Raw genomic sequence first — 72,089 nt, 5'->3', positions numbered from 1 at the left:
GATACAAGCAACAAAGTTACAGTCATGCAGTCATAAGTGGGAGGAGATGGGTGATAGGAACGATGAGAAGACTAATAGTAATAGTAATGCAGTGAATAGTTTGAAGGTGTTGAGGGAATTATTTGTTTAGCAGAGTGATGTCATTCAGGAAAAAACTGTCCTTGTGTCTAGTTGTTCTGGTGTGCAGTGCTCTATAGCGTCGTTTTGAGGGTAGGAGTTGAAACAGTTTATGTCCAGGATGCGAGGGGTCTGTAAATATTTTCACAACCCTCTTTTTTGACAGGGTTGTGAAAATATTTACATCCTGGACATAAATAAATAATTCCCTCAACACCTTCAAACTATTCACGGCACTTGCGCAGAAGAGCAGGTGCGCTCACGAGCAGAGTGTGCGCCTGCATGATGCAAATCGATAGTAAAGGTAAGTACAACTACCCCTGGCCTGACTGCTATTGTTATTGCCATTTAAGATTTTTTAAAAAAATTTGCATTTATATCCCGCCCTTCTCCGAAGACTCAGGGCGGCTTACACTATGTTAGCAATAGTCTTCATCCTTTTTGTATATTTATATACAAAGTCAACTTATTGCCCCCAACAATCTGGGTCCTCATTTTACCTACCTTATAAAGGATGGAAGGCTGAGTCAACCTTGGGCCTGGTGGGACTTGAACTTGCAGTAATTGCAGGCAGCTGTGTTAATAACAGACTGTCTTACCAGTCTGAGCCACAGAGGCCTCTTAATTAAGAGATTAATTCTTGAGGGCCATTGAGAAGTTAGAGTCTATTGTCAACCCCTGGAACTGAGTCCAGGAGCAATTTTACAGGGTTCGCTTCAGTGGTGGGTTGCCCCTAGTTCAGACCCCTTTGCAAGAACCAGTAGTAAAACTGGTGGGAGGCTCTGCCCACTGACTCGGACATCGTCAGGAAGCTTCTGCGCATGCTGTCTCATTGCAAACTGGTGGTAAAGGTAAGTAGAACCCACCCCTGCCCTACTTCACAATCAGACAGTTCCAATTTTGACCTCCAGACCCCCAGGAAAAGGTCATGCACAATGTAGAGCAGTTTTTAAAAAAGCAGGGGATAAAATGTACAACAACGAACTCAAAATTAATCTTAGAATAGAATAGTAGAGTTGGAAGGGACCTTGGAGATCTTCTAGTCCAACCCCCTGCTTAGGCAGGAAACCCTACACCACTTCAGACAAATGATTATCCAACATCTTCTTAAAAACTTCTAGTGTTGGAGCATTCACAACTTTTGCAGGCAAGTTGTCCCACTGATCAATTGTTCTAACTATCAGGAAATTTCTCTTCAGTTCTAGGTTGCTTCTCTCCTTGATTAGTTTCCACCCGTTGCTTCTTGTTCTACCCTCAGGTGCTTTGGAGAATAGCTTGACTACCTCTTCTTTGTGGCAACCCCTGAGATATTGGAACACTCTCCCCTAGTCCTTCTTTTCATTAAACTAGACATACCCAGTTCCTGTAACCGTTCTTCATATGTTTTAGCCTCCATTCCTCTAATCAGCTTTGTTGCTCTTCTCTGCACTCTTTCTAGAGTCTCCACATCTTTTTTCCATCATGGCGACTAAAACTGGATGCAGTATTCCAAGTGTGGCCTTACCAAGGCATTATAAAGTGGTATTCACACTTTCTGTGATCTTGATTCTATCCCTCTGTTGATGCAGCCTAGAACTGTGTTGGCTTTTTTGGCAGCTGCTGCACACAGCTGGCTCATATTTAAATGGTTGTCCACTAGGACTCCAAGATCCCTCTCACAGTTGAGCGAGGTACCACCTATACTGTACCTGTGCATTTTGTTTTTCTTGCCTAAATGTGGAGCCTTACTTTTTTCACCGTTGAATCTCATTTTGTTAGATAGGGCCCAATGTTCAAGTCAGTCAAGATCCTTCTGTAGATTGTTTTATACTTGCAAGATATTTGCCATAAGGTATCTGTGAAATTGTGATCGCAAATAAATTTAGCTCCTAGATATAAATGTATATGTTATATACTATAAGATGCAAACTATAAAACAGCAGTTGGGCTAAAATCTATAAAGCTAAGAGCTATAAATGAATGACTCTACATTTCTAAAATCGATGAGACACTGCAAAATTTATTGACCTAACATCATTTTAAGGAATAACACGAAGCAATCTAGCCTTAGCACTAACCCAAACAATAAGGATGTTTTTGAATAGGAGTGACATGATAGCAGTCTTCCTGTCGTGTCCCACTCCTCCGCTGACGGCTGGGTCCGGGAAATCCGAATCAGGCTTGCCTCTGCAGCTCTGCCCAAAGTCCTAGCAAAGTCCTCAGAGCAGGCAGGAGACCAGTAAGTGACTTCAGCAAGATAAGTTCGACTTTTGCCTGACTCAGAGACTGCCAGAAAGTAGCTCTTTTATATAGGCCATGGGGTGTGGCTCCATGACTCAGCACTCATTAAGGCCTGCCCCTCCCTTCCCTCTGTTGCCTCCGCCTCTCCAATCTTCTGATGCGAGGATTACTCCAATCAGCTGTTCTTGGGAGTAAACCCTCCTCAGGCTCACCTGCTGTGGAGGAGGGGGAGAGGTCTAGCTGCTCCGTTTGCCTGGGCATGGAGTCAGGGCTGGGGCAGGGAGATGCTCCTTCTTCTGCAGTTTGTGGGGGCATGGAGCCAGGACTTGGGCCGGAAGGCATACATTCCTCAGTGTTGGGGAGCAGGTAAGAAGGCCCTGGCTGCTCTGAGGGCGGGCAAGACACAACACTTCCGATATCTGAGGGGCTGCCCCAGAGAAGAAGAAAATAGGTCAACCTATTTTCCAAAGCATCTGAAGGCAGGACGTAAAGTGATGGGAAGAAACCGGGGGTGAAATGCAGCAGGTTCTGACAGGTTCTGGAGAACCGGTAGTGGAAATTTTGAGTAGTTCAGAGAACCGGCAAATACCACCTCTGGCTGACCCCAGAGAGGGGTAGGAATGGAGAATTTGCAATATCCTTCCCCCAGGAGTGGGGAGGGAATGAGGATTTTGCAATATCCTTTCCCCCAGGAGTAGGGAGGAAATGGAGATTTTGCAGTATCCTTCCCCCAAGAGTGAGGAGGGAATGGAGATTTTGCAGTATCCTTCCCCCAGGAGTGGGGAGGGAATGGAGATTTTGCAGTATTCTTCCCCCTGGAGTGGGGAGGGAATGAGGATTTTGCAGTATTCTTCCCCCTGGAGTGAGGAGGGAATGGAGATTTTGCAGTATTCTTCCCCCTGGAGTGGGAAGGGAATGGAGATTTTGCAGTATCCTTCCCCCAGGAGTGGGGAGGGAATGGAGATTTTGCAGTATTCTTCCCCCTGGAGGGGGGAAGGAATGGGGATTTTGCAGTATCCTTCCCCCTGGAGTGAGGAGGGAATGGAGATTTTGCAGTATTCTTCCCCCTGGAGTGGGGAGGGAATGGAGATTTTGCAGTATCCTGGAGTGGGGAGGGAATGGAGATTTTGCAGTATCCTTCCCCCAGGAGTAGGGAAGAAATGGAGATTTTGCAGTATTCTTCCCCTGGAATAGGGAGGGAATGGGGATTTTGCAGTATCCTTCAACCAGGAGTGAGGAGGGAATGGAGATTTTGCAGTAACCTTCCCCTGCCACACCCACCAAGCCATGCCCACAGAACCGGTAGTAAAAAAAAATTGAATTCCATCACTGGAGGAAGCTCACTAAAGAGAAAGCCAAGTTAGAATTAAGGAGAAATTTCCTGCCAGTGAGTATAATTAATCCATGGAATGGCTTGACATCCAGAGATGGTGGATGTTCTATCACGAGAGCTTTTTAAGAGGTTGGACAGCCATTTTGTCTGGAATGGTACAGGTTTTTCTGCTTAAGCAAAAGATCGAACTAGAACAGGGGTCTCCAACCTTGGCAACTTTTAGACTTGTGGACTTCCAGAATTCCTCAGCCAGAGTTGAAGTCCACAAGTCTTAAATTTGCCAAGGTGGAGACCCCTGGACTAGAAGACCTTCAAGGTCTCTTCCACCTCCGCTATTCTGTCTTTTTATAAAACTTTCAGAAACCAAATAAACTAACATGGATCTGGTATATATAAATTGTCTGCTATTAGGCTACCAAACTGGAAATCAAGAGACTGAAAATGAGAGCAATAATCCTTTAACCCGACTAGGTGGCTCTGGCTAAGACACTGAGCTAGTCGATCAGAAAGGTTGGCATTTCAGCGGTTCGAATCCCTAGTACAGGTCTCCTGCATGAGCAGGGGGTTGGACTAGATGACCTCCAAGGTCCCTTCCAACTCTGTTACTATTACTTATTCCAGTGGAAGTAATGTGCCCTTCAATTGGCTCCTCAAATCTCAGGCTGTAAGTCATTCCACCATATTGAAGAAACAACAATAGAGCATTTTTCTTTCAGCACTAATAACAGACTTCCAACCGATCACAATGCTGAAACCAGTTTACACCTGGGGAATCTATGTTTTACAAGCTGATGTTGTTTCAAATTAAGAGTGGACGTTGTGCTAAATCTATGTCTTGTGCTGAAACTGAGTGTACAAAAGACATGCTATTCATGTCCTTCTTGTTCTCTTTCTTAGTCCTCAAACAAGGCATCCATATGATTTGGGCAAGATTTGAACAAACAAAGGATGACCCATGTTTGACAATGTCAATGCACAAACATCACAATTAGTATACTTGTGACAGACAACAGGATGCAAACCCCTAATGGCGGCATTTTGAGGAATGATGTCCATACAGTGTGCTGTGAGCAGACTTGAGCAGCTGGTCAACATGATCTGGGGTTTTGAAGCTAATTTGGATGAGGTCATGACTAGTCTAGTGAAGAGAAGGACCAGGGGAGACATGACATCAGTCTTCCAATATTTGAGGGGCTGCCACAGAGAGGAAGGGGTCAAGCTACACTCCAAAGCACCTGAAGGCCAGACAAGGAATAATGGATGGAAACTGATCAAGGAGAGATTCAACCTAAATTTTCTGACAGTGAGACAATGGAACAGAAGTTGCCTTCAGAAGTTGTGGGAGCTTCATCACTTGAGACTTTCAAGAAGAGACTGGACTGCCATTTGTCAGAAATGGCGTAGGGTCTCCTGCTTGGGGGTGTGGTTGGATTAGATGACCTCTAAGGTTCCTTACAACTCTGTTAATCTGTAAAGGTCCAGTTAAAACATGGATGATTGGCCACTATCTGACTGGATAGAAAACAAAAAAAAAGTAGAGACAACAGCACACCACGACCAAGGAAACTGTATAGATGTATTCACGAATTTTCCAAAAGTAGAGCTGAACTTAAAAGTGACTACTTAACTTAGAGGCCACCTCCAAAATAGCAATTACTTTTGTAGTGTATTTTTAAATAATGGCTTTTATGCAGAGAACGACAGCTATGTGAATCACAGTTGATATAATTGTATTCCTCCCACTACTGTGAATTGTTTCAAGCCCAGAAACTATACATCCAGTAAAAGTGAAAAGGCAAACAGGCAAATTCCTGATTCTTTTCATCACTTTTAATTGGGTGCCATAAACTGGAAATGCTACAGGCGCAAGAGGGGGGAGGGGGAATTAATAAAGGCAGCCAGCTTTGACAGCTTACATGCTTCCTTCTTAACGAAAGCAGGAAAGTGCTAAATAATCATCTTACAGGTTGCTACATGTTACTGCTTTTTCTTGACTATCCAGTTTGAACTGTGTAATGGGAAGGGACTAACCAGAAAAATATCCTTTAATTTCCTTTTCCTTTTTTAAACTGAGCTTCCTGGATTGGGTGGCAATGAAATCTTATATTGTCCTTCCCAAATATCATCTTAAACTTAGTGTGTGTGTGTGTGTGTGTGTGTGTGTGTGTGTGTGTGTGTGTATGTAGGTCTTTGGTTATTCGGGTTTTCTCCCGCGTAAAATTGGAAGTGTCTTGGCAATGTTTCGACGAAGTCTCATTCGTCATCTTCAGGTTTCAGCTTTGTGCTTCTGGGCTCAGACTAATCTGAGCACAACCAAATGGCAACATTAGCCATTTCAAACTCCTCCAATCCATACATGCAGCAGACTGACACCCATTATGAAGATGTAGCACGACCACGACCACGAAGCCAAACAACAGCAACTAGCTCAAATCCCCCTGCAACTCAGACTAATCTGAGCACAGCCAAGCCCCCACCCAAACAGGACACACCCCCATCCAATCAGAGCACAGGAAAAACCCCATCCAATCAGAGCACAGCCAGGCTCCCATCCAATCAATTCAAACCCCCACTAGCAGTTAAAAAGGAAGAAACAGCTGCAATTACACATTGCTCCCAGAAGCACAAAGCTGAAGCCTGAAGATGACGAATGAGTCTTCGTCGAAACATCGCCAAGACACCTCCAATTTTACGCGGGAGAAAACCCGAATAACCATAGACCTACATACAAACACCCGTGAAAACCTCAGAAAACAAATATATATATATATATATATATATATATATATATATATATATATATATATATATATATATATTTACATACATACATACATACATACATACATACATACATACATACATACATACATACAGTGGTGGGATTCAAGTAATTTAACAACCGGTTCTCTGCCCTAATGATTTCTTCCAACAACCAGTTTGCCAAACTGCTCAGTTTGCCAAAACTGCTCACCCCATTTCTAAGAGGTCTGTAAGGGGCGTGCATAAGAGCACAAGCGTGCCTACCGTTCCTGTCCTATTGTTTCCTTTCGTTATATCCGATTAATAATATAGTTATTACATACTCATATATATGCTTATATATTGCATAGTTATTTCATGCTTATGCTTATATATACTGGGTGACAAAATAAATAAATAAAATAAATAAATATTACAAATGTTGCAGGACCTGGGAGATGGGGTGGGGGGTGGGAGGAGCAATAATGTATCTTTTCTTTTATGTACACTGAGAGCATATGCACCAAGACAAATTCCTTGTGTGTCCAATCACACTTGGCCAATAAAAATTCTATTCTATTCTATTCTATTCTATTCTATTCTATTCTATTCTATTCTATTCTATTCTATTCTATTCTATTCTATTCTAATAAACAGCGCTGCAAATGAGGACACACATTATAGGAGTATATTTAAATCAACAGGTACATATTTATAAATGATCGATGTCTTTACCGTGTGTGTTCAGAGCAGCTTACAATTAGGAATGGAAACGATTGCCAGCGACAAATTAAAGCGGCATCTGTGGAAACAGGGTGTGTGCAAGAGCATCCGTTCCAATAGTAGTTTGCTTTTTTTCCCTTTTGAAGTTAGATGTAGAATTCTGGTGCCAGGAGAAATCTAACCTTAGGAATCCCAATTTATCCACTCCCTGACAGATTCTGGGACCGATAAAGAATGTTTCCTGAAATTTTAGGAAGGGAGGGGGAAGTGGTGGCACGGTGTTTAGAATGCAGTATTGCAGGCTTTGCTAGCTGGGGAATTCTGGGAGTTGAAGTCCTCCAGGCTTAAAGCTGCCAAGGTTGGAGAGCCCTGCTCTAAGCTAAAGTCGTTGCTTTAAAGAAGTACTTCTCAGTGCTTCATTTAAATAAACTTCCTTGGATGCCTTGAAAGTTTAGCATTCAAAGAAACACCCCCCTACCCCTTCGTCTATTCATTTTCTTTAAATATTTTATGATTGATGAACATCTGTAGACATCACAATTTGATTCCCCGTCCCCTCACACACACACACACACACACACACACCCTCTTCAAGTTAAAGGCTTCTGTTTTCTAATCCTTTCTTTGTTAAGCCCTGGATTGTTATGAGTATCCTATACGGAGCAAGAACAAATAATGTAAAACGGCACATGGAGGACAGAAGAACAGGCTGTGTTCCTAGCCAGGCCTGCACAGAAGAGATCATTGAGGTCCAGTCATAATGGGACAGCCAGCTTCAGTGCAGAAAGGAGATATATTAAAAAAAAAATTGAGCAGATTGGGACCAGCCTGAGATAGCTGCCTCCAGTCACCTGGTTTCCTTTGAAAGTTTAGTGTTAAAAGAGAGCATTAACACCACTGCTAATAATAATGTTCCTTTGAATGACAAGTTTGCTGATTTACATGGGGTGGGGGTGGGGGCTTAGACAATTGTTGTCTTCCGTTTTTTACGGCCTTCCTTCTTGGGAAGTTTGTATCAATGGAGCTCTAAATCTTAGAGGTAAATCCAGTATACGCTCCCCTAGTCTTCAGTTATAAAACAATGGAAAGGGATGGGAAGGGAAGGGAAGGGAAGAGAGGGGAGGAGAAGAGGGGAGGTGAAGGGAAAGGAAGGGAGAGGAGAGATGAAGGGAAAGGAAGGGAGAGGAGGGAGGGGAGGAGGAGGGAGGGGAGGGAAGGGAGAGGAGGAGAGGAGAGAGAGAGAGGAGAGAGGAGAAGAGGGGAGGTGAAGGAAAGAAGGGAGAGGAGAGGAGAGAGAGAGGGAAGGGGAAGGAGAAGGGAAGGGAGAGGAGAGGTAAAGGGAGAGGAGGACGAGAGGAGAGAGAGGAGAGGAGGAAGGGAGGTGAAGGGAAAGAAGGAGAGCAGAGGAGGAGAGAAGGGGAGGTGAAGGGAGAGGAGAGGAGAGAGAGGGGAGGTGAAGGGATAGGAAGGGAGAGGAGAGGAGAGGAGAGGAGGAGAGGAGAGGAGAGGAGAGGAAGGGAGAGAGGAAGAGAGGAGAGGGAAGGTGAAGGGAAGGGAAGAAGAGGAGAGGTGAAGGGAAAGGAAGGGAGAGGAGAGGAGAGGAGAGGGGGAGGTGAAGGGAAGGGAGAAGAAAGATGAAGGAAAAGGAAGAGACAGGAGGAGAGAAAGGGAGGGGAAGGGAAGGGAAGGGAGAGGAGAGAGATGTGAGTGGAAGGGAAGGTAGAGGAGGGGAAAGGTGAAGGGAGAGGAGAGGATGAGAGGAAGAGAGGAGAGGTGAAGGGAAAGGAAGGGAGAGGAGAGAGAGGGGAGGTAAAGGGAAGGGAAGGAGAGGAGAGGGAAGGGGAAGGAAGAGAAGGGAGAGGAGAGGAGAGAGGAAGAGAGGAAGAGAGGAAGAGAGAAGAGAGGGGAGGTGAAGGGAAGGGAAGGGAGAGAAGAGGAGAGGTAAAGGGAAAGGAGGGGAGAGGAGAGGAGAGGAGAGAGGGGGAGGTGAAGGGAAGAGAGGAGAGAGATGAGGGAAAGGGAAGGGAGAGGAGAGGTGAAGGGAAAGGAAGAGAAAGGAGGAGAGGAAAGGAGGAGCAAAGCAGAGAGAAGAAGCTTGGATGGGGTGTGGATAAACCAATGAAATCTGAAACTAAGGACACAACTGGACCCTACCGATTTGGCCTAGTTTTAGACTGCCTGTTTAAGCATTGGATACAGTCTGCAGATTGGAATCCGCACAAGATGGGGATGGATATGTTGAATGGCTGTTCATTGACGGATGACTGCATAGAGTACTTGACAAGACCAGGTTTGTTGGCAACCCAGAAAACAAGGTGATAAAAAGAGGCTCCCTTTCCAAAAATGGATCTAACCCAACCCATCTAATGTTCAAGTCTGGGCTAATTTTGTGGAACACAAGAACTATTCAGAGGTCCTCTTAAGGTAATGACCTGTTGTCAGCCTTTGTTTCAGCTCTGAGTCAGATTTCAAAGCTCCTTGCAAGAAAATTACCAACCGCTTAATGCCATTATGTGTCATGCACAGGACACTGCGAAGCATGTAGGTGTTGTGGCCCGCCAGCTGCCAGTGCAGCTGGAAGCAGACTCAGACAATGAGGAAGTTCAGGAGGAACTTGAGCCAGTTCTGGGGTCTTGGGAAGGCTCTGGTGGATACTCTGCCGTGGACACAGAAATAGAGCCAAGGCTGTCCGACATTTCCCAGCCACCGGAGAGGCAGCTGCCTTCGGAAGCTGAGATAAGTGAGGAGGAAGAACAGCTGGGGCCTGTTCCAGATGCGCGAATGCACAGAGCTGTTAGGAGAGGAGAACAACGGAGGACAAAGAGTTGACTTGGGAAGCAAGGCACACGTGGACGCTGAATGGCCCCTCCCAGTGGGGGTTGTAGGAGACAACTGTTCGGATTTCAGAAGATTTAGCTCCTTGTGTTTTGTGTCCCAGAGACTGCTTGCCAGAACTTAATTTACAGCTTTGAGGCTGGAAGCTCCCAGCCGCAAGGAACTGATAAGGTCTGTTACTGCAGTTAACCCTTTGAAGGATTATTGCCTGGGCTTTTTGGTGTGTGACCGTGGTGGGTTGCTCCCGGTTCGCCCCAGTTTGGGTGAACCAGTAGTGGTGGTGGCAGGAGCAGGGGTGAAATCCAGTGGGTTTTGACAGGTTCTGGAGAACCGGTAGTGGAAGTTTTGAGTAGTTCGGAGAACCAGCAAATACCACCTCTGTCTGGTCCCACAGTGGGGTGGGAATGGGGATTTTGCAGGAACTTTCCCCCAAGAGTGGGGTGGAAATGGAGATTTTGCAGTATCCTTCCCCTGCCACACCCACCAACCCACACCCACCAACCCACACCACGCCCACCAAGCCACGCCCACAGAATCGGTAGTAAAAAAAAATTGAATTTCACCACTGGGCGGGAGGCTCCGCCCACCCTCCCAGATGTCATCAAAAATGCTCTGCGCCTGCACAGAAGCGCTGCCATGCACCCAATAGTGAACAGGAGCGCCGGGATTGGAATGCCACTACTCGTGTGTGAATGCCATTAATTCACAGGAGATAAATAAAGAGGGGTTTTTGGGCACCAGGAGTCTCTTTCTTGTTTCTGCTAAGGCTGGGTCAGAACCGTAGGGCTGTCGCAGGTATGTGCATGTAAGCAAGTAACACAGAGACATAACAATGGAAATTAACCAACTAGGGTTCCAGCTGTGGAATGGGTGGATTTATCTGGCAGCTCGGGAGGGGAAAAAAAACTGGTCAAATTGCAGCTTTGAGAGGCTCAGATTAACAACATCAGATCTGAATCATCGTGGCCTTCAGCATTGGGAAAGTGAGCAATGGATGAGGTCAGCTTGTATTTTATTGTGCAGCCTGGATGGACACAACGATCACAAGGCAAAAAGACATGGAGAAAACAAAATTTAACAACAGGGGTGACTGAACGCAGAGCTCCCTCAAGTTAGTCATCAGGAATTGTCAGTAACTGCGTTTCAATATGCTTGGGATAAAACAAAGACATTCAAACTAAAAACTAAAAATAATAAATTAAAACGATTAATTAAAAAGAAAGCAAAAACCAAATAAACTCAAAGGGGAGACTCGACGGACGTCCAGGCCTTTTCCGGTTATTAGTTTACTATGTTTCTAATGTTTCTATTCAAACCAATTCCTCTGTATGAAAGTAGGTCGAAATACAATCTAGAGATAACTTACTCCCCATTTCCCATTCATCATCTCTCCAGGATGAAGAAAATGTTCTTCCATAGCCAGAACAAAAGGAAGTAGCAATAGCAATAGTCTTATATACCGCTCCATAGTGCTTTATAGCATTCTCTGGGTGGCTTACAATGTCAGCCTGTCGCCCCCCCCCAAAAACAATCTGGGTCCTTATTTTATCGATCTTGGAAGGATGGAAGGCTGAGTCAATCTCGAGCTGTTCAGGATGTGAGCAGAATTAGCCTGCAATACTGCATTCTAATCACTGTGCCACCACAGATTTGGCTCTGGTTTCTTATTCTATTCTATTCTATTCTGTTCTGTTCTGTTCTGTTCTGTTCTGCTCTGCTCTGCTCTGCTCTGCTCTGCTCTGCTCTGCTCTGCTCTGCTCTGCTCTACTCTCTATTCCATTCTATTCCATTCCATTCCATTCCATTCCATTACAGTCTATTCTATTCTATTCTACTCTACGCTACGCTACGCTACTCTACTCTACTCTCTATTCTATGCTATTCCATTCCATTCCATTCCATTCCATTCCATTCCATTCCATTCCATTCTACTCCACTCTACTCTACGCTACTCTACTCTACTCTCTATTCTATGCTATTCCATTCCATTCCATTCCATTCTACTCCACTCTACTCTACGCTACTCTACTCTACTCTCTATTCCATTCTAGTCCAGTCCAGTCCAGTCCAGTCCAGTCCACTCCACTCCACCCCACTCTACTCTACTCTACTCTCTATTCCATTCCATTCCATTCCATTCCATTCCACTCCACTCCACTCCAGTCCATTCCATTCTATAGATTTAAAACCGGAAATATTTCTGTTGGCCACCATACCAGACAAATACAGTAAAAGAAATGCATACTTAATAATACACGTGTTAACAGCAGCCAGAATTGTGTTCACACAACATTGGAAGGGCGAGGAGATCCCCCCCCAGAAAAAAAAATAATAACAAAAATTTTAGAATGTGCAGAAATGAATAAACTAACATTTGAAATGAAGGAAAAGGAAGGCACTGAATATTTTGAGGTACAGGATCTATTCTATCAACGGTTAGATAGGAAAAACAGGAGTTAAAACTTCAAAAACCATAAGAGAAATATTAATTTTATTATCAGGATTGTATACAGTAACTTATTAACTTTGATTGATTTTGATTAGTATTAACAATTCATGTGTGTTGATGTTATGAGGGAAAAACACTGTTATTATGAGATTACTATTAGAGAACGCTATTATCATTACTGTGATGCTTATTACTCAAAAGAACTGTAACCAGACAACACACTGTCTATATGGATTTTGAATACGTTGCACACTCACCCAGGTTTTGTGGCTCCCGGTGTTTTCTTTTCTGTGGGAAATGGGTCCAAATGGCTCTTTGAGTGTTTAAGGTTGCAGACCCCTGGATTAGACTTACCTAATTCCCTTAACCATTCACCATATGGTTTAGCCTCTGAGCCCCTTATCATCTTTGTTGCTCTTTTCTGTTCTCTTTGGAGGGCCTCAACATCTTTTTAGACTACACACGTCTACACACACAAACACACACATGCAAATGGAAGCAGAGACCCATTTGGAAACAGAAAGCATGTCGTATAGGGTAGTCGTTTTAGCAAACCGCTAGGTTTGCAATTGTGGCTTGTTGGTTGATCTGTAGTAACAAACAAGACTATTTCGCTCAGCGTCACCTTATAAGGAAGATGGGAGGCACAACATTTTAATAATAAATAAAAAATAAATAAAAATATTCCATAGATACCTTCCTCTGTTGTACACCCTGCAAACGCCCAGGTGCTTGGGCTTCCTTCCATAAGTAAAAAAAAAAAAAAAAATCCAGGTGGAAATTCTCTTTTGTCAGCTTCTAGGAATTAGATAAATGCATCTATGAGGCTTTCTTGGCAATAGAAAGGAATGTTTTTGGCTCCTTCATCCAGTCTACCATCAATCATGGGGTTTTAGGGTGGTTTCCCATCAAATTACCAGTCGGACTTACTCCTAACTAGGAGTCTTTCTTTCTTTCTTTCTTTCTTTTTTTCTTTCTTTCTTTCTTTCTTTCTTTCTTTCTCTCTCTCTCTCTCTCTCTCTCTCTCTCTCTCTCTCCCTTCCTTCCTTTCTTCCTTCCTTCTTTCCTTCCTTCCAACTCTGTTAATCTGTTCCTTCTTTCTCCTATCTGTCTCCCTCTCCTTTCTCTCTCTCTCTCTCTTCTTCCTTCCTTCTTTCCCTCCCTCCCTCCCTCCCTCTCTCTCTCTCTTTTTCTTTTCTTTCTTTCTTGTCAGCTAGATGCTGCCCTCTGCTGTCTGACATAAAATATTCATATTTAAAACGAAAAAACAAAACAAAACAAAAATACACAATGAAGCAGTACAAAATATACAACCCTCAAGCCACTTGTCCCAAAGAACAGATAAACAAAGTCAAATCTTTTGGCCTAAACACAAGGGGAAGGATTGCTCTTTGTTTGATGCCAAAATGGACATCAGGCTAGAGAGAGACCAAGCAAGATGCTAAAAGGTTAGAAGTTTTAAGTTAGATTACACTAGTAAAGCATTTTTTAAAAAAAAAAAAATGTACTGTAGATTCAGGTGTCCTTCAATGGGATTGGACCAGAAGACCTCCAAGGTCCCTTCCAACTCTGTTATTAAAGTTTGGAGTGGTTCAAACTTTAATAACCAAACATAAGAGCTTTTTCAAACTAAGAGAAAAGACACTATAGGCCAGGGATCTCCAACCTTGGTCCCTTTAAGACTTGTGGACTTCAACTCCCAGAGCTGGCTGAGGAACTCTGGGAGTTGAAGTCCACAAGTCTTAAAGGGACCAAGGTTGGAGACCCCTGCTATAGGCAATCTGCAGTTTTCCAGATATTCCCAGTTTGCGATTCCTATTACATCTCATCATTGGCTTTGCTAACGGCGGTTCATCTACACTGCCATTCAAAAGCTTCTGAAAAGTTCCATGCCCATCGCTGGTTTAGAACAGGGGTGTCAAATTCAATTTCATTGGGGGCCACATCAGGGTTGTGTTTGACCTCGGAGGCCAGGGGGCGGGGTGGCATAGCCAGGGTGGACATGGCCAGCTCGACATCACTCATCGAGGCTCCATTTTCAGCCGTGACAGCCTCCTGTAGCCCTCTACCAATGAAAATAGAGCTTGGGGGCACCCTCTGGGCCTCCATTTGTGACCCTCCCCCCGAACTCTGTTTTTGCTGGCAGAGGGCTGCAGGAGGCCATCATGGCTGAAAACGGGTCCCGGAGAGGCTGCGCACAGCCCAGCCCAGCCCACCCCCTGGGTCCATTTTTGCTGGCAGAGGCACCACGGGCCGGTCCTTTACTGTTTCCAGGGTGGCCCTGCAGGGCAGATCTAAACACTCCGTGGACCGGATGCAGCCCACGGGCTTTGAATTTGACACCCCTGGTTTAGACGATCCAGAAGTTGTAAATGCTCCAACACTGGAAATTTTTAAGAAAATGTTGGATAGCCATTTGTCTGAAATGGTGTAGGGTTTCCTGCCTGGGCAGGGGGTTGGACTAGAAGACCTCCAAGGTCCCTTCCAACTCTGATATTATTATTATAGATCTATGCCACCATCTACCCAAATGATGGCGGCACCTGCAACAAGAGAGCAAGGCTGAACTTGACATAAATAGAAGATGCCACCTTTTTGCTATGAGATTGAATTCTGAATAGAGGTTAAGATAATTTAAAAACAAGGATGTAAGTTTAAGATAGAGAGATTTAGAAGCAGAATCTGTACATAGAGGTTAAATAGGATAGAGATACCGATGTAGAAAAAGCTGTTATGAGTATAGTAATTTCGATGTGTTTGTCTTTGTTTGTTTTATATTGTTTGCTTTTATGTATTGTGGTTTTTTTTTTGTATTGTGTATTTTAATTTTTGGAAATTTAATAAATATTATTTTTTTTAAAAAAAAGAAGATGCCACCTTCTCTATCTCCCTTTCCTACAGTGATCCTTGACTCTGTCTTAAAATCTGACAAGAAGATTGTGCCTCTGATTACAACAACAACAACAACAACAACAACAACAATAATAACAACAACAACAACAACAGAGTTGGAAGGGACCTTGGAAGTCTTCTAGTCCAACCCCTTGCCCAGGCAGGAAACCCTATACCACTTCAGACAAATGGTTATCCAACATTTTCTTAAAAATTTCCAGTGTTAGAGAATTCACAACTTCTGCAGGCAAGTTGTTCCACTTATTAATTGTTCTAACTGTCAGGAAATTTCTCCTTAGTTGCTTCTCTCCTTGATTAGTTTCCACCCATTGCTTCTTGTTCTAACCTCAGGTGCTCTGGAGAATACCGTATATACTCGAATATAAGCCGATCCGAGTATAAGCCGAGGTCCCCAATTTTACCTCAAAAAACTGGGGTAAACTGGGGACTCGAGTATAAGCCGAGGGGACGTTTTTCAGCACAAAAAACATGCTGAAAAACTCGGCTTATACTCGAGTATATACGGTAGTTTGACTCCCTTTTTTGGGGGGGGCAACCCCTGAGATATTTTTGGGGTGGGGCAACCCCTGTTATCATGCTTCCCTAGTCCTTCTCTTCATGAAACTAGACATACCCAGTTCCTGCAACCGTTCTTCATATGTTTTAGCCTCCAGTCCCCTAATCATCTTTGTTGCTCTTCTCTGCACTCTTTCTAGAGTCTCAACATCTTTTTTACATCGTGGTGACCAAAACTGAATGCAATATTCCAAGTGTGACCTTATCACCACACAGGCATTATAAATTAAATAAATTTACTTCAGTGAAGGAAAGGACGTACAGTAAACCGGTGGTGGGATTTAAATAATTTAATAACCAGTTCTCTGCCCTAATTATTTCTTCCAACAACCAATTCACCAAACTGTTCAGAAAATTAACTACCGGTTCTCCTGAAGTAGCACGAACTGGCTGAATACCACCACTGAGTACAACCCTGTCTTCTGCCCTTCAGATTTCCTGCCCCAGAGGGGGCCTAAAATGGCTCCTTTGTTCTACATAATGCTCAGACTGCTGAGCCCAAGACTCACTGTTCTTCGGGTCTAAGGACTGAAAACATTTAACAGCTTTGAGGTCAAGAAGATGGTTTTCTATGAATCTCATCATTTCAGTCACTCAGCAGGTTCAATAAGACATGTGACCAGATTTGATTGTCTGAGTCACCTACTATTTTGCATTTGCTCCATGGATCTCCTTCTCGCGATGCCTTTATTTTCCTGGTTTGTGACACATTGTGATTATTAAACATTGAGTGGGTGATGTTCCTGTTTCCTAGCTGACTGAGTTCCTAGTCTCGGTTTGCATTGTACATCTTGGCTGGGAAACAAAAAGTTAATAGTCTCACAGTATGTTCCCCAAACCTTAAGCTTTGGAACAACCCCCCAAATAAATGAAATTATTGACCTTTTATTCTCTGGGACTCTTTGTGTGCTTTTGTGACAAGACACAGCACGGTGTACTCTTCAGATTGATGACCAAACTCAAGTCACGGTCAGAAAAATAGCATTGGGGAGTTTCAAATCCAAAAGATGAAGCTGTAGTTTTTTCAGATACATAAGAGCGGCGATAGAAAAACCATGGTCTGCACTAGCGGTGGTGATGAGAAAACTATCATTATCTAGTATTTAAGCAGAAAGTAAGGTCTTTAAAATGTCTGTAGAGATTCTCAGTCATCCAGGTCATGGTTATTCCAGATGTGGTTTTTTTTCAAGAGGCAACTGGACTTTCTTTTTTCTTTCAAGACGTTTGGCTTCTCATCCAAGAAACACCTTCAGCTCTGACAGGATAGTGAGGAATGGAAGGATTTATACTCCTTGCAGAAAGCTGGTCATTTGCGTCCTTTTAGAGGGTCGTTGAAGCACTTGGAGGTTTATCTGTCTCCTCAGGATCACTTGAGTAGCGCTCCTGGTCCTGTAGTCTGCAATGTTTTCCCCCCTCTGGAAATCCATTCCTACTCCCATACCATTCAAAGCAGTGCTGAAATCCCAATTTTTTTACTACCGGTTCTGTAGGTGTGGCTTGGTGGGCGTCGCAGGGGAAGGATACTGCAAAATCTCCATTCCCACCCCACTCTGGAGCCAGCCGGAGGTGGTATTTGCTGGTTCTCCAAACTATTCAAAATTTCCGCTACCGGTTCTCCGAACTGCTCAAAATTTCCACTACCGGTTCTCCAGAACCTGTCAGAACCTGCTGGGTTTCACCCCTGATTCAAAGAGTGTTCATCCCAAATTGCATAGCTAAAAGTCTGTAGAGATTTCGCGTCATCCAGGTCATGGTTATCCCAAAGGTGCTTTTTTTTTGTTTTTTGGAGGCAACTGGACTTCCTTGTTTTTTTCTTTTAGGGTCTTCTAGGGAGGAAATAGCAAACCGAAGACAGTTCCGCTAAAAACGGAGTCGATGACTACAGCAGAATGTAGAGACAAGAAGTAGACCAGTTCTTTATTGATTTGAGATTGTGCACGAGATACCCTAGTTCAGGGCTCTCCAACCTTGGCAACTTTAAGACTTGTGGACTTCAACTCCCAGAGTTCCTCAGCCAGCTTTGCTCAATTTCATTGAGGGTCTCATCAGGGTTGTATTTCACCTCAGGGGGGCAGTGTGTGTGACCAGAGTGGGCGTGGACATCACTCGTGTCCAGGGGAGGGGTACCTGTGATGGCCCGAGTTCTCTGCCAGTGAAAACAGGCTCCCAAGCTCCATTTTCAGCTGGGACAGCTTCCTGCAACCTCCTGCTAGTGAAAACACTCGGGAGAGCCACACTCGGCCCTCATGAGCTCCATTTTCACTGGCAGAGGCATGGCAGGCATGTCCTTCGCTGTTTCCAGGGCAGCCCCGTGGGCCAGATCCAGCCTCTGGGCCTTGAGTTTAACACCCCTGCTCTAGACAGCTACTCCTCCTGAGGCAACCATAGGACAGTGGTCTCTGGTGGGTTTAGAGTTCTGGGAGATAATGGACCACCCCTCGTACTTTATCTCGTCTCTGCACACCTTCCAGTATAAAGGTTGCTTAGTTCCACGATGTCATACACATGGGTAGATGGGTTTATTTTAGAGGAGGATTGTGAAGGAAAATTGGAGAATCCACCAGACGATTATCTTTCAGATCTTCAGAAGCAAAGGTTTATTACAAGATGAAATCCGCCATGGAAACAAAGGTAAGTTATTTTAGTTGTAGGTTGTAGTGAAGGGGGGAAGGAATGGATTAGCTGAATAAAACAGTTGGCAGAATTGGAACAAGCAGAGGGATTTGTGCACAGGAAAGCAACCTAAATTCAACAAGAAATATTTGGCAGAATTATTCCAACATGTTTATAGTACAGATGGGAATGTGTGTATGATTCATGGTCTGCACACAGCACTTGCTCCTTTTTAGAACAGGAGGAGGAGGAGAAGGAGGAGGGGGGAGGAAGAGGAGGAGGGGGAGGGGGTGTCAATTTTATGGATTGGAATGGGCTTAAAATTAGACACTGAGAATGTGGCACTTGCCTATTTTACGCTTTTGAAAGCATTTCCGTGCACGTCTCTTGACGAAGGCACTCCGAATGGTTAATGATAGAAAGTATAATGGTTTATTTAGTATCCCCCACATTACAAATATCATTTTAACTCTGCCTACAACTTAAACAATGCTGGCGTTTATAGTGTGAGTGTCACATTTGTCCTAGGCAGGCTTTCGTCAAATTGTGTGCCAGCACTGAGCAGGGTCACCCACATTGGACATGCCAGCCCACTCTGACACAAATGATCTACACTCACATTTCTTCCCTCTACACAAGGGCACGTCTTCTCTAATGCTTCTCCCCAAAGGTGGTTCACTAGAAAGCCATCTTTGTCCGTCATCAACACCAACACCTTTCATTTTCCTGAGTCCACAATGGACAAACGACTATCCCTTACCTTTTTTTTTTTTATCTCACATGTTGGTCCATGTATTCCATCTTCAGACCCATAACCTGTTGTGACCCAGGCCCAAGTAGGTAGTAGTCAACGCAATCAGTTCAAAAACAAACAGGCTTTATTAGAACAGTTGAGAATTAACTCATTCTCAGCATCGTCCGAACTAAATCAAAGCAAATTCTTCATAACACAGTTCTTCAGTTTTATCACCAACCTTGGTCTAATTAGGTAAACTGCCAAAGGTCTTTCTTGGCAAAAGTTCAAAAGCAGAAGACGCTGACAAGAAATAAATGCAGCAAGACAAGGAGCAATTCTATCAACGTTGTTTTCCGACAAAGAGCCCAAACGCCGTTGCTGGTCTTTTAAGCCTTATGGGAGTGGCCAATCATCTCCTGGCTCTATTGTCGAGTCGTCCTCTTTGCTTGAGCTGTTCTTGCCTCCTGGTAGCTCTTCTCATGCGTGCATTAGGAACAGGCTCCTCCTGTTCCTCTGCCTCACTACTATCAATCTCTGGAGTCTGCACCTCACTCCCGGATGGCCCTGGCCCCATCTCTGCCTCCGATGCAGAGCCCTCATCCGGGCCCTCCCCAGCCTCCAGGACTGGCCCATGTTCTTCCTCAGCCTCATCGCTGTCCGACTCCGTTGCAAAGCTCTGCAGGCTGCTGACGGACCACAACATAACCAAAGAGTGAGGATTGCAATATCATAGGATGGTGAAGAACACCCAAGTGGCCATCGTTTGACAGATTAACAGAGTTGGAAGGGACCTTGTAGGTCATCTAGTCCAACCCCCACTCCCCAAGCAGGAGACCCTACACCATTTCCGACAAATGGCAGTCCAATCTCTTCTTGAAAGCTTCCAGTGATGAATTAACCTCCTTCATTACGGCATGTAGCTTCCAAGCTTTTATATTTCTAGTTGCACATCTGATAAGTCAGCCCATTCCATTTACAAAAACAACAGTTATTTATAAAGTGGCACTCTTGAACCTTCTGACAATCCAATCAAAATGATGAAACAGAAGACCCTGCCTGACCACCATTTTAAATTAATGAGAAGAGACAATGGACTTAATTTAATTTGTCCTGCACATTATCAACGATTTAAAAAAAATATATATCTAAGTACAACTCCTGAATTTCCTGGAATTTTCTCATCGCGAGCTGAAGACCTATTTGTTTATTCGCGCAGGACTGGCATAGGATTTTAATAGTTTTAATATTTTAATATTTGTTATAATTTTATGGGGGTTTATCATTCTAATGTTTTAATTCGGCCATTTGTTTAATAAGTTTTTTTTAATTCATTGTTTTATGTGTATATTGTTGTCATTTTTATCTTGGCTGTAAACTGCCCTGAGTCCTTCGGGAGAAGGGCGGTATAAAAATTAAATAAATAAATAAATAAATTATAGTAATTATAGGTTCTATCTTAGTTTGGTTTCCTACGTCAGCCAAGGTTAAATAAGTGTTGTGGTAGGTAAGCAAATAGTAGTGTGTAATGGAGGCTACTTGGTTACTCCTCCTGAATTCCCTTTGATTGTAGACAGAGTTTAATTCTTTACTTCACTTCTTTAAAAACCTGCTTCTCCAGATGCTAAGAAGACCATTGCTCCATCCTTAGTGTTGCAAGTAAAGTTTTGGGTGACAGCCAGTTTGGTGTCGTGGTTTAGGCACCAGCCAGCAACCGAGAGACTGGGAGTTATAGTCCCACCTCAGGTACAAAGACAGCTGAGTGAACTTGAGCCCAGCCCCCTCTCTCAGCCCTAGGAAGAAAAAGACAAGGACAATCCGCTTTTGAATAAATTGCTGAGAAAACTGTAGGATCTGGTCCAGGCCATCACCAAGAGTCACAACTCTTTCTCTCTCTCTCTCTCTCTCTCTCTCTCACACACACACACACACACACACACCAGTGGTAGGTTTCACATTTTTTTACTACCGGTTCTGTGGGTGTGGCTTGGTGGGTGTGGCATGGTTTGGTGGGCGTGGCAGGGGAAGGATACTGTAAAATTTTCATTCCCACCCCACTTCAGGGGAAGGTTTCTGTAAAATCCCCATTTCCCCCCCATCAGCTGGGACTCGAGAGGCAAAGAATAGATGGGGACGGGGCCAATCAGAATTTTTACTACCGGTTCTCTGAACTACTCAAAATTTCCACTACCAGTTCTCCAGAACTGGTCAGAACCTGCTGAAACCCACCTCTGACATACACACACACACACATACACTCTCAGAGGGAGGGAGAAGGGGAGAGGGAGGGCGAGGGAGGGGGGGAGAGAGAGGGAGGGAGGGGGAGAGGGACAGATATGAGTCCAAGGTACACCGAGATGTGACTTTATACAGGCAATAACCATCTTGATACGTGTATGGAGATTCTCAGTCCATCCGGGTCATGGTTGCCCGAAACGTGCTTTTTCAAAACTGGACTTCGTTTTTTTCCCTTGCTTCTTGGATGAGAAGTGAAACATCTTCAAGGCAAAACAAAGAAAGTCGAGTTGCCTTTTCAAAAAGCACTTTTGGGACGATCGTCTTGATATTTTAGAGTTGAGGAAGTCCATTCAATGGATGGAAAGACCAGATCCCATGGCGATTCGTTTCCTTGTGGATTCAGGTGATTTGTGAAGCCATGTTCTGAGCATGGCTGAATCCATAAACCAGGAAAGTGAAAAGCAGGCCGCGGAAAAAAATGGGAATGCCGCCTTTCAACCAGCTATTTTTTCATTTTCCGCATCTTAGTTCTTTTTCGCCACCAGATGTCACTACAATAGCATGTATTACGCAGAGAATGAGTTTACACGTTATCTTTCCTTCCAATGAAAAAAATCTCCATCTTTTAAAAGGACAGGTCATGCTGCCATTTCTACATATATATATATATATATTTCTACGAGAAATGCCCTTTCTGGGCTTTTCACACATTCTCTATTTCTAAAAGCAATTAATTCATAAAGAACCCATTTTATTTTTTTAAACTTCACACTACTAGCTGGCTCCTGGGCTTCCAAAGTTGAAGATGCTTCCTTGAGAGGAAAGTCGATCAAAGATGTGAACTCCTATCAAATCTGATAAATCTTTTTAAGACTGACAGTGGGATCTTTTTCGTAGCATACTTTTCTGTGAGGACGTTGACAGCAATACTCCGCAAATTCACAAAATACAGAAGAACAGAGTTGGAAGGGACCTTGGAGGTCTTCTGGTCCAACCCCTGCTCTGGCAGGAAACTCTATACCAGTGGTGAAATTCAATTTTTTTTACTACCAGATCTGTGGGCGTGGCTTGGTGGGCGTGGCTTGGTGGGCGCGGCAGGGGAAGGATACTGCGAAATCTCCATTCCCACCCCACTCTGTGACCAGCCACATGTGGCATTTGCCAGTTCTCCGAACTACTCAAAATTTTCACTACTGGTTCTCCAGAATCTGTCAGAACCTGCTGGATTTCACCCCTGCTCTATGTCCAATATTTTCTTGAAGCACCCTGGCTTCTGGAGGCAAGCCATTCCACTTGATTAATTGTTCTGTCGGGAAATTTATCCTTAGTTCTATCTAGCTGATAACCCAGCTTTGTCCGGGTTATTACAGACGTCAAAGCCTTTTGTCTGACAGGGAGCCATTGAGAGAGGCCTTTCTTCCCCCTACTCCCATGCCCATCATCCCTGCTCTCTCCCTTTCCCCTCCCATGCACTTCTCTTTCCCGCCCTGTCTACGATCCTGGCACTTTGCCCCAAATCCATCAGGCGCTTTCCCATTGGTCCACTGGAGGGTGAACGTCACGGCTGGCTTTCCAGAGGAAGCTGCGAAGGAACTGACATCACAAACAATTGCCGCTCTAGGATGCCATGCTCCTTAACGGACCAGGAGTTCCAGGGTTATGCTGGAACACACATAGAGAGAGAGACACACACACACACAATCCCCATTCCCTTCCCACTCCTGGGGGAAGGATGTTGCAAAATCTCCATTCCCCCCCCCCACTCCGGGGCCAGCTAAAGGTGGTATTTACCGGTTCTCCAAACTACTCAAAATTTCCGCTACCGGTTCTCCAGAACCTGTCAGAACCTGCTGGATTTCAGTCCTGACTATGCCCTAAAAAGATCCCGAGCTGAGCTGAGTGTGACTTCTACTGACTGCAGGGACACTCCCCCCAAATGTCTTCACAAATTTCTTTCCATTCTCTGCATCCTCTTCCTCCTCCAGTTGCTTTTCTCCTAAAGGTTCAAGTAGATTGGGCTGACAGGGTAATGGTTTAAGGCAGGGGTGGTAAAATCAAAGCCCAGGGGATAGATCTGGCCTGCACAGTTCTTAGATCTTTCCCACAGGGCCACCCTGGAAACAGCAAAGGACTGGCCCGCAGTGCCTCTGTCAAGAAAAACAGAGCTCAGAGGGTCCGCATTTTCTGTTTTCGCTGGCAGAGGATTGCAGGAGGCTGTCACAGCTGAAATGGAACTCGGGAGCCTGTTTTCTCTGGAAGAGCACTCCCGAACACAAGTGATGTCAAGCTGGCCATGCCCACCCTAGCCATGCCCACTCCACCACCACCACCCCGAGGTCAAACACAACCCTGATGCGGCCCTCAATGAAATCAAGTTTGACACCCCTGGTTTAAGGGCACCCATAGTTGAGGGTTCTATGGTTAAGGGTGGATTGGAACATGGGTCACCCCATTTTCATGTCATATTGGCTCCAGCCTCCAGCCCTAGCATTTGCTAGTGATCTCTTCTCCAAGAAGGCTAGTGGTCTCTTCTCCATGAACCCGGTTAGTTTGGTGTTTTGTTCACCTGGAATTGAAAGGCGAAGGTAAGTCCTGCGCTCGGCAGAAGGGTGGGCAGGGCGATGTGGGCGGGGCGATGTGGGGGGGCAGCCTTGTGATCTTGTGCAGGCTGGATTAATGGCTTCAATGGGCTGCATGCAGCCCTCGGGCCGCAGTTTGAGGACCCATACATTATACCATCCAGGCAAATGATTGTCCATTTTTTTTCCTTGAAAACCTCCGAAGATGGACCATCCACCTCTCTGGAAGGCAAGCTGTTCCATTGATTAATCATTCTCACTGTCAGGAAATTTCTCCTTATTCCATCCTGGACGTCTCTTTTAACAAGCTTCCACCCGTTGCTTTTTGTCCTGCCCTCAAGTGCTTTGGAGTTTTTCATGCACCTTTAGCAAGCTGCTAATAGCTCCATCAATATTGCAAATCTCACATAGCAAGCATGACTCCCGAGCTAGCTTTCCTGATTCACCCTGGTGTTGATACCGCTAATTAACAGAGTTTCTAGAGTTGGGGAGGGGTGCCAGCAATTGCAACTGCAGCACTATAACGCCATGTAAGATTTTCAACTCAGCCCCAACACAAGCAACCACAATCGGCAAAGATCCAGTGAGGCTAAAAGGATCGTTCTTGTTGTGTTTGATGAGCAAGCAAGAAAGCAAGCAGAGAGAGGATGAGAAAAGAGATTTTTCAAAATGATGCCAAGGGCTTCTTTTGTGTGGATTTTATTAACCTTATTGAAACAGGGAGGGTTCCTGTTTATTGAAACACTTATATCTTGTTCCTGTCTGCTCACGTGAAAGTAGCTTAGATCAAACCTGCCTTAGATATGATGCATCAAGACAGTCATAGTGTTCTGACCTAGGCTTCCTGAGACAGTAAAAAGCATGCAATTAGTCCCAAAAACCCTCTTTTTATTTCAACAGCTGTGAATTCTGTTCATTCACAGCACGTAATGAGTCACAAATAGTTTGTAAAGAGTCCGACAGAAGTGTGTCACAGTCCTTCGGGATAAGGCTGATAAACACCCACTTTTATCTCCTTTGACACACTGCCAAAGACCTAATTGGCAATTAGCTTTGCAAGGCCACACCGAGCAGAGTCAAAATGGAGCTTCAGAATTTAAACTGACCAGAACGTACCTTTATGTCTTATGGGAGGGGCCAATCATCTCCAAGCCGTACTCCCGAGTCATCCCTTTTGTCTTAATTGTTCTTGCCTTCTGGCAGCTCTGAGCATGCACACACTGGGAACAGGCTCCTCCTGTTCCTCTGCCTCGCTGTTGTCTGACTCTGGAGGCAGCCTATAACTCCCAGATGGCCCTGGCCCCCTCTCTGCCTCTGATGCAGATCCCTCATCAGTCTTCCCCAGACTCCAGGACTGGGTCATGTTTCTCCCCAACCTATTCACTGTCCAACTCTGCTGCCAGCTCCGCAGGCCGCCGGCGGACCACAAAACATAGCATGTTCTCTTTTCCATGCTGGCATGGCTGGTTTGCTTCCAGGAGGCAAAGGAAGAGGTGAGAGATAAGGAAGATGGACTTCCTTTCATCTGAAACAAAACATCCTTTGAAAAAAGTCCTTTTGCACTCTCTTTTAGAGGATGGAAGCAGGGTTTTTCAACTTTGGCAACTTTAGGGTTGGCTGGACTTCAATTCACAGACAATTGCTGAGGTTGTAATATGTTCTTCTCAGCTCTGTCCAAAGGATGGACGGCGTGGTGGCTCAGCGGTTAAGATGCTGGGCTTCCGCCTGGAAAACTGGCAGCCCAGGTTCGAGACCCGAGTGCCACATGATGAGGTGAGCTCTCATCCTCACCCCAGCTCCTGCCAACCTAGTAGTTTGAAAGCATGCAAATGCGAGTAGATAAATAGGTATCACTTCGGTGGGAAGATAACAGCGCTCTGTAATGTCATGCTGACTACATGACTGTGAAAATTTCTTTAGACAGCACTGGCTCCATGGCCCTAAAACAGAGATGAGCATCCCCGCTCCCTATAATCAGCAACGGACTAGCGGAGTAAAATCTGAAGGGACTCCTTTACCTTATTGTCCAAAGTAAGTGAGCACCATCAAGAAGCCAAGCTCATCTTCCATTCAGAGCATTAACAGGGTTTATTAAACATAGCCGCTCTCCCGTTAGGGTTCGTACATTATTTGGACAGCTTCTCAGATCGGCAAAGTTCAGCACTCCAATTCTGGGTCCTCATAAAATCACTCAGCCCAGGACTAAAATACCGGAATGTAAAGTCACTTTTCTAGGTGAACTATTACTATTATCAGCTCTTGTTGAGTTGCAGTTCACCTCACCCGAGGACTGTTAATAGCTCTCAACACGCACATAGTATTCTCAAAATCAACTCAATCTTAAATATTGAATCCTACGCATAAGGTGGCAAAATTAGGGTGGTTTTGGCTTCCTGCTGATTCGTTATCACTCTTCAATTTGTGCGCGTTTGTGCGTGTGAATAAAGATGACTGAATAATTTTTAACAGAGGACTGAATAAATTCCTTTTATAACAATCAACTCTAAAAGGACTGAATCCGGATGACTGAATAAAAAAGCTGTCATTTTGTTTTTACAGTTTTGTTATAGCCCAATGCCCAATTCGCCCTCATCCCAGGATAGCTGCTTTTTGCAACATCATTAATTGGCAAGACATTTGAGTAATTGAATCAGCAGGATAGGACACCCGTGGTCTGGAAGTGAGTGATCAATAACCCTTCTTCAGCCACAGAATTAATTCTTTGCTGCCTACGTAACAACCGTTCTGGAAGTCATCGAGAGAAAAAGCTATTAGCAATTTTTATTTAAGTCAACTGGCAACATATGCTGTTCTCCAACCTTTTCCTATATAGACAGGAAGACATCGAAGTTCATTTTTTACAGGCTGCTGTGTCACAGATTTGGTACCCAACAACAAACAATTAAACAAAGTTGTTAAATATATTCTTGTAGAGGAAGATGGCTGAACTCAAACAAGATTTTAAGCCAGGTTTGGGCGTTATTTTTTTTTGCTTACGCTTCAGTTAAAAGGAAAAACAGCAGCTTGCACATAAATGCTTAAAGCATAATTGCTTGGTTCACACATTATTCTCAGCAAACAGCCAGACAAGTCACCTAATTATCTACTGTATCTGTTGACTAGGCAAGTGTTTGTATAAAAATGACAAATTCACTTTCTGTGATGAATACTGCAATCACTTCTTTTTTAAAAAAACAAACAAACATCATTATAATAAATAGAATGGAAATTCATATTAATCCATGTTCTGTTTTAATTCTTTGCATGTTTGAGCTGCGATGCCAAAGTTTATACATTACAATAAGCTATACACCATTATTTTAAAATCACACTGCCTGGAGCAGGAGTCTCCAACCTTGGTCCCTTTAAGACTTGTGGACTTCAACTCCCAGGGTTGAAGTTGAAGCAAAGCTGGCTGAGGAACTCTGGGAGTTGAAGTCTACAAGTCTTAAAGGGACCAAGGTTGGAGACCCCTGGCCTGGAGGATGCATCTTACACCCCAAAACAACTGGAATAAATCTATTTTGAATAAAAAAAAACCCCAACATTCCGCTACATTATGTATAAATCTCACCCATGAAAGGCTGCCTAGAGCCTCTGATGTTAGGACTTACCTTTGCTTTATTTTATTGAAGGTATTTTTACCGATCAATGACCACAATAAAGTTTCTGTCTGTCTTTCACTCCAAAACAAAATGGTCGTAGTGCAATATGTGAGCGGAGTCAACATTTGGCAGCTAGTTTGAGTTAATACATAGAATAGAACAGGTTATGCAGAAGGCCAAATTCGGTAGGGTTTGAATGCAAAGTAAGAGAGCATATATCCCTGGAGTTGACTTCAAGAACATGAACTCAAGCTTGAATAACAAGAGTAAATCTTTCTAAATCATTAGTTATGAAAACAGAAACTGGAAACTTAATGTAGGAAATCAACTTACTGCATTTTTTAGATTATAAAACACACTTTTCCACCCCCTTAAAGAGGGTGAAAATTTGGGTGTGTCTTATACACCAAATGTAGCCCCGCCGCCAGCACCCACCCTTTGGCCTCTGCCTCCCAGCAATTTACCTCCTTGCAGCAAACAGACCGTTTCAGCTTCAGCACAGCCTGATTAGCACAAGCAGTTGATTGTTAGTTGGATCCGCCTCCTAACCCTCAGCTGTTTCAGGCTGCAGGGATTGCCATTGCCGCCTCCACCCGCTCCATTTTCAGCCTCCGCTGTTTGCTGCAGATTTTTTTTTCCTTGTGCTAATCAGGCTGTGCTGAAAACGAAAATGAAACTAAAGCAGGCTGTGTGCTGCAAGGAGGAAAATTGCTGGGAGGCAGATGCAGATTTTTTTTCTTGTTTTCCTCCCTAAAAAAGGTAGGTGCGTCTTATAGTTTGGAGCGTCTTATACTCTGAAAAATACGGTACTTATCCTTTATAAAATTTCTCCAGTATTTTAGATCTGGTAGATGTAGAAAACTATCCTTGAATGGAGTAGATAAAGATAAGCGAAGGCAGGTAGACCTTCATTCTAACCAAGTTGACCTAACAGTTTACAGTGCTGTACTAAAACAACACTGTTGTTTAGTACAACATTGTACTAAAGGGTCTACTAAAGTTTATTAAGGGTCTGTCGAACTATAACTGACACAGTCAGAAAGCAAAATGACAGTTCCTGAAATTATTAAAAGTATGCATTTCAGTGTGGATGCAATCTCCCGCCCCCCAGCCCTTCGCCCCCCCCTTAAAAATGGGGAGGGGGAACAAACATAGTAAGAAAATTAATACATGTAGTTATATAGGATGTATATTTTCAGAACCCTTAATGAAGACAGGAAACTGTAAAAGTATCCATTAGCCCAAATCCAATATTCACATTTTTATTTTTATTTTTTTTCCAAACCAAACTTCTCAAGCTATCCGTTGATAAGTTAAAAATCCTATGGCACAAAATTTTCACAAAAAGAGTTAAGGCAGAGACCAACAGTTCATATAAAAATAGCTGAATCGGTTTCTTGTGAAATCATCTTTTTTCTGTGTTATCTGGATTTCGATAATACAAGATTATAAACATGTTATCTGTGTATGTACGTGTGTATGTGAGTGTGTACAGTACACACAGACACATACAGAGAAACAAGATCAGTACAATTGGGTGGAATCCCTTGTAGCAATAAACCAAAATCACATATCCTGGGTTACAATGGAGGTACTCAAGATAAGAATCTGTCATAGATTTCTTGCTACACATAACCATTTACACACTATAAATCTGCAGTATAAACATGGAGTGTTGCAGAGAAATTCAGCTTTAAATCACCTTAAATTTACAAAACGCACCCAAGTTAGCCAAATGCATTCTGTTCATTCCTTAAATTTCAGTGGCACAGTTTAATAAACCAGCTTACATTAACAAAACAAAACCAAAAAAAAAAAGACAAAGTAGTCAAAATGTTCCAAAGCATCAACAAAATTTTAAATCAAGTGTTACCATTCCCCAAAGCAGAGAAATTTATAAAGAGAGGTTTCAAGACGAGGTCAGATGGACAAATGTCAGGAGCATTTATGAAGCTGCCAGCTTACAATTCAAATGAACTTTTACAGTGTATTCATACTCTATCCAAAACTTTTTATTTATTTTGCATTCACCTTGCTTTGAAATTATGAAAATTAGAACCCAGACCCCTGCTGGAAGGTTCACTCAAAAAAGCATTAAAATATATATGGTTTTTTAAAAAAAAATATTACATGCTTCACTCTTTCCATGCATTGATCAGAAACAGGTGAGTTCCATACCCTTTGACAAAACAGCATTGCAACGAAAAAAGCAGAAGAGGACAAAAATCATTATTTCTGTTTTATTGTAACCAAAAGTGGGTTTAACAGCTGGAAAATGCAGTAAATTGCCACTCCTTCAACTGCCCAAAAATTTTTGAGCAGCTGTTCAGTTGCCAGTACTCTGCCAATGGAACAAGGAACATACATTTTTTTCTCGCAACGTCATTCTCTTTAAAAACTCAACATGTCAATTTTATGATGCTACCATGAGCTACAGTAGAAGAATAGGGAGTTGGATGCACTGGGCAGTGGAACGTCTTAAACCAGCGTTTCTCAACCATGGCAACTTTAACATCGGTGGACTTCAACTCCCAGAATTCCGCAAGTTGGAGTCCATTCATCTTAAATTTTCCAAGGTTGAGGAACACTTGCCTTATATTGAGTGCTTGTGTAATATATGAAGAAAAAACCCCACAACATTCTTTGTAATGATCTCTGATACAACCTTAGCCACTCTTGCAATAACCACTTAAATCGGCATGAGTTAGGGACTCTGTCCCTACATCAGCCGTGTCAAAGGAGAACTGAACTGCCTGATTGAAATTGGTAATTTCCAAGTTTGAGGTACTTTGTCATTCTAAGCCATAGCTTGTTTAGTCTCTTCACTGAAGACATGATGGGTGATGGGTTCACCCAATAAACCATAAACCACAATTTGTAAATCATGGTGGATGGGTTAACATCATGTGGGCTTAGCATGATTTGAGGCAGCAAAAGGACCAAGCCGTATGCTTTTTCAGTGGGAAAGTAAAGCGTTTTCCTGTTTCTTTCCAGGAAATTGTATTGTGTTCACCTTCTAAGTGCCGTTTGGATTATCTATCCTGAGACCTATGCGTTTTAAATAGTAAGGAGAGTTAATTCAGTTTCTGGAGACTGTCCAACATCTGAAAATTTTTTGTTCCTGATAAAATACTGGGAAATTAAAAAAGGATCATCAGAACATGGAAACACGATTAATAACACACGCTTTTAATTGTTTGGGTTAATTATTATAATATTATGTTTGTTGTCTCTAACAAGGGGGAAAAGTTTCTATTTCCCAAAAAACATCCGATGTGGATTTCTGTATAGCCACATTGAATGTTTCAATTGCCTTATGTCCATTCAGTTAAAAAGCTTTTATATAACTGAATGGACACAGGGCAACTGAAACATTCAATGTGGTTTTTTATATACCGTATATATATATGAATGTTGGTAACAGAAAGCTAGCACTGGCAATGGACCTGTCAGAATGGAAAAAAAGAAAGAAGTAAAGCTAAGTTTAAAAGCTAGAAATAGAAGTGGCAGAAGAAATCACTTCCAGATGATGTTCAGATGTCTAAAAGTTTAAAAATTTTAAACTTATTTGCCTAAGCAGCTTGCATCTGCAGTAGAAAGGGGCCTATTAACATCCAAGGCACATTTCTGTGGGGAAACTCATCCATTCATATCAATGGATGTCTTGAAGGAACTTCCCCCAGTCAGCTATACCTTTATTGTAGAATATATTTCCCTTTCATAAGAGTCATTTACATGGATATGCAAACACAGTTTGCCCAGCATATGGACACGCCAAGTTTCTTCTGAACCGAGCTGGGAGCTCCATGACAAATTGCCATGTTTACCTGGCAACGCATTTAAAGTGCTCCTAAGCTCCTTTTCCAATTCAGCTGGGATCGTCAGAGCCTTTTTTTAACCTTTTAAAAGCATTTTTTACAACCTATTCACCCAAATAGGTTGTAAAAGAAATGCTTTTAAAAGTAAAAAAAAAAAGGGGGAGGGTGCTCTGACGATCAGGCAGCTCAGCTGCAATCATCAGACCCTTTTTTTTTTTACCTTTTAAAAACATTTTTTAAAAGAAGTGGCAAGCGGGCAACCAGGCGATTGGGTGGGCATGGACAGGGTTGGGGTGTGGTCCGGTCCGAACCGGGAGCATTTCACCCCTGGTGCAGGGATCTCCAAATTTGGCCACTTTTAAGACTCGTGGACTTCAACTCCCAGAATACCCCAGCCAGCTGCCTGGGGAATTCTGGGAGTTGAAGTCCATGAGTCTTAAAGTGGCCAAGTTTGGAGATTCCTGATCTAGGGCACATCCAAAGTTGCATCGTTTTGCAGAGGTAGCCTGTAAAATGTATGTATAGATGTGTGTCTTAAACATTATGTAAATTAAATAATTCAGTAAAACATTTCACATACCAGATATGAATTTGCTGAATTTGCTCTTTGTCTATAACATCCCACATTTTTTTCTGAACAAAATGACACTTAAAACATATTTAAGGTTCAGCTTTGATGTCCCTTGGTAACCAAGATAAAGATCTTCCTATGAAAAGAGAACACCAGAATTCATGCTTTAAAAGAAGGATAAGTAATGGAATCTATTATTCACCCATTTTAATGTTCACACGTTTCAATCTGTCCCAATGGTGCTTTTTCCAAAAGGGAGAAAACAGAGTAACAGAGCTGGAAGGGCCCTTGGAGGTCTTCTAGTCCAACCCCCTGCTCAAGCAAGAGACCCTATACCATTCCAGACAAGCGGCTATCCAGTCTCTTCTTAAAAAGCCTCCAGTGATGGATCACCCATAACTTTTGGGAGACAAGCTGTTTCACTGGTTAATTGTTTTCACTGCTAGGACATTACTCCTTAGTTCTAGGCTGCATCTCTCCTTGAATCGAACTGAATTTGAAGAACTGAAGAAGTTTCTTGGATGAGAAGTGAAACGTTTTCAAAACCCAAGGAAGTCCAGTTGCCTTTTGGGAAAAAGCACCTTTGGGGCAACCATGACCTGGCTGATGGAGAATCTCCATCAACATCTTTTCCCTGAAAATAGTGTTAAATTACCTTGAACGATGGAGTATTCACACACAAGCAAGATGGGCATTGTGAAGTACAATGCTCTTTCATGTTTTAAACCTCAATGGTCCAAGCAGAGGTATTATCAGTCATCTTTTGTTGGTTCCGCCTTTTCTTTTTTTAAAATAAAAGGAGAACAATGAATGACCGACCAGAGGTAAAAAGGAAGCAACCCTCTTGCAATTACCCCGGAAAAATCTGATTCTATTAAAGGTATCTCCATTCAGTGCAATTGTTCAAAGATACATGAGCCTCGTCTCCATAAAGAGGGAGAGGAACAAAGGGGTATGAAAGATTGTGAAGTTAAAAAAATGGCTCCTTACAATTTCTGGTTAAAGCAACCACTTTTTAACCATACCTTTCTCTAAGGACCCATTTTGGATTTGAAAATAAGGCAGGCAGTCCTTGACCGACGACCACAATTGAGCCCAAATTTTCTGTTGCTAAGCGGGACGGTCGTTAAGTGAGATTTGCCCCGTTCTATGACCTTCCCTGCCACAACTGTGAAGCGAATCGCTGCAGCTATCAAGTTAGCGACGCGGCTGTTAAGTGGATCTGGCTTCCCCCGTTGACTTTGCTTGGCTGAAGGTCGCAAAGGGGATCGCGTGACCCCGGGACACTGCAACCGTCATCAATGGGAACCAATGGCCAAGGTCCGAATTTTGATCATGTGACCTTGAGGGATGCTGCAACGTTCATAATGTGAAAAACAGCCACAAGTCGCTTGTTTTCCGCGCCGTTGTAACTTTGAGCGGTCACTAAACAAAACGGCTGTAAGTCGAGGACAACCTGTAAAGGCTACCGTTCCAGTGGATACGGGCTAGCTAGTTCAAACACATGTTCAGCGACTTTATTATAAACTGTTGTGAGGTCTGGAAAGGATTATTTTAATACAGACAATAAATAAAACGTATCTTCTCATCATTTGATGAGCCTTAACATCAAACGAAGTCTCGCATCAGGGAGACAACTGAGCGCGACAAGTCGCACCGCATTCTCCAACAAATCCATTTTAAAAAGACAAGTATTTTCACCGTAGACTCAGATCATACATTCAGCCTCAAAGGATGCGCAAGCATGAAGAAACTGCAAGTCATTTTTTTTTTAAAAAAAAAAGGGATTATCATTTGCAGAGTTGTATTTAGATCACACTGGAGGCCTCCTAGGGATTTACTAGCCAGAGTCATTCCTTTTAAAAAAATCAAAATAAGCGTCTTGAAGTTGGAACCACGCGTACGGAAACCAAAGTGCCACATAAACTACTGGTAAAAATAACGTTTTCCAGTTCACAAATTTTTTTTTTTTTGCCTAAACAGCATATAAGCCTTCCATTAGAACTTCTGGAATAGTTGCAAAGCTGAGAGGTATCTTTATAGCTTAGGAATATGGGCATCTACATCCGAGGTAGCTAAATACAAAATACAAAAAACAAACAAACAAACAAACAAAAAAATCCCAACCTTTTTGTATGAAACAGCTTTTCAGTTCTTTCAAAACTCTGTTCAGCTTGCATTTCCACTAAAACCCAACTTTTAGGATGTCTGGATTGCTGACTAAGCAACGCAAGAAGTGCCTAAGTCATAGGTGTCCAACTTATTCGCTTGCCCGGGCCGCACTGAGTGAAGAGGATTTACTTGGGTCACAAGTTAAATATAGAATATAGTTCATGTATATAAATCACGTAATGATGTTCAAAGTTGACCAAGAGGGGTTCTTGGTGCTCTCTGAGCTTGATTGTTTTCTGGCAGATGTTTCATTACCCAAACTAGGAAAACATCTGCCATTTGTCAGAAATGGTGTAGGGCCATGATGGCGAACCTACGGCACAGGTGGCACGCGGAGCCATATCGGTGGGCACACAAACGTTGCCCTAGCTCAGATCCAGCATGCATGCGCTCGTTGGCCAGCTGATTTTCGAGCCTTTGGGGTTCACTGGAAGTTGGGAAACAGGCTGTTCTCCGGGGAGGGGAGGCCTTTTTTGCCCTCCCCAGGCTCCTAGAAAGCCTCTGGACCCTGGGGAGAGCGAAAAACGGGCCTTCCGGTCCCACTGGAAGTTGGGAAATGGGCCGTTTCTGGCCTCCGGAAAGCATTCAGGAGGGTGGAAAAGGCTGTTTCTGCCCTCCCCAGGCTCCAAGAAAGCCTCTGGAGCCTGGGGAGGGCTAAAAACAGGTCAATCATGCTAACTGTGCCATCGTGTGCCAAAAGCGGGGGGAGCGCGGGGGGAGGGTCACGCACACATGTACAGGGGGACAGGGCACATTGAATTATGGGTGTGGGCATACTCGTGCGCAAATCCCCCACACTCCCCACACTTTTGGCACGCGAGGTTAGCCATCACTGTTTTAGGGTCTCCTGCTTGGGCGGCGGGGTGGGGGGTGGGGAGTTGGACTAGATGACCTACAAGGTCATCTTCCAACTCTGTTAATCTAATCTAATCTAATCATCAGTGCTACTGATGATGTTACCTAGTTTACAATGATGTTAAAGTTTAGTCTTATGGAGCCTCGTTACTAGCTGTCCTGGGTCGCATGTGGCCCGTGAACCGTAGGTTAGACACACCTGGCTTAGATCAACGTTTCTCAACCTGGATAGGTGTGAAATGAACACCCAGAATTCCCCAGCCAGCACAGCAATCTACACATCTTGAGAAAGACCTCCCAAGCAAATGCAAACAGAAATGGCATTTGAAACAACAGGGAGCTGACCCTAAAAAAACAACATGCAGTTCAAATCTGCAGATCTTTCCCTGTAGTCTTTTCCGGCTCTCCATCGCAACGTTCCTTCTCTATTAGGCTGGCCTTATCATGCATTGCCTTATCTTAGGCTTCCTACTTTTTACATTCTTCTTTTTTAAAAAAAAATGCATGTAGTCCTGACTGTTCATATGGACCACAAGCACGTCAAGCTGCGTTTTATGACTCCCGAAAACAAGTCACAAAGGCCACAGACGTGAGGATCAACGTGGCAGTGAGCAGAGAACAGCTTCTTGAGAATCTCGTGTCGTTCGTTTTATTGCTGCTAATTGTGCTATACAAACTTTTTTTTAAAGGACCGCTTGCTGAAAACTCAGCAGCGAGAGAGGCGTGGCTTCAGGAGATTCCCAGTGTTCGGAGGTAGGGGAACAGCAGAGACCTCCTGACCCCTTTCCAGAAAGCAAAGGAGAGTAAAGGTAAAGGTTCCCCTTCGCACATACGTGCTAGTCGTTCCTGACTCTAGGGGGCGGTGCTCATCTCCGTTTCAAAGCCGGAGAGCTAGTGCTGTCCAAAGACGTCTCCATGGTCATCTGGCCGGCATGACTCAATGCCAAAGGCACACAGAACGCTGTTCCCTTCCCACCAAAGGTGGTCCCTATTTTTCTACTTGCATTTTTTACCTGCTTTCGAACTGCTAGGTTGGCAGAAGCTGGGACAAGTAACGGGAGCTCACCCCGTTACGCGGCAGCACTAGGGATTCGAACCGCCGAGCTGCCGACCTTTCGACTGACAAGCTCAGCATCTTAGCCGCTGAGCCACCACGTTCCTTTCAAACGAGAGTAGTATTAAGGAAAAACCCAAGAAGCCATAATTATCCTGTGTCAAAATCAGTTTGCATAATTTATGTGGGCCAAAAGAAATACAGTCTTCTTTGGCATGTGGATTTTGATGCGGAACGGTGCCTGATCCCTCCGCCCTTTTTACCTTTGCTTGAGAGGGAATACATCATTGCTCATAGTCGAGTACATTTGTTTTCGCCCAGAGGTGCAATTAAACAGGGGCAGGGGTGAGCTGCTGGGATTTCTGGAGGACCTCTAGCTAAGATTCTGTGCAGTTTGGAGAACCCCCCAAATCCCACTCCTGACTGGCCTCGCCCACCCCACCCCACCTCTCCCAGGAGTCGCCATGCAGCCTATTTTGGATGCAGGTAAGTGCAGGACGTGCAGGGAGGGTGAAAAAAGGGGCCACCGAAAGTTCAGGAAGGCTGGAAACAGGGCCGAATCTGGAGAGGTTGTTTTCGCCCTCCCGGAGGCTCAAAGAAAGCCTCTGGAGCCCGGGGAGGGGAAAAACCACACACACACACACCGTGGTGCAGGATGCCGGATAGGCCCCGCCCACCATGGCCCCACCCACCCAGCAACCAGGCAGAGAACCCCTTGCTAAAATTTTTGAAGCCCACCCCGAACAGGGATGTCCCCCCAGGGGGGGAACTCCTCTTCTTAGGCTAAAAGGAGTTGCAATCCTGTTTCTCCTGTGCTTTTTCATTCTTGGAGAGCAACTTTAAAAAAGAGAGCAGAGAGATAAAACGCAAAAGGAAGGAAGAGGGTAGGGAGGCGGGGGGGGGGGCAGCTAGGTGAAGAAGCTGTGAGCTGGAATTTAAGAATAAGGTAGAAGGAGACTTTAGAAGAGGGAGGACAATTTTTTTTTTTACACAGCAGTTTTCTTACCAACATTTCCATTGAATGTAAAGCCTTCCAGGTTTGTGCTATGGGGCATCAATAGGGCATCGCTTATTTATCTTACATTTTTGTGAACGCAGCACTGAGAGGCCTTGAAGGCCACACGCCAACGACGCCTGGAGAAAGCCTACCTACGTGGTCGCTAGGAGACAAGCACCTAATCAATTGGTTAAATACTATCCCAAAGAACAAAGCATACAAATTGGTAAGTAACATTTTCATTATCCTATTTAAGACACAACATACATAACTTTAGATCAAAGTTCTAAAAAAAAAAAAAAAAGAAATACGTTTAAGATTAAAAACATTAATCTTAAATTTCCAGCAGTAGTTGAAAAAGAGGACCACGGTCAAATTATGCATTGGAGTCTTAAGAGGTTGTACTGAGGATTTCGATGCACACAGCAAAGATGGAGAATTCCAATATATTTCTCACTGAGTTCAGGTCTACACGGCCTACTAATTGCCTAACAAAATCGATCAAAATAACTTTTAAGCCTGGCTGCATAAATGGGTTGTACATTTGCTAAATCCTATTCGGAGCTAATCCATAAATTAGTGTTTGCTAGCTAGCTAGCTAGCTGGTTGATTGGTTTGTTTTTTTTAAAAAAAACACAATTATCTTAATAAGTATATGGACTAAGTAATTGCTCCACATTAAAAGTCCAGAAATATATTTCCCCTTCGAGGGAATTCTCATCAACATTTCTCACACCATTTATGAAGCTCTTTTTCTTCTTCTCTTGAGTAACAATTTCCGCATTTTCATCTTTTTTTATATCAGATTCGTGGACCCAGTCACTTGTAAGTAAGCCGAAAGCATCTGCCAGACCTTCGGATATGGATATATATACTGGATCGTCGCAGCTTGACAGGATTACTACTACCGATCTCTACAGTGTACTAAAGGGGAAGGCTGTGCAACTGGAAATTGTATTTTCTGAATTGTGCACTTAAAAGAGTCAAGTGTTTTTTTCCTTGCTCGCTTGGAATTTCCACCTGCTGATATACACAAAATAATTTATTAGAGCTAAGATAAATAGATTTGCTTTTTTTTTTCTTTTCAGTAATGAAAATATTCCAGGATATTTCATCATCCCAAAATGAAGAGAAGAGATTTGCTGCTATATACAGAAAAAAGTAAAAAGTAAAAAGACCAACGCTTCTTTGTTTGATCCCTGGTTAGAATGATCATCATTTGAATGAAGGGCCAAATTATCCCCCACTCATGTCTTGAAACCTATAATTTCCAGTGATCAGTCCATCTACCTGAGAAGGAGAAAAAGAACAAGAAAAGGCAAAATATCACACTGTAGGACTGACGGATTAACATTAGGAAGTTATTAACAGAATTCACTACTATTCTTCCATTCTCGGTGCTGTCCTTAGGTGAAGGGTTTATTATTAAAAGTTCATGTTATAATGAAGGTACCATCATCAAGAGACAGCTGCCGGAAGCAGCTTTCAAGTAGCTTTCACATTTGTCAACAACAAAAACTCTGAATTTGCAGAAACTTATCAAAATGCCCTCAATATACAATTGGCTTGCCGGCCTTCCCACCCTACGTCTTCCTTCATGTTTTAAGGATATGGGTTAAACCCAATGTAATCGGTTCGGAAACATACACGTTAGACAAACTATACTGTGTGTTTTTTTCCTTTGTCAAAAAAAAAACAAAAAAAAAAAGATCACAAACTGTCCAAGGCATTTTTTTCGGATGAAGATGACAAGCTGAATGAGGTATCGTCGGGGTCTGGAGACGTATGGTTGAAATCCATCTCTTCCAATTCTGGAGGTAAATCGGCTAGAAGTGCCTGCGTTTACAAAAGAAAATGGAAACAATGAAAAGTTGCTATTTATTCTTGTGAGTTTGGGGTCCTATGCATGGGTGTGATGCTTCAGAAGCTTTCCTCAAGCCTCCAGGAGAGTGAAAATGACCTCCCCCGTGCTCTGGAGGCCCTCTGGAGGCCGGAAACGGACCCGTTTCCAGACTTCTGGAACTTCCAGGAGGCCCGTTTTTTTTTCCCTCCCAGAGCCTCTGCGCGGGCCCTGCAGTTACCTGGCATCCAAAACGGGCCGCGTGGAGACTCCTGGGAGGGAAGGGGCAGGGTAGAGGGGCCAGCCAGTCCTTGCAACTACTGGTTTGGTGAACCAAATGTAAAATCAGCATCTGGTTTGGCCGAACCGCCTGAATCTCACCCCTGGGGCCTATGGACCCAACCAGTGGAATGGCTTTCCTTCAGAAATTGTGGGTACTCCATCACTTGGAGGCTTTTAAGAAGAGACTGGACTGCCACTTGTCTGGAAAGGTATAGGGCAGTAATTGCTAACCTTTCTGCCATCGCGTTCCAGGAGGGGGGGGGGATTGTCAAACGTGCACTTGCCCAGACCCATAATTCTATGTGCCCCGCCACCATGCACATGTGCGCGGCCTCTCCACTCCTGCTCCTGGCACACAATGGCCCGGTAGGTCCATTCTTCTCTCTCACCTAGCTTCAGAGCCTTTCTAGGAGTCTGGGGAGGGCAAAACCAGCCTTCCCCACCACCCCCTAAGGCCCTCTGGAGGCAGGAAACAGCCTGTTTCCCTACTTCTGGTGGATCCAGAAGGCCCGAAAATCAGCTGATCAGCGTGCACATGCGTGCTGGAGATGAGTTCACATGCCCACTGATATGGCAACACGTACCACCTGTGGCACGCATGCCACACAGGTATAGGGTGTCTTGCTTGAGTAGGGTGCTGGACTAGAAGATATCTAAGGTTCCTTCCAATTCTGTTATTCTGTTCTGTTTCCAATCTCGGCATTACCTGTTCATGTCTACAACTGCTGCAAGATCCAAACTAGGCAAAAAACTAGGTCTAACATGTGTCTCCCCTGCACCCTCCCAGCAAGAGAAAGGGACTCAGCCCAGGAAGACAAAATGGAGAGTGACTTAATGTGATAGGATGAGTCTTTTGATGCTAGGTCAAGAGTTGCATTTCTGAAGTTCTTCATTCAGTGAAGTTCATTTCATTCATTGTATTTTACACATTGTATTTTAACATTTTAATAATATTTTAATGTCTCTGATTTTAATCTTTCAATAGTTTAACCAATTTTGGCTTGTTTTTATGGATTGTAAAGTCACCTTGTATGGGAGATGGATGGCATACATGTTTAATAGATAAAATAAATCTGTAATCCACATTTAAAAAGCTCTATCATAAAGAAATTTTCAAAGGCAACATCCTCACTGTGTATATATTTCCATGTATATTGTTAGTGGCAGAGAATTGTTCTAACCGGGAGGCCAGTGGTGAAATTCAAAAATTTTCCCTACCGGTTCTGGGGCCGTGGCTTGATGCGTGGTCATGTGACTGGATGGGCAGGGCCAAAGTTTTTAAAACTTTTTTTTAGCATTTTTAACTAAAAAAAGTTTTTAAAAAGGTTCCAACGATCAGCTGTGACTATCAGCTGTGCCGTGTGATCATCGGAACTTTTTTTTTTACTTTTTTAAAAGCATTTTTTTACTACCGGTTCGGGCGAATAGGTAACAAAAATGTTTTTAAAAAGTAAAACAAAATATTTATTTATTTATTTATTTATTTATTTATTTATATATTTATTTATTTATTTATTTAATCAAATTTTTATACCGCCCTATCTCCCAAAGGACTCAGGGCGGTTTACAGCCAGATAAAAATACAGAAATCATACACAATAAAAACTAATTAAAAAACTTATTTAAATAGGCCAAAATTTAAAATTACAATTAAAATGATAAAATCCCATTACCTAAAATTAATAATTAACCCCAGTTAAAATTAAATAAAACTTTAAAACTTTTAGTCCAGTCCCACTTGGATAAATAAATGCGTTTTCAGCTCACGGCGAAACGTCCGAAGATCAGGCGCTTGGCGTAAACCAGGGGGAAGTTCGTTCCAAAGCGTAGGAGCTCCCACAGAGAAGGCCCTTCCCCTGGGGGCCGCCAGCCGACATTGTTTAGGTTCCAACGATCAGCTGTGCCAATCAGCTATGCCACCTGATCGTCAAAATCTTTTTTTTACTTTTTTAAAGCATTTTTTACTACCGGTTTGAGCGAACCAGCCCAGGCCGGTAGCATTTCACCCCTGCGAGAGACCTACTGAAACTTGCTTGTATCTTCATAGCAGAGGCAAAAGATGACAGAAGGTTGCCTCCCCTTTCTTTAGTCTTACCTGCTGCTGATCTTTATCATCTGTTTTGACAGCAAGTATCAAACTTCTCGTGAAAGTCTGGAGTTCAAAATACTTCTGTTTTTGATGCTCCAGTTCACTCTCAATGAACCTTACTTCCTCGTTCTGGAGGGAGGAAAAAAGTTCTATATAACTTTCAGTATAATGTTTCATTTTATACGGGGGTTAAATTGTTCTTCTCAAATGTGGTTCTTCTGTCCCCTCCCCCCCACTCCCTTTTTTGGCTTTTTAAAGAGGAGCGATATTTGCAAATATGTGGTACAAATATGTAAAGTTTTATGCTTGAGAAAAAGTCAGTTAATATAAAAATGGATCACTTTCTCACTTACAGTTTTGAGATGCAAAACATGAAGTTTTGGTATTTATAATAAATTTACAAAGTATTTTACCAAAATATTTTCAAAATGAGAAATACTAAATAATAAATTAAAGTATAGCAGCCCAATCCAATTAAACACTAAAATGCAAAAGCAAAATGCACCTTTCTTAATTCACATCTTATCTATCTATCTATCACCCCACAATCCCTTGCAGGGTGAAATCTGGGCAACTGAATGGAGCTGAGTGTGAACTGGACAGATGCCCTTCCTGTCGCCAATGCAGAGTTTTTTTCAGCAGCTATATTCTCAGTGTGCCCAGAGAGAAATATCTGCCTCTATCTAGGATAGAACTCACAGCCTCCTGATTGTGAGGCGAGAGCTTCATCTCTAGGCCACCGCACATCCGTCCATCCATCCATCCATCCATCCATCCATCCATCCATCCATCCATCTATCTTTCAAAATCTACCTATCTACCTATCTCTCTCTCTGTGTCCTACGTTTTGTAATTAGGAAATACTCTTCCAATTTATTTCAATAACAAAAACTGCAATAGATAAGAACTCCATTTAAAAAATATATGGATAACCTATTTTTCTCAGATACTAGCTCATTTAACCGCGAATAGCTGTTTATCAAAATTCAACAACACGTCCTTGTAGTTATCACATCACACTATTCAGATTGGTGGCACGTGATATTAAAGAAATCACTTTCTTCACATTTATATTCATCTGGCACTGTACTTTCTCTTAAAGCAGGGATCATGAAGTTAACTATGTGAAACTCAATTGCATATTGTTTTTTTCAAAGGCCTCCACTTCCTTTAAACCTGGCAATGTTGTAGGATAACGTGTGTTCTATATTGTTACACCAAGTGAAACCTAAGTTAGAAGTGATCCACCTCCAATTCTTATGTATAGATGTAACCTTTGCAAATTTGGCAAAAAGCCGCCCTTATCGTATTCCCAACTGCTGTTGCTTATATGGCATCAAAAGCAAACATTATAGCCTGCAATCTACAAGCTGGTAAAATTGGAACATTCTGCCTTAAAAAAAAATATCATTCATCCTACTTTTAAAAATGTTTGCTTCAGCACCATCTGCCTGGAGTTATGTTCTCACGGTCCCTAATTTATACTCAAGACTTTGCAGTGCTAAGCGCTCTACTATGACCAGAAGGTGGCTCAGGAATTCTGGGAGTTGAAGTCCGCGAGTAGCTCAGGCTGCTAATGCAGTCTGTTATTAACAGCAGCTGCCTGCAATTACTGCAGGTTCTAGTCCCACCAGGCCCAAGGTTGACTCAGCCTTCCATCCTTTATAAGGTAGGTAAAATGAGGACCCAGATTGTTGGGGGCAATAAGTTGACTTTGTATATAAATATACTAATAGAACGAAGACTATTGCTAACATAGTGTAAGCCGCCCTGAATCTTCGGAGAAGGGCGGGATATAAATGTAAATAAAAATAAAAAAATAAAAATAAAGGGGCCATGGTTCCCCCCCCACCTCTGATTGAGAGGATCATATTTTTTTCTGTTTAAACAAAAACGCAGGGCACTTACTTTGTAGTCCAGAAGAGAGCTCATTTGATCCACTTCAGAATTACTGATCATATCGCTTTCTTCATCATCTATTATCTCTATTTTCTTAAAGAAAAAGAAAACAATTTCGGTTTTGAAAGCAAACCTTTTGACATGGTCAGGATTTCATCATCCACAAAAGCTTCCCAAAACTGGATATTCTGAGTTTTGATTTTTTTTTCCTCCTTCCAATTGCACAGCACAACACCGAGCCCCTTCAGATATCAGTTCATCAAGCTTTGTGATTTTAATTTTCGTAAGCTGATTTTAGGAAGCGTTCTCACCACATTATCTGAAGTTGCAGTAGCGTGGTCCTCTTCTTTGTGGCCAATGCCTTCATTTGGAAGAACTTCGTTGTGTTCTTCTGCAGAAATAAACAAGGATGTAGTTCTAAGCAAAGTGCTGATCTAAGGACTGTCAGAAAATCCGCAGAAAGAAAGAAAAAGTGTGTGTCCACTTCGCAGATAGTTATGAAAAACTTACCTAAGTAAAGTCAAATTTGTCTATATGCTGTAATTAAAAGAGTTAAGTACAAAATGAATTAAACCCCAACCCCCTCAAGGTTGTTAGAACTTCTGGGGTGGTTTTTCCTCGGGATAAATCGTCCTGTTAAATCATCTTGTTTTTCTTCTGAAAATAGTAATGCTAGAATTAACTCCACCTGATAGTGACAAAAATAATGAATCGTTATTCGGACTCGGTACTGAGCACACCTCTTTGCTTTTCTTCTATCCAAGGCATAGAATATAAGTGATGCTTGAGCAGGGTCTGCAAGATTGCCTGGGACACGACACCTCCTGATCGCAAACCTGTTTTCCTTGTTATCTTCTGGGACGGGGGCTTCGTGGTAGCCGAAGCAGAACGTCCAAATTCAGCCACAGTTTTTTGCTCCATACAGTATTAAACTTGTGAACTCTCAGGTTTTGTTGTGCCTCGCCCGCCCTCCTCTCCTCAGCCGGGCCCCTCCCATCTCCTGCTATCTGAGCCAGAGACTGATAGTGAAGAAGAATGGCCTGGCATGCCTCCAGCCCCCAGCCCTGGCACCATGCCCGGACAGACTGAGCAAACAAACCTCCCTCCTACAGCGTGTGAGCACGAAGCCAGCCACGGCAGCTGAGGATGAAAAGACACAGTGGACAGATCCCCGCTTCCGGAGAATAGAGAGGCGACGTCAGCAAAAGGAAGGGAGGGGCAGGCCTGGATAAGTGCTGAGTCATGGAGCCACACCCCATGGCCTATATAAAGGATCTCTTTTTTGGCATTCCTTGAGTCAGACAAAGTCTCATCTGGTTGCGGAAGTCACACCTTGGATTCCTGCCTGCCCTGAGAACTCTGACAGGAATTTGGCAAAGCTGCAAAGGCTTCGTGGCCACGTTTGATACAGACTTCCCAGACCCGGCCGTCAGAGGAGGAGTGGGGCACGACAGGTTTCTTCTTTCCGTTATGTATTCAAAATGGACAGTGATTAACGTACATATGTACGTATATAGTGTATTCACGCACACATATACATGTATGCATACATGTATGTATTTTATTTTTAATGTGTGCCAGTGTGCTCACAGTAAAAAAATATGACAATAAATGTTTTCTTATCTCAATGGTATTTCTAGTCCAGCCAATAGATCATCAGTGTTCATGAAAAAAGGATAGAAACTGTGAATATGGGAGTTGTTGTCACCCAGGCCCAAGTAGGTAGTAAAAAAAAAAAAAGTCTGTGAAAAAAAAACTTTATTCGAACAGCTGAGAATTACTTCATTCCCAGCGTTGTTCAACTCAAATTAAAACAAATTGCTCCCAACACAAATTCCTCAGTCCTATCGCAAACCTTGATCCAATTAGGCAAACTGCCAAAGGCATTTCTTGGCAAACGTTCAGAAGTCACAAAAATAAATGCAAGACGTAGACGAAGCAGAAGACAAAGCAGAAGACGAAGCTACCAATGTTGTTTTCCAGCAAAGCCCAAACGCCGTTGATGGTCTGTTTTAAGCCTTATGGAAGGGGCCAATCATCTCTTGGCCCTACTCCCGAGTTGTTATTTTTGCTTGAGCTGCTCTTGCCTTCTGGCAGCTCTTCTCATGTGTGTATTAGGAACAGGCTCGTCCTGTTCCTCTGCCTCACTACTATCAGTCTCTGGAGGCTCTGTAGTCCGCACCTCACTTCCCGATGGCCCTGGCCTCACCTCAGCCTCATCGCTGTCCGACTCCGTTGCCAGCTCCGTAGGCTGCTGATGGACCACAACAGGAGTCTAGGAATTATTCTGGAGATCTCTAATCTATCCAGTTACTGATGGGGAGCAGGATTTCAAAACTTGTAATGGCCAAACAAGAGAAGAACAGAGAGAGAGATCCACTGTCAAAACTAATAATGTAATCAGTTTTGTATTCCACGCTTTGGTACTCGTGCTAGGGCCCATCTTCAGGGAACTTCTCTCTAGCAGAGTGTGAGCTATTCTGTGTGTGGTATTCTGCTGTATGTGGCCTTTTAGATGTTGACCTTTTGGCTTTCAAGTCGTTGGTTATTGTTTGCTTGTGCTGCCCAGTCCTCACCTACTAAGCATTTGATAGGCTGGTGGTAAATCAGCACTCCTGTTGACTGATGAATAGACTGTTTCCCAGGCTTCATTCACTTCCCTGACTGTTTTTGTGCCTGCTCGTCCAACAATCTTAATAGCTGCAAAATTGAATGTCTCTGCATTGATCTTCTTGGTGCCTCTCTTTGATGGTTCCACTTTGGCTTCAGAGTGCCAGACTCAATTAATTTTAAGATAGTTTCTTGTTAGAGCTGCAGCATGTTCTACTTCCCAAGTCCTCTTGTTGTTGGAGGAGTTCTTTCACCTCAGGCGAAAAGATTTGCAGATTTTTAGCGATCCACTTGGCTTTTGAGTTACTCCCTGCCAATTTTGTGTTGTTATCATATTCTCTTTGTAACTGAAATTCTGAAAGACTCATCAGAAGTGCTCAAGTTCTCAGATATGTATTTTTTTTACCCTTGCCTTCTCCAAATTGGTTAAACAAAATGATGAGATCAAGCTTGGCATATCTATCTATCTATCCATTAATGTGCCCTAGAACCAGGCTATTTTTGAAGTACCCAAGGCAAAACCTTGGCAATTTGTTCCAGTCAAACGTACCAGGAGCAGTTAGCTGAACTGTGAAGTCGGTGAAATGGGAACCCCTGTTCATTTTTAACCGACAGAGTTATTGTTGCTTGTGCATTTTAAAACACACTTCCGGCCTCATAATCGCCTGCCTCTGTCACTTGTTGGGTTGCTAAGAATGGGGTCTAACTCTAAAAGATCATTTCAGCTGTATTAAAGGTTCAGTGCCAAGTTATGAGTCTGCGCCTCTCTTCTCCTGAAAAATTAAAGATCCCTTTAGAGTTAGCCTGAAAAGCAAAAAAATTATCTAGACTTGGACTGTCCAAATGAGCAATGAAATATTCAGACAAGATAAGCAAAATTATGTTGGGCATACAACTTGGCCCAGACTGACTTTTTAACTAGGATTGGTTAAAAAGTTAAAAGTTAAAAAGGTAGAAAACTCTTAACACAATCCCACATGTGAGGAACATTGTGTAAAGTTGATCCGTGGAAGCCTCTTACTTTGTTGGCTGTGGCAAGTTGTCATGGACCAGTGATGGCTAACCTTTTCTGGATTGAGTGCCCAAAGCGTGCATGTGTGGCTGAACCCCAAAATGCAATGCACATGTGGCCCCTGCACATGCGCCCCTCCCCGCCCCCACGCGCATGTTCACGGGCCCCCCACACACATGCCCTGCCCCCTGCGCATGCGTGGCAGAGACCATAAGACTAGCTGGCCGGCAGGAGATGTACTAGCATGCATGGCAGAGCTGAACTGGGGTGACGGCTCGCGTGCCCACATAAAGGGCACTGCGTGCCACCTCTGCCACACGTGTCATAGGCTCACCATCACGGTCAAAGACCCACCTTGGGAGCTTCCTTCTGATAAGCAGATGGACACTTCATCATTCCTGTCATTATCATCTCCTATGTCAGTCAGGGGGTCATCGCCTGGAATGGGTACCGATTTATCACTGGAATCAGACTGACTCGAAAAAACGGCAGGGCCACCTCGTGGAGGAGGGACTTCAATGCCCATCAAACGATACTTCCGTCTCCTATTTCCAATCCAAGTCTTGGGTGAGGAAACAGATAGGGGAAAACAATGAAGACATTATCACTGATCCCAAAGCTGAAATATTAAGGAAGTCACAAGTTGAAATATTAAGGAAGCCACAATCACAACTATAATCATTCAAGAAGAAACACACTTGCGTTATTGAAGTTTCTTTGAAGATAGGTGGATGGCAAATTCCACATAAGATTTAGAATCCAAGAGAAACTTAATGGAATTTCAACATATGTTCTCATTTCTTCTCTAGTAATTTTATCACCTCTAATCCAATTAGCTTTGGATGAAAAGCTGTTTACGTATTGATTATCAATGAATGAATGTCTAAAATGTATCCGTACTGAAGTTTTAGAATTAGAAGCATCTTAATGGCAATTACCAGATTTGGCTAAGGAACGAAATACAGAAAATACATTTAGAAAGAATCGGATGGCGAGGGCTACCCAAATTTTTAAAAGGTTTTTAATTTTTGTGCTATGTGTATAATTGTGTTTTTATCTGGCTGTAAACCACCCTGAGTCCTTTGGGAGAAGGGTGGTATAGAAATTAAATTAATAAAATAAATAAATAAATAAATTATACCTGATTTCTAAATTGAAACACTTAAAAGCACAAGTGAGATGATGTGGACATGATTATTTATTCTAAAAATTGGTCTTGAGACAGTATTATATAGAGAGGGAGGAACAGAAAGATATATGACATGAGGGGGTCCTTGGAACTCTCTGAGCTTGCTTGGTTTCTTACAGATGTTTCATTACCCTGATAAGGTAAACACATCAGTGCTACTTGTCTATGGAGATTCTCAGTCATCCAAGTCATGGTTGTTGCAAAAGCGCTTTTTTTCAAGAGGCAACTGGACTTATGGAATTATACTAGGAGTATAAATCCTTCCATTCCCCACCATCCAGTCAAGAGCTGAAGAAGCTTCTTGGATGAGAAGTGAAATGTCTTCAAAGAAAAACCAGAAAGTCCAGTTGCCTTTTGAAAAAAAAGCACATTTGGAAACAATCATCAGTGCTAGTAAGGAGTGCTGTTACAGATATAGGACAAATATCAGGCTCAAAAAAAAATCAGGCCCATTCATTAGGATGAAGCAGACATGATTTATTGAAGCTTATGCACAAGAATCTGGTCAAGTAATGGCCAGCACTAAATTGGGACCAGATAAGGGCTAATGGAATTCAAGGGGGACTAGCCTTGGCTTGTTTGTGGCAATGGAAGGATTCTAAGCTTATGACACATTTTATTCCTCCTCCCAGCTCTGACTGCTCTTCTCCTACACATACAACGTATTGTATTCTCAAGTCCCCAGGTATTCAAGCAGCGTTTGGGAAATTGGGAAGAAGGATCAGAGCCCTGGTGGTTAGAGTGCAGTACTGCAGGCTACTTCTGCTGCCTGCCGGCTTCCTGCAATCTGGCAGTTCAAATAGTAGCAGGCTCAAGGTTGACTCAGCTTTCCATTTTTCTGAGGTGGGTAAAACGAGGACCCAGATTGTTGGGGGCAATATGCTGACTCTGGAAAACCGCTTAGAGAGGGCTGTAAAGCACTGTGAAACGGTATATAAGTCTAAGTGCTCTTGCTATCAGGTAATATACTTGGAACTCCATATATACGAAGCATAGCTCTTATCTTTTCCTCTTTTTGGGATGGGGAGTTGGGGATGGGGGGGGGGTTGAGATCAAAAGAAAACTCAGCTTCCTTCTACAATACGAAGAGCTAAAAAACAACGGTTATTCCTTTCCAGCTCTGAGTTTTTTAAAAAAACGGATATAAATCTAAATACAATTGAAGTATCAGACATTTAACATAGAGTAGCTATCAATAAATGTCTCACCTAAGGCATGATATCTATAAATAGACAGGAAACAGAGCACTTCCTAATGTAACCATTCAATAACACGTGCAATCTATTTCGATCTCACTCTTGCAATTCAGGGGGAAAAAAGAGAAAACTTTCATCGAGGCTATTTCGGTTTCTACAAATGTTAAGTTTCTTACCCTTACTATTTCACAGTCAACGTTTAATTCCGCAGCAACGGCTTCAATTTTCTCTCTGCAAACCGATCCAAGGCTGGTCATGCCTTTATCCCAGTATTTCTTAAGGGTGGCTAAATCTCGGTCACTGAATTGTGTACGGTCCTGTAACTGTGAAACAAGCACATATCCTTTTTTCCCACCCTCTCAATGAAGAGTACAAAAAAAAACCAGACAAGGGCAGACAGCGGAAACGAAGGTGTTTTCAATCAGAATGGGGCAATTTGCTGCAGCCAAGTCGCCACGGCCATCTTCACCATGGTCAATTCACTGCAGCCAACTCGTGGGAAAACTTGCTGTCGCCAACTCACGGCGGGACAATTCAACAGTTCAATTGAATTGTTTAAAAAAGTTATTTTAATTTTTGTCATTTACGTTTAATTTTGTCCCTTCTGCCTTTAGCATCCTTTCTTTAATGGATTGTTTTTTCAATTGTAATGTAAAACTCTTGTCTCATAGCAAATTGGCTGTGGCAAGTTATCATTAAATTCCTTCTCAACATCAAGTCCTACTTTTAATTACACCGTCTAGTCAAAATTCTTGGTTGATTTGTAACATCGGTTAAAACAAATTACTCTAAAGAAATAGGTGTAAAATTGAGGAGACTTCTTATCAAATTAACACAAGCTTAGTCACTTGGACCAAATTAAAATGGCTGCCTATAGCTGCTGAATTTTGCAATCGTCTTTTACCTTGAAAAACAGAATGTGTTGCTATTTGGGAAAAGTACAAGGACATGGGTGTGCACGCACCATTATGCAAAGATTACTAAATGCAGCTTATTAAAAGTCCAGAAACTTGGAAAAAGAACATAGTAATGTTCCAGGAAGTTGCCACAGTCAAATTAAATCTTTTAAAACTACAGTCAGTGATCAGCAAGGTTAAAAGAAAAAAAGAAAAACCCAGAAACAATAATTGAATACAATATATATAAAATACTGGTATTATTCTGGTCACAAAACCAACTTTGTTGTCCTACTATAACTGGAGACAATGACAAATTACTTTATTTCATTCGCAAAACCCATTTGAATACAATTTCCCTGTGCAAATGAAGATTATATAAAAGTCTAGAAATTGCTGCCATTTGTTAAGACTACAGCTTCTGCAAACAGGTTTAAAATGGCCTTGAAAGCATTTTTAATTGCACAGATTCAGGCTATTTAACACCAACACAAATTAATATAAGATAGTTAACCAACAACATTAAAGAGGAATCTGTGCAAAACTTTTTTTTTTTTTTTAAGGATAGATTTAGAGTTATTGCAGAACTAAAAGATTCACAGCCTTTCTGTTCTACTTTGCTTTTTTTCCTTTGTGCCCCACAGCCTTGATTTCACTTGCTTGAAATTAAACCAGAAAAAAAAAGAAAAAGAAAAGACAGACAAAACTATTTGGAAGCAGACAGAATTTAAGTTGAGACTAATGTTCGGTTGAAATGGACTATAAATTGCGACTATGAAGGTTTTACTTTGATAGCCCACAATTGAAACTGTCTTCATTACTCTTGGGATCAGCAAGGCTCATCTTTGAAAAGATATATTTTGTTTCCCAAGGAGATTGCCACGTTCTTTTAACCCTCACTAGGTTTTCCCCGTTGCTTTTAAAAATACTGCTCCATTGGTACAAATTATTTTCCAGCCGTGTTTATTATTGTGATGCCAGTCACTGAAACACAACAAAAACTGTTGATTGATATACCGCAATTAATATTAAACCAATTTGTAACTGTTAATGGGCAGGATTTTTGAATAACAGCATAATAACTTTAACTGACTGTTGCCTGCGTTGATAACAATCCCCTTAAATGTTCAAGGCTGCAAAATAAAAAACAACTCAAATCAGAAAGATTACATGCAACGTTTCTTGGGAAAAAATAACAAATAACTTCTCACTGTTGGTTAAACTTCATTATAACTTGCTCAGAACTGTGCAGTATACAGTATAAATATATGCAATAAAATACACCGCCCTGAGTCCTTCGGGAGAAGGGCGGTATAAAAATTCAATAAATAATAATAATAATAATAATAATAATAATAATAATAATAATAATAATAATAATAATAATAATAATAATAATAATAATCATCTAAAGCTGAAGGTTGGTGCAGTTTCACAAGGGACACTTACTGCTCTTTTCCTGGAGCACCCAGTAATCCAAGGCACAGTAAGGTTTCCTGAAATCTGTGGAAAATAAAAAATTACCACAAAGGTACATTTTGCATGCTGCATAGACAGTAATCATCTGAAGAACAGTTACCATAAGTGTATTGGAATGCATTCTTTTGAGATGAACATAAATCATTCTTCTTTCTCTTAGAAATCTGATTTAGAGACAATAAAACAGTGGTGCTTAACCTTTTCTTCCCCATGGACCCCCTTTTAAATACCTTTTGTGACCTTTTAGATACCTCCATGTGGCCATGGACCCCTAAGACTTAAAGATTTAAATCATAATATTTCTTCAAGCCTTCAAAGATCCCCTGGGACAATATCATGGGAACCCCCCACCCCCGGGTCTACGGAATGGTTCTGAATTCTTGTCAATTCAGCTAAGGGTTTTTTTAAAAAAAAATATTCAATTGTTTTAAACGTTTCTCTAAACCAGAATATAGAATAGAATAGAATAGAATAGAATAGAATAGAATAGAATAGAATAGAATAGAATAGAATAGAACAGAATTGAATTTTTATTGGCCAAGTGTGATTGGACACACAAGGAATTTGTCTTGGTGCATATGCTCTCAGTGTACATAAAAGAAAAAATACCTTCATCAAGAATCATAAGAAGAGAAGAGAAGAGAAGAGAAGAGAAGAGAAGAGAAGAGAAGAGAAGAGAAGAGAAGAGAAGAGAAAAGAATTCTTTATTGGCCAAGTGTGATTGCACACACAAGGAATTTGTCTTGGTGCATATGCTCTCAGTGTACATAAAAGAAAAAATACCTTCATCAAGAATCATGAGAAGAGAAGAGAAGAGAAGAGAAGAGAAGAGAAGAGAAGAGAAGAGAAGAGAAGAGAATTTTAGAATAGAATAGAATAGAATTTTTATTGGCCAAGTATGATTGGACACACAAGGAATTTGTCTTGGTGCATATGCTCTCAGTGTACATAAAAGAAAAGATACGTTCATCAAGAATCATAAGAAGAGAAGAGAAGAGAAGAGAAGAGAAGAGAAGAGAAGAGAAGAGAAGAGAAGAGAAGAGAAGAGAAGAGAAAAGAATTCTTTATTGGCCAAGTGTGATTGCACACACAAGGAATTTGTCTTGGTGCATATGCTCTCAGTGTACATAAAAGAAAAGATAATGTTCATCAAGAATTCTAAGGTACAACACTTAATGATCAAGACATACTCTTGGCTTCATACGGTTCTGATGACGTCGTTCAGAACGATTGTTTCCAAATTCAGGTATCATCAGGATTGCAATCCAGGAAGAAAGAATATCAAAATGCCAGGGACGTAAGAGAAAAGCGGGCACTTATAAAGGAATGAATAAATGAAATAAATAAAGGGAGGGGGGAGAAATAGAAAACTGTTCTAATTTCCTGGTAGCAGAAAACAAAAGTAGCAATTCCCTTTACAGTCGCTCATGAGCTGGAGTTCGTGCTTTACAATTTTAAAGAAATGGAAGCGGCACCTTTTCTAAGCCAGGGTGTCAAGCTCGATTTCATTGAGGGCCGCATCAGGGTTGTGTTTGACCTCGGGGGGGGGGGGGAGGCTGGGTGTGGCCAACTTTCTGTCACTCATGTCGGGGGCAGCTGTGGTGGCCCGAGCACTCTGCCAGCGAAAACAGGCTCCCGAGCTCCGTTTTCAGCTGCGATGTCCTCCTGCAACCCTTTGCCAAAGGAAATGGAGCTCGGGAGGGCCGCAAGGCCCCGGAAGCTGAAAACAGAGTTTGGGAATCCGTTTTTGCTGGCAGAAGCACCACAGACCAATCCTTCGCTGTTTTTCGGGCCAGATCTAAGTACCCTGCAGGCCAAATCCAGCCCCCGGACTTCAAATTTGACACCCGTTTGAAGCGTCGCAACTTAGGAAGAAAGCTCAATTACCTGATAGTTATTTTGGTTCTGAGATAGCCTTAGTTGATTGGATGCTGCAAAATGAGAAGAAATGTTACTTCTGGATGGATAGGAATTGCTATAGAGCGTACTGGATGTGCTGTGCAACGATGTCCGTGGAGGTAAGCGATAGTCTCTGTTGTGATACAGGATATTGTTGTGCAAGTTCCTCGCGTTCAGAACATGCGAATTGCAACCCATGTTCCGGCCTGACCCCGAAAAACCAGATCCCGGATTCTCGACGCGGAGGGACGTGCCGCTTAAGCGAGAGTAGTTTTGTATCTGGGCGCCCATGGAGGCCAACTCTTCCTCTCGGGCGTATTCGTCATCCACATCCCCAGTTTCCATCGCGATAGACAGGCAACTGCCTTCTCCGGAAGATGACAGGGCCTTCTCTCGGCTTCCTCCCAGGGACTGATCGGTAACAGCCAATGAAAAAACCTCTCGGATTTCCAAATTGTGGGTGCTGCAGGAAGGATCTCTAATGTTCGATCTCTGCCCGGATGGAACAGAGGAAGCGAGGATGGGGTGCTCTGGTTTTTGCAACCGTTGGCAGCCCACCTGGTCCATTTTGTACGGCCGGTGGCACAGGACGGGCTTTTGAGGTAACACTAATTCCGCCGTCTGAACCGACGAGCCGCCGTAGCTTTTCTTCGTGTGGTTATAAATAGAATTCCCTGAATTCAGCACGCTGGTTTGCCTGGAGAGGATGATGGTTTTCTCGCCCAGGAAAAGCGAAGCGTTTTTACAATGGGGTGCTTGGCGGGTCACCGCGATGTGCTGCCGCTGGAATTCGGGATCGCTCTTCCCGGATGACCTCGACAGGGAGTTTTTATGCATATCGCTCATCACGGAGTTGGCCTGTTTACTGGAAACCAGCCTGCCAGACGAAGAAGCCGGGTTGTAGATGCCGGTGACTATGACATCGTTATTGGAGGACGTCCACGAGGACTGCTGGCTCTGGGAACGGGCTATGCTGACCACGTTTTGAACGGCCACTTCTGGAGGCATTGTCAATGTGCTGCTGGATGTGGCTGATGGGCTTCCTCCAGAATCCACGGCGTTCTTACTGCTCATCTTTCTTCTTTTGTTTCCAACCCACGTCTGCAAACAAACACACAAAAAAAGAATTTGTAAGCAAAGAGGATTCGTAATTTTCAACTAGCTTTCGAGGTGGCCTTTCATGGCTCAACTATAATTCTCAAACTAGGTAGTTTTCCAGGCCTCAACTATAATTTTCAGCTGGTTTTCAGAGATGGCTTTCCACACCTCGCCTATAATTCTAAGCTAGATGATCTTCCAGGCCTCAGCTATAATTTTCAGCTAGACTTCAAGGTGGCCTTTCCATCATTATGTCAAAAGCTTGACTCCCTTACGTCTGCAAACTGAAACTTTGCTTAAGGTTCTGAGAAAATAATCAACATTTTCCACACCTGACTGATATACGTATATGGGAATGAAAGACAGTTAAGTAATTAAGGATGCAAAAACCAGTTCAGTGTAGTGGTTAAGACACCAGCTGGGAACTGGGAGACTGTGAGTTCTAGTCCTGCCTTAAGACATGAAGCCCATGGGAGACCTTGGGGAGCCAGCCTCTCTCAACCCCAGGAAGTGGGAAATGGCAAGCCACTTCTGAAATCTTGCCAAGAAAATTGCAGGGACTTAGCCTGGCAACCACCAGGAGTCCACACTGATTAAATGCACAGCAACTTTGTGACTAGGAACCTGCTCATTTGAGAAGTTACAATATCCAGGATTGTTTAATTTAATATTAAATGCTATAATTATATTATTTTAGAAACTGGGGGGAAAAAATCAATCTTTACAAAGACATGAATGGCACCATTCAATTCCTTGAATTTTAACTATTTTATGGCAAGTCCCATTTTATGATTTCTTTGCTTGAAGTATGTTTTTAAAATGCAGGTCATTGCTAAAAAAATCTAACAAGCGTATAAACATCACTGGCAATGATCAGCGCGATGTATACCATAGTTGATGAAAATTCTGTTTATTATTTCAATACTACTATAAAGGAGTGTGTGTGTGTGTGTGTGTGTGTGTGTGTGTGTGTGTGTATGTATATGTATATGTATACGTATATGTGTATGTGTTAAATGTACTGACAAAGATATAAAACTGGAGGGGTCCTGGGTCGGGGCTGAAAGGTGATAGGGAAGCAGTATGCTCCCTCCCATATTTGGGTAGACCAGATTGCTTGGATAGGAAAAAACCCACTATATGTATATGTGTATATGTGTGTGTGTGTGTGTGTGTGTGTGTGTGTGTGTGTGTGTGTGTGTGAGAGAGAGAGAGAGAGAGAGAGAGAGACAGAGACAGAGACAGAGAGTTTATGACTGGATATCAGTTTCATATTTCTTCTACCATAAGGGAGCAGAGATTTATTAACTGAATAAAATTATGTTTATAGTTTACTTTATTGTCATTGTACATGGTACAATGAAATTAAATGCTGTTTTCAGTGTACATTATAACTATAAAAATAAAAACACAAATATACATCCTTTACATTTATATAATTGAAATTGAAAACCCGATATTGCACTATACCGTAGAATTCAATATAGTTATTGCTCTGGGATAGAAGCTGTTTTTCAGCCTATTTGTTCTTGTTTTCATTATCCTGTACCGTCTGCCAGATGGTAATAGTTCAAACAAAAAAGAAAAGGGTGCCCAGGATAAGATGGATCTTTAAGAATGATTTGAACTTTCTTAAGGTAGCGGGAACTATAAAGCTCTTCCAAGAAGCGGAGAGGGCAACCAATAATCCTTTGGGCAATTACGTTGACCCTCTGGAGTGCTGTCCTATCTGTTTATTTTGCACATCTGGTTTAAGAGAGACGGTGCCACTAACTCTTTCCTCAGAAATCCTCATTTCCGTTCTCATATGAAGACTTTCTTTTTTGTATACCAACAGTCCCCAACTTTTGCGGCTTGGTGGCCCAGCTGGGGGAAGGGAGAGGGAAGTGGCCCATGCAAAAAACGGGATGGCGCAAGCTGACTTACGTGGGCCGGCGCGCACCTCGACTTGTGTGAGCTGCAGGCTGGCGTGCATGCCCGCCGGTTTGCCACTCGCACAGGTCAGTCTGTGGGTGTGCATGCGCTAGCCTGCTTGTTGTGCACACTAGCCAGTTCTACATAGGCCACAGCTGTAGTGGGATGGGGACCAGCGTTCGGAAGCAGATAAGATGGGCCCGGCTGCGGGGAAAGCGGACGAGGCACAACAGGTTGCTACTAGTTCGCTCCATATCAGGCGAACTGGTAGTGGCGGCAGCGGGAGGCTCTGCCCACATGTCTCTGTGCATGCATGCACGAGCACGCACACAAGCGAACTGGTAGCAACGGGATTTGAATCCCACTACTGCTGGGGACCCCTGTTGTATAGCATAGGATGTTCATATTAAGTGTATCTTAACAATGCTGCAAACATTTCAAGGAGGATCCATTATGCAAAAGCATTTTTAGCCACAATGTAAATTTCAAACCAAAAATAGATAATGAAAAACACGAGACCTTCACTCCCCACACCTAGCATACCCAGGAAAGGAGCCTTTATGGTACTGTATCAAACCGTGTACGTATGATTAATAAGGGATAACTAACATATTACGTGCGATTCTGACTACAGGCTGCAGAAAGAAAACACATTGATGACTGTGAATGAGAATTGACTGAGAATCCTATTAGGTATTTAGAGGGGTTCTGGAGGTACAAGGGGAAACCCCACCAAGTCAAATCAAATCAAACTTTATTACCTTCATAGACCAGTGTAAAAAAAAAAAATTGGAAAGAGAAAAGAGAGCAGGAAATCTTTTGTTTTTGCTTCTCGGAGCAACAAGAAGTCACGTGGTTCATTTTCTAGTGGAAATCAATTCTGATTTCTAAGCCTTTGTTTGGTCCAAAAAGCATCACCACAAAAGTGACAAGTTCTGGCCGTTCAACCGAGTCACAACAATACTGCTCTGCTGTAGCAGCCCCCACCTGCCATTTAAAGGAAAGAAGAAGTTCTTGTCCTAAGCCCCCAAAGAAACAAACCACGAAAACAATACATAATATAAGCATTGTCTAAGCAACCGACGATCAAGCATTTATTATTTTTTTTCACGGGCTACGGAACTGATAAGAGAGAATCTGTGAACTCAAGTGCTGAATAACTTGTAAGAACTGTAAAATTCTTCTGCCAAATGGGTATGACCAAAAAGGAAACAAAACAAATCACAAGGGTGACCCCAATCTTATTACACATCTTGCCTCGCTCATAATGTTTCGTGGAGATGTACAATTGTGTTTAATATCCTGTTCTTGTTAACAAACCACAGCTTAAAAGAGAGGGAAGGAGCGAGATAATTACAAATTCTCTTTTTGTTATTACTTTAGAGGTCATTCTATCTAGAAATACTTTAATTTTCTCGATCATGGATTTTCGGGTGAGACTTCACTACCGCACAAGCATTTTCCCTAAGATATTTGGTCCTGTTCTGTCCCCCCTCGCCTCAGTCCGAGCGATGACTTAATTAGCCGGCAACTATCAGCTTCTGGCAGCAAACTAGCGAGCGTATGCCAAGTGACTCTGTTATCTCGCTTGATGCCGATGAGTCAACCAGGAACAAACAGTACTTCAGCTCTAGTTAAGCAGTTGATTTGCTTGCCACGAAGTGGTATAGCAGCTCTTGATGCTTTTATATCCTGTGGAGTGGCTCCATGATTCAGCACTTCTTAGGCCTGCCCCACCCTTGCTTCTGTTGTTCCCGCCTCTCCTGCCTACGAAACCTAGGGTCCAGTCAGGCCTGATTGCCATCAGTCGGGTCTGGAGGCATGGCCTGGGGTGGGGGGGAAAGGGACGGAGGCCTCGTTATCTTCTCCACCTGGCCTGCCTCTGGCTCCTGGAGCTGAGCCAGGGAAGCCGGTGCTCCCGAGGTAAGTCCTGACGGCCCTTCCCCCTCACTTTCCAAGTAACTTTCTGGCAGGGCCCCCGGCCCCGGGTGGGGGGCGGCAGACACAACAGGTCCCTTCTTAAACAGGTAAGTGATGACAAAGGAAACCTGCAATTCACGGAGTCTGCCGAACAGAAGCGTTACGATCACCGTATTCTGCCGTTTAGGTATTTTAACCAAACATAATTTAGGCTACACTCCATCAATCTGATGCCCTGCAGACTGACATCAGATAACATTGTTGCTAGTTACAAAAAAAATGAAATAAATGCCAACTCAATCTACAAACTCCTTTCCAAATCTCAATCCTAAAATGTTCTCCTACGTCAGTGATGGCTAACCTTTTCCGGACCAAGTGCCCAAAGTATGCATGCATGCAACCCCCCACCCCCAAAATGCAACATGCGTGCGGCCCCCGCATGTGCTCCGCCCCCGTGCGTCCGTGCGTGGCCCCACACACGCCCCCAACCCCACAAACAGGTGCACGCCCCACGCATGCGCCCTGCGCATGCGTGTACGGGCCCCAGAAGCACCCCACCTCCTGCGCATGCATGCGCAGCCCCCTGCATGCACGGCAGAGAACCGATGACACCTCCCGCCACCCAGCTGAACCGGGGCAACAACTCTCGTGCCCCACAGAGAGGACACTATGTGCCGCCTGTGGCACGTGTGCCATAGGCTTGCCATCACGGCCCTACGTCCTTCTCCCTGACCTTAAAAAAAAGAGAAATAGACAAGTTTTGTGAACCAAGGACACTCCCTGAAAACAACTGCCCTACCCCAGAGGGTAATGCTTGCCACTCAGTTTCATCTACTTTTATTTATTTATTTATTAATCAAATTTGTACAGCCGCCCATCTCACCAAAAGCGACTCTGCACGGCATATAACAATTGATCAACGTGATGGTTCTCGAAGCAACGGATGTAAAAAATAAACAAATCCACATTAAAAAAACAAACAAACATACGAACTCTCTGGGCAGAGAAAGGAGAAGAATGGCCAGCTCAACAATGGAGCCAGCTTAAGCATGTACCGTATCTGGTTCTTGGGGAGCATCAAGCCTAATAATATAACCAGGTCTTGAAGGACACCCATGATGTCAAAAAGGGATGAAGCTCATTTAATTTTGGGGAGAAGCATGTTCCATAAGGTGGATCCAAGGCAGAGAAGGCGTGTCTCCTAAGGTCCGCTGAATGTAGGTTCCTACCTGAAGGTACCTGCAGCAAGTCTTCTCTGCCAGATAGAATTCTCTGCCAGGTGTAACCGGAGACAGGCAGTCCCTCAGGTAGCCCAGCCCCATGCCATGAAGGGCATTAAAGGTTAAAACCAGCATCTTTAATTGGGACAAGAAGCAAACTGGCAGCCAACGCAGCTCATGGAGCACAGGTGTCACATGAGCTGTTCTGTTTTAACCTACTGTTAAAAGAATAACTAAATCTTAACGTTTAACTAGGCTTGGTGCACACGCAATCGCTTTTATGAGTGAGGCATTTCTCACTCATTTCGCAAAAGCAAACAAAATTTTGCCACCAAGCAGCCATTCAACTGGAAACTAGTAGAAGTGTTACGAAGCCAATTATAACAACCCGACTTGCCTAATACGGGGTTTTTCCCCACCACAAATGGAATTTGTTGTATGAATGCTTTAAACTTAACAGTTGAATACATACAATAATGTTAAGTGTTCCTTCCTTCCCAAATTATCGTACGCAGAGGGTCTCTTCTGCGTTTTATACCCACTGAAAGTCTGTAGAGATTCTCGGCCATCCAGGTCATGGTTGTCCCAAAGTTGCTTGTTTTCAGGAGGCAAGAGGGCTTCCTTGCTTTTTTTCTGTTGAAGACGTTTCGCTTCTCATCCAAGAAGCTTCTTCAGCTCTGACAGGATAATCCTTCCATTCCCCACTATCCTGTCAAGAGTTCAAGAAGCTTCTTGAATGAGAAGCGAAACATCTTCAACAGAAAAAAAACAAGTCCACTTGCCTCCTGAAAAAAAGCACCTTTGGGTTTATACCTGCTGCAATAAACAAACAAACAAACAAACAAACAAACATAAATAAATAAATAAATAAATGTGCTCTTCTTAATTTTAATCATTTTGTATTATATATTTTTACCTTTTTATCCTTTTGTAATCTGCAACAGTGAGATGGGTGGCGTGTAAGTTTAATAAATTTAATAAATAAAGTAGAAGTCAGGTTTTCAACAGAAATTTCTATCACACATTCTATTGAAGCATAAAGCTATTGATTTGTTTTTCACAGCTCCATGCCCTGTAGATAAGGTAAGCAAACACCTGTGTCTGTTAAGACTGTTATGTAAATTTGAGCATGGAAACCTCAGTACTTACCCTGACTACACTGAAGTCCAGCTTAGTTTCTTGGGCACACTGTAATATGAGCTGAAAGCAATTTTTACTCTGATTTGTCATTCCATTTTCATAGTAACGCTGCAATATCCTCTGTTGTTCTGCAGTAAATACAGAACGCAGATTCATCTAAAAATAAAAGAAGATACTCTGAAAAGAGGAATAATTTAATACTTACAGGGCATTTAAAAAGAAAAAAGAAAAAAGCACAGACTCCCATTTATCTAAAGAAACAGAAAACTACCGCAGACTGCGTCTAATTTATTCCGGTTCCCCTATGAATATTCTTAAACATAGTTTACAAACAGCTCAAAAACAAAATGAAGCAGTAACTATTTACATTCAGGAATTAAGTGTAGCTCAACACAAATAGAACTCCGATACTATTAAAATGATTAAAAGGTTTGTTTACAAGAGAAAAAAAAAATGGGCTTGTAACGCTCAACAAGCAAATAAACAAGAAAAGGGACACGGGGTGAAGTTGCAGACAGAGAGGTCTTAGTTCTCTATTGATCCCAGAGACACAAATTGTGAAACCTAATTCAGTTTTTCCTGACCTGAATCTCTTTTATTGCCCCTGATGAATGCTAAGCTGACACTAATGCGATTTGTAGTCTCAGATATCTGGAAAGTTGCAGAGAGGACTGGTGTAGCGGTTTGCTATCACTAACGTTGTGGTCCACCAGCAGCCTGCGGAGCTGGCAAGGACAGTGACGAGGCTGAGGAAGAACATGGGCCAGTCCTGGAGGCTGGGGAAGGCCTGGATGAGGGCTCTGCGTCGGAGGCTGAGGTGGGGCCAGGGCCATCGGGGAGTGAGGTGCGGACTCCGGAGCTTCCAGAGGCTGACAGTAGTGAGGCAGAAGAACAGGAGGAGCCTGTTCCTAGTGCACGCATGAGAAGAGTTGCCGAAAGGCAAGAACAGCTAAAGCAAAGAGGATGACTCGGGAGTAAGGCCCCTCCCGTAAGACTTAAAAGACCAGCAACGACCTTTGGGCTCTTTGCCGGAAAACAACGTTGATAGCCTTGTCTTGCTGCATTTATTTCTTGTCGGTGTCTTCTGCTTTTGAACTTTTGCCAAGAAAAGCCTTTGGTAGTTTGCCTAATTAGGCCAAGGTTGGTGATAAGACTGAAGAATTGTGTTATGAAGAATATCCTTTGATTTAGTGTGGATGACGCTGTGAATGAGTTAATTCTCAGTTGTTCTAATAAAGTTTGTTTGTTTTTGAACTGACTTGAGTTTACTACTACCTACTTGGGCCTGGGTCACAACAACTAAGCTCAAAACTCTTACAGGTAGCTCTTGACTTGCAATAGTTCACTTAGTGACCGTTCAAAGTTACAATGGCACTGAAAAAAGTGACCAATGATGGTTTTTTTCACACTCACAATCAACGTAGCATTTGGTAACTGGCTCATAGTTATGACGGTTGCAGTGTTCCAGGGTCATGTGATCCCCTTTTGTGACCTTCTGGCAAGCAAAGTCAATGGGGAGGCCCAATTCATTTAATGAAGGTGTTACTACCTTAACTACTGCAGTGGTTCACTTAACAACGGTGGCATGAAAAGCCGTAAAATGGGGCATCATTCCATTAAAAAACATTTCACTTTCCAACAAAAAATTTGAGCTCAATTGCGATTGTAAGTCAAGGACTGTCTGTATTAGTTACTACAGTTTGTAAACACTACTTAACACTTTAGCTGGAAATGAGACATTACAGCATGAAATGAGTCAGATATGATTTGTCCAGTAATCTATAATGAAGTTATCATCATGGCTTAGAGTGATGAGTTTATCCAACCCATGGCAAAATGTGACTTGTTACATTGCAGTAGGTTGAATACAGTATTGCAGGCTAATTCTGCCGACTGCCAGCAGTTCGATTCCCACCAGGCTCAAAGTTAACTCAGCCTTCCATCCTTCTGAAGTGAGTAAAATGCGGACCCAGATTGCTGGGGGCAATATGCTGACACTGTAAACTACTTAGAGAGGGCTTCTAAAGCATTGTAAAGCGGTATATAGGTCTAACTGCTATTAACATTGCTATGTTAATGCCAAATGCATGTTATGTAAAGAGATTCTTTCAAGCATATTTTTCTTAACATTGTTGGTGATTTTGGCTAAGATGTACTCTGATTTTGTTGAATATTCAGAGGACTTGGGCTGTACCATCAGGAACAACATGGACATTGCTTAAGCAGTTGCTTCTCCTGTTTTCTGCTCCTGTTGTGCGCTCACTTCCTTAATAACAGAGGTGAGCAAGACGCTGATCTATATCTCGGTTGAAAGTTGTTCCTCTTTTGACAACCTTGCATCAATATATTGGGATTATCAATCAGGTTCTCAAAGGTGCCTATGGATTCCATTCTTTCAACAGAGAGACATCAAGTTTGATTGAAAAGTAGAGAGCTGAAATGAAGCAAACGCTAATGAAAACGACTTCCAATGGAAGTCAGTGAACAAAGAAATCAATGCTAGAAGCACTTCTGCTGAAGCCATTTCAAGATTGCTAGTTAGCTGTTATTTCTAGCATGGGTGCTATAGCAATAGCACTTAGACTTATATACCGCTTCACAGTGCTTTGCAGCCTTCTCTAAGCGGTTTACAGAGACAGCATATTGCCACCAACAACCTGGGTCTTCATTTTACCGACCTCGAAAGGATGGAAGACTGAGTCAACCTTGAGCTGGTCAGGATCGAACTCTTGGCAGTGGGCAGAATTATCCTGCAATACTGCATTCTAACCACAAGGAAGGAAGGAAGGAAGGAAGGAAGGAAGGAAGGAAGGAAGGAAGGAAGGAAGGAAGGAAGGAAGGAAGGAAGGAAAGACAATAGCAATGGAAATAACACTTAGACTTATATACCGCTTCACAGTGCTTTACAGCCCTCTCTAAGCGGTTTACAGAGTCAACATTTTGCCCCCAACAATCTGGGTCCTCATTTTACCGGCCATCCTTACCATTATTAACTTATAGGTAGTCCTTGACTTACAAGAGTTTGTTTAGTGACTGTTTGAAGTTACAACAGCACTGAAAAAAGTGACTCATTACTGTTTTTCATGCTTAAAACCCCTGCAGCATCCCCATGGACATGTGCCCAAAATTGGCAACTGATTCATATTTATGACGGTCGCAGTGTCCTGGGCTCAAGTGATCCCCATTTGCCACCTTTCGACAAGCAAAGTCAACGGGGAAGCCAGATCCACTTAACAACCATGCAACTTAGCAACTGCAGAGATTCACTTAACAACAGTGGCAATAAAGATTGTAAAATGGGGCAAAATTCACTTATCTCGCTTAGCAACAGAAATGATGGACTCAGTTGCGGTCGTAAGTTGAGGACTACCTGTATTTTAAAATAAATGTGATCACATTCAGATGCACCCATAGCAGACCATTGAAGTGTTCTGCTTGCTTTTCTATTTCAGAAAAATTGAGAGGATCATCTAAATGATTTATACCTAAGGCCAACTGATCTCTTTATATCAGAGCAACAGAATAACAGAGATGGAAGGGACCCTGGAGATCTTCTAGTCCAACCCCCTGCTGAAGCAGGAAACCCTATACTATTTCAGATAGATGATTGTCCAATCTCTTCTTTAAAAGCTCCAGTGTTGGAGCACCTACAACTTCTAGAGGCAAGTCATTCCATTCATTAATCACTGCATAAGTAGTTTCTGGCAGGGTGAAATCCAGAAGGTTCTGGAGAACCGGTAGCGGAAATTTCGAGTAGTTTGGAGAACCGGCAAATACCACCTCTGGCTGGCCCCAGGAGTGGGGTGGGAATGGAGATTTTGCAGTATCCTTCCCCTGCCACGCCCACCAAGCCACGCCCACAGAACCGGTAGTAAAAAAATTTTTGAATTTCATCACTGGTTTCTGGTACATATAAAATAATGGCATGATACATTTCTTTATCTTTAAGGTGACACAAGATGTGTGTTATATGTACTACGAATAATTCAATTGCAGATTTATTCTTCTCTAGCTCTATGGTGAAGGAAGCCATATGCTCAGTTCCAGAAAACGCTTAAATTGGCTAAAACAACTCCGAGGATTTTTTTCACCCCTTTATTATGATACCAAAAACACAAGTATTGGCACATCAACACAAGTGCCTCTCTAAAACACAAGCTTAGACTTAATTGAAAAACCATATAAACGTATAGCCCCTTGTAATTTTCACGCCACAAAAAACCGAATAAATAGAGCCTTCTACTACTATAACCACAAAGCCAACCCCAGGATGAATAAGATATAAAGTGGAGTAGATGTTATTCTTCACTGCCATAACTGAGAGAGCCAGTTTGGTCTAGTGGTTAAGGCACCGGGCTAGAACGCAAGAGATCATGAGTTCAAGTCTTAGCCAGCAAAGTCAGCTGAGTGCCAAAGCCACTGAGGGCCACTCACCAGGAGATGGTGAGTTCTAGTTTCACTATAGGCATGAAGCCGGCTGGGTGACTTTAGACCAGTCACTCTCTCTCAACCCAACCCACCTCACAGTGTTGTTGTGAGGAAAATAAGAGGAGGAGGAGGAAGGAAGATGTGTTGGGTGAGATACACTGCCTTGAGTTATTGATGAAAATAATAAAGATGGGAAATAAATGAATGAATGAAGACACAAATAGTCTATCAGAACCATTCGTATTCGTATTGTAGTTTATAAAATACAAATTTTGTTCCTTGCTGGCAAGTTGCAAAGAAGATACAATACTGTTTCTGAAGCAATGAGTGATTCTGTATGTTTCTCCCCAGAAATTTCTATAAGCTAACTTTTAATCAAAGACTGCCACCTAAAGTCAACAGAAATTGGTGCTGCCCATACCATGCTTTCTCCTTAAGTATCTTAATCTACTGTCCATGTTTATTTGAGGAAGGCATGAACAGAAAAATGGAGAACATTATGAGGCCTTTGAACTCTGGTGCTGGAGAAGACTCCTGAGAGTCCCTTGGACTGCAAGGAGATCAAACCGGTCGATCCTAGAGATCAACCCTGACTGCTCCTTAGAAGGCCAGATCCTGAAGGGGAAACTCAAATACTTTGGCAATCTATTGAGAAGGAAGGACCCACTGGAGAAGAGCCTAATGCTGGGAAAGACTGAGGGCAAAAGAAGAAGGGGACGACAGAGAATGAGGTGGCTGGATGGAGTCACTGAAGCAGTTGGCGTGAGCTTAAATGGACTCTGGGGAATGGTGGAGGACAGGAGGGCCTGGAGGAACATTGTCCATGGGGTCGCAATGAGTTGGACACGACTTCCCAACTAACAACAACAACGTACCATGCTTTCTACTTAAGTATATTCATCTACTGCCCATGTTTATTTGAGGAAGGCATGAACAGAAAAATGAAGAACCATTATAGCAAACAGAGCAACCACATAGTAAGTCCAGCATATGAAAGCTAATGGAAGAAATGCTTGTTTGCAACCAACAGGCAATTAGTTGCAACTCGCAAAACCCCAGGGTTGGATCGAACTCCAGCTGAGAAAGAAAACCATCCTTTTTTTTCCTAATGAAAAGAACCTTTGATTTGACTGAAGGTTTCGGTTTACTACCATATACCCACTCTATTATTGTGCCAGGTATTGATTCGAAACAATAACAAAAACTACCTTGGTAGAGAAACAAAGAGAAAGTTGTGGGGTGTTCCATCCCTGGAGGCTTTTAAGAAGAGATTGGACAGCCATTTAGGCCTCCTAGGCCTGGTCTAGGAAGGTCTCCTGCTTGAGAAGGGGGTTGGACTAGAAGACCTCCAAGGTCCCTCCCAACTCTGTTATTCTGCAATATAATAATACGAGAGCTAGTTTGATGTAAAGGTAAAGGTTCCCCTCACACATACGTACTAGTCATTCCCAGCTCTAGGGGTGGTGCTCATCTCCATTTCAAAGCTGAAGAGCCAGCGCTGTCCGAAGACGTCTCCATGGTCATGTGGCCGACATGACTCAACGCCAAAGGCGCACGTAACATTGTTACCTTCCCACCAAAGGTGGTCCTTGTTTTTCTACTTGCATTTTTTTATGTGCTTTCGAACTGCTAGGTTGGCAGAAGCTGGGACAAATAACGGGAGCTCACCCCGTTACGCAGCGCTAGGGATTTGAACCACTGAACTGCCAACCTTTTGATCAACAAGCTCAGCCACCACGTCCCTTTTGATGTAGTGACGGTCAATAAAGCAGGAGATGGTCAATTCTAGGTCTCCCTTTCTCATGAAAGCCAAAGGGATGCCTGGTCCAGTCCCCCCACCCCCCGTCCAATCTAACTCACAGGGTTGTGGTGGGAAAAAGAGGACATGGCAGGAGAACCAAGTATTTTTACCACATTGAATTATATGTAAAAAAGGGGAGGGGTAAAACCATCTGGCTGACCAGGCGACCAACAATCATTGTAATAGTACCATTCCCAATTATCTCTTTCAGTATTTTAAATAAACGTTGCGAGAGTATGAAAAAGAAATCAGGCAAACGTATTATAAGGATGGATTTGAAACCTAACTATCACAGAAACAGCCCCCCATCCCCCACCCCCAGTTTCAGATATCAATTTCTAAACATGGATTAGAGACCCTGCAAACTGGTATCTCCCATATCAGGAGGCCAGGGAGGGTAATAAGGCTTGATAATAATAATAAAAAAAAACGTGGCTGAGAGATTTATTGGAACCAACAGGAATGTATTCTCTCCCTTACAGCTGCCAGCTTTGGAGATTGACCAAAGCAATCTCAGCTTGACGCCAGCTTAAAATTAGACTAGACAAATTACATAACTTAGTGTCATGACTTCAAAGCACTTTATATATAACCACATAAGCAACCCCTCGCTATTACCTCCATATTGTAGATCATGGGTGGGTACTGCACTGAAGCCACATCTCACTCCCTGAAATTATTAAGCAATGCTGTAATTCAAAGCACAAGTCTACAGAACACCAGTATCAGATGAATCATTTTTTGTTTGTTTGTTTATCTATTCATCCATTTATTCATTCATTCAATTTCTATCGCCACCCATCCCAATCCAATTGATGGCCATTAAAATGGCAACCAAGAGTTCATCATCACAAACATATCTTTCCCCAAACTGAAGGACCTTACATTGACTCTTGAATAGTTTTTTAAAAAAATGAATGAAACCACAAAAGACCCGTGCATATGCATAGGAACCTGCTCATTCCCCAAAAACATAATTGCCTTTTCCACTTTTTTCACAGACTTCTCTCAATGTGACCCCTTGCCTTGGTATATTCCACAAAGCTCATAATGCCATTCATACTTTTGCATTTGAGGCATGACATTAAAACCATTCCCACTGACACCTGTTTACCTAACTGCTGCCAACTTTTATGCTTTTTTTTAGCTTCCTTTGTTCTGCCGTGTCCTACTTTGGACATAGGCAATACGTTAGCTAACAGATAACGTACAATTTTCTTACCACACTGAGCTGAGTAATGTAATGCAGGTTTCATTTCAAAGTCAAATTAAGCAGAATAGAATAAAATAGAATAGAATAGAATAGAATAGAATATATAAATATAAAATATGGAATGGAATGGAATGGAATAGAATAGAATAAAAAATAGAGATAGAGATAGAGATAGATAGATAGATAGATAGATAGATAGATAGATAGATAGATAGATAGATAGATAGATAGATCAGTCAATACACAGGGCCCATTTCATGCATTCCCAATGGGAAATGCAAACTCATCTTTACATTTAAGTTAAATTAAACTAAGCAAAACTGTTTTCTGAAATACCAGAACCTTGCAATGCTCCCATTTTCAAAGCACTGATCAGTTACTACGATTGCAGAAGACTACTATGGACTAATGTTTGTCCCTACAAGAAGTGTTACTTAATCCCTTGATTCCTAGAGAGATCATTAGTGCAGCAGCCTAGATGAATCCTTTTGACACATATTAACTGGCACAAGCGTAATATTCTAATCCAGTTTTTCTCAACCTTGGCAACTTTAAGCTGTCTGTCCCCCCGCCTCCCAGAATTCCTCAGCCTTAAGCTTTAAGATGCGTGGATTTCAAAGCCCCAGAATCTCCCAGTCAAATTGCTGGTTGAGGAATTTGGGAGTTGTGATCCACAGAATTTAGAGTCTCCAAGATTGAAAAACACTGCACTAAACCAAGCAGGGATGAAATCTAGCAGGTTCTGACAGGTTCTGAAGAACCGGTAACGGAAATTTTCAGTGTTCGGAGAACTGGCAAATACCAACTCTGGTTGGCCCCAGAATGGGGTGGGAATGTAGATTTTGCAATATCCTTCCCCAGGAGTGGGGTGGGAATGGGGATTTTGCAATATCCTTCCCTCAAGAGTGCAGTGGGAATGGGGATTTTGCAATATCCTTTCTCTGCTACGCCCACCAAACCACACCACACCCACCAAGCCACGCCCACAGAACCGGTAGTAAAATAATTTGCATTTCACTACTGAATCCATGGCTTAACAAACCATGTTTGATTGATTGAAATCAGCTGTCTGGCTTCCTATGTATAACACTATGAGATATATATATATATGTAGGTAGGTAGGTAGGTAGGTAGGTCGGTCTTTGGTTATTCGGGTTTTCTCCCGCATAAAATTGGCAGTGTCTTGGCGACGTTTCGACGAAATCCCATTCGTCATCTTCAGGCTGGGTGTTTACAGCTTCGTGCTTCTAAGATAAATGTGAAATCGCAGCTGTTTCTTCCTTTTAACTGCTAGTGGGGGTTTGAACTGATTGGTTGGGAGCTTGGCTGTGTTCTGATTGGATGGTAGGGTTGGCTGTGCTCTGATTGGCTGGGGGGGTGTTCTGTTTGGGGGGGGCTTGGTTGTGCTCCAGTTGGTCTGAGTTGCAGGGGGATTTGAGTTGGTGAGCTGCATTGCTGTCGTTTGGCTTTGCGTTCATGGTCATGCTACATCTTCATGGTGGGTGTCAGTCTGCTGCATGTTGGATTGGTGGGGTTTGAAATGGCTAATGATGCAGCTGCGGTCTGGCTTCTAGTCCATGGTCGTGCTTCATCATCAGTGTGGGTTTGAGTTTGCTTTCCGCGTGGATGTGTGGTGGTGACATGCTGTGTGGCACTCATGAGTGTGGGTCTTGCATCATTCTTCATGTTAGGGACTCGGACTTCATCGAAACGTTGCCAAGACACTTCCAATTTTATGCGGGAGAAAACCTGAATAACCAAAGACCTACATACAAACACCCGCGAAAACCTCAGAATATATATATATATAACCTTTTGATTGGTTCACACATTGAGCCAATAAACTGTTACATTTTTATTTTTCTTAAGGCATTTTATAGCATGAAAAGCAGAAGACAGAAATAATAACTTTTAAAAATAGACAAAGCCTATTTCGGTATTATTTTAGCAGACAAAACTCCAGGCAGATGACCACAAAAGGCTACCTCATTGCTTCTCCCCCACTCCAACTCATTCTTTTGACAAATCTCATGAGATACGTTTGCAAACCACTTAAAAAAAAAGAAAAAGGAAAGTAAAAGAACCGGCCGCCTGCATGAAAAGCAAGCGCAGGACCAACACCAAAGTTATTTTGGACCTCGCCGGCCACCTTCTTCTCCCTCACCCCCCCCCGCCTGCCCAAATCGACTTTTACGTACAAAAAAAAAAAAAAAGACGAAGATACGTAAAGCGAGGGCAGTCCGGCGACGGGTCGCCCTTCCGCGCAGGCGCAGCCTTCCCTCACGCTCTCCAGCCGACGGCTCCAAGCGTCTCTTGCCGCAGATCGAGCGAGGCGAGCGGCACGCATGCGCGTCCCGAGTTCTGCTCCGCGAGCTCCGGACTGAAGCCCCGAAACTCGTCAATTCTTTTCCTTTTAATATATATTTTTTTTGCCTTTCTCCGTCGGCGCTTTGGCCCGCCAAGCCGTCAAGCGAGGAAGGGCCGTTGTCGCAGGCCCAACCCCCGCCCCCTCGTCAAGGCCTGGTGGGAAGGCCGCCCTCCCTCCCCCCCACCGTCGCCCCTCCCCCCTCCGGGGCCGCGCGCCCTCCCCGCCCGCCAGCCCAAACCCCCCCGTCTACCGGACCCACCGTGCTCTGTGGGGCGGGCGGGGCGGCCACGGTGGGCCCCAGGGCTCCGAATTCAGCCGGTTTCGGCTGGGTCGGTCCCGGCGTCACACAATGAAATCAGCGCCTCCGATCATTAATTCTCATCATGATCGTGACGTCAGCGTAGACAGCGGCCAATCGCCGCTCGAGATCAGCGCCGGCCGGGACAGTCTCTGCCCCCGCCTCTCAGCCTCGGGGGGGAGAGAGAGACTTGAGAGGAACAGCCCCGGCTTGGAAGGGTGGCGAGCGCGAGCGCGGCGGGAGGGGAGGAAGGGGGGGGGTTCCAGCGCGCGCGAGCGCTTCAAAGGAACAGCGGCGGCGGGGCGATGCTCGGCCCGGCAACAGCCAGCCTGGCCGGTGGAAGCGGGGGGGCGGAGGGGGGAAGAGGGAGGAGTGGCGCGTTCTGAGAACGGCGGCGCGGGGATCGAGTCCGCCTGGCTTTTCCTGGGATTTGCAAAGGAGGGGGGGGGGTCGCTGCATCCCGCCCCTTCGCTTCCCAGCAGGCGTGGGGGGGGGAGTCTTCAGGGGGCGTCAAAAGGTGGGGTGGGTGGGCTTCCCACCTGTTCCTGTTGGAAGGACCGCGATGGACCCTCTTTGCAAAGAAAAAGAGCCCAAAAACTGCCACGCGACGACTTGGAGCTGGGTTAGGGTACGAATTGAATGGGTGGGTGTATGTTGGGAGGTGTTTCCCTTTCGTTGGGCTGCTAAAATCAGCCGGGAGGAGGTGGGGGGGAGTCTTTCCTGGCTAAACCTCCCCCTTTCCTCCATAGGGGAGAAAAGTGGGGGGGGAACCCTTGAGCGCTCCCGAATTGCATCCGCGGCTTAGTTCTTCTGTTGCATTTGCAGGGGCTGGATTCGTGCGGGACTTAAAAGGGGGGGGGGCGGGTTAGAAGACATTCAAGAGAGTTTGGTTATGCAAGTTTACCTGCGCGCGAGACGCCCTCCGGGTCCCATCTCTCGTTTGCAATTCAAGGCGAATTGCTGCAGCGTTAAAAACTGGGTCCCAAAGGTGCCTTTTTATACTCGTTGCGAAACTCACATTTTGTTTTACTACAGGTTCTGTGGGCGTGGCTAGGTGGGCGTGGTGTGGCTTGGTGGGCGTGGCACGGGAAGGATACTGCAAAATCTCCATTCCCTCCCCACTCCTGGGGGAAGGATACTGTAAAACCTCCATTCCCTCCCCACTCCTGGGAGAAG

General features: G+C 43.2%; 1 protein-coding gene across 4 annotated transcripts; it reads right to left on the bottom strand.

Annotated features, from left to right (window-relative positions):
* Positions 1 to 36,868: 36,868 nt before the first annotated feature.
* HDX (highly divergent homeobox) lies at positions 36,869 to 71,097 on the bottom strand. 4 transcript variants are annotated; one of them, XM_058197162.1, is made up of 11 exons: positions 70,875 to 71,097; positions 67,653 to 67,704; positions 60,815 to 60,961; positions 53,502 to 54,614; positions 51,585 to 51,638; positions 49,416 to 49,562; positions 47,209 to 47,416; positions 43,544 to 43,623; positions 43,242 to 43,325; positions 41,340 to 41,462; positions 36,869 to 38,958 (listed from the first exon to the last, which is right to left on the bottom strand). In XM_058197162.1, the coding sequence occupies exons 2-11, from the start codon at positions 67,668 to 67,670 to the stop codon at positions 38,833 to 38,835; spliced, it is 2,100 nt and encodes a 699-aa protein (XP_058053145.1). In that variant the 5' UTR covers positions 67,671 to 67,704; positions 70,875 to 71,097; the 3' UTR covers positions 36,869 to 38,832. The 4 variants fall into 4 exon arrangements, with proteins under 4 accessions (XP_058053145.1, XP_058053146.1, XP_058053147.1 ...); XM_058197163.1 differs by lacking the exon at positions 67,653 to 67,704 and having other exon boundaries at positions 70,875 to 71,096; XM_058197164.1 differs by lacking the exons at positions 67,653 to 67,704; positions 70,875 to 71,097 and adding an exon at positions 66,673 to 66,693.
* Positions 71,098 to 72,089: the final 992 nt, after the last annotated feature.

The sequence above is a fragment of the Ahaetulla prasina genome, chromosome 11 (assembly GCF_028640845.1).
Source record: "Ahaetulla prasina isolate Xishuangbanna chromosome 11, ASM2864084v1, whole genome shotgun sequence".
In the NCBI taxonomy this organism is placed as follows: Eukaryota; Metazoa; Chordata; class Lepidosauria; order Squamata; family Colubridae; genus Ahaetulla; species Ahaetulla prasina.
The sequence above is the reverse complement of the archived record's forward strand: the minus strand, read 5'-3'. Positions and strand labels throughout refer to the sequence as shown.

What these genes read in the sequence shown, in the direction of transcription:
- HDX (XM_058197162.1), bottom strand. An exon ending in AGAACCAAAATAACTATCAG is followed by an intron (nt 51,639 to 53,501) that starts GTAATTGAGCTT and finishes TATTTTCCACAG; the next exon opens with ATTTCAGGAAACCTTACTGT. An exon ending in GCTCTCTTCTGGACTACAAA is followed by an intron (nt 41,463 to 43,241) that starts GTAAGTGCCCTG and finishes TCCTCCCTCCAG; the next exon opens with AACGAGGAAGTAAGGTTCAT.